We start from the raw sequence: 72,089 nt of genomic DNA on the forward strand, positions 1-72,089 counted from the left end.
CCGCAGCGGCCCCATCAGTTGCCCCAGCAGCGACCTTAGCAGCGGCCCTAGCAGTGTCCCCTTCAACAGCCCCAGCAGCGGCTACATCAGTGGCCTCAGCAGCGGCCCCATCAGCTACCCCAGCAGCGGCCCCAGCAGTGGCCTCAGCAGCGGCCCTATAGCAGCCATAACAGCGCCCCCAGCAGCGGCTTCAGCAGCAGCCCTAGCAAAGGCCCCATCAGCTACCCCAACAGCAGCCGATTCAGCGGCCCTAGCAGCGCCCCCAGCAGCGGCCCTAGCAGAGGCCCCATAAGCTACCCCAGCAGCGGCCCCATCAGCTACCCCATCAGCTTCCCCAACAGCAGCCCCTTCAGCGGCCCTAGCAGTGCTCCCAGCAGTGCCCCCTTCAGCGGCCCCAGCAGCAACCCTAGAAGCGGCAGCCCCAGCAGCGCCCCCAGCAGCGGCTACATCAGCGGCCTCAGCAGCGGCCCCATCAGCTACCCCAGCAGCAGCCCTATAGCGGCCCTAACAGCGCCCCCAGCAGCGGCTTTAGCAGCAGCCCTAGCAGAGGCCCCATAAGCTACCCCAGCAGCAGCCCCATCAGCTACTCCAACAGCAGCCCCTTCAGCGGCCCTAGCAGCGGCCCTAGCAGCGCCCCCAGCAGCGACCCAAGCAGCGGCACCATCAGCTGCCCCAGCAGCGCCCCCAGCAGTGGCCCAAGCAGCGACCCTAGCAGCGGCCCCAGCAGCGGCCGCATCAGCTGCCCCAGCAGCGGCTTCAGCAGCAGCCCTAGCAGAGGCCCCATAAGCTACCCCAACAGCAGCCCCTTCAGCGGCCCGAGCAGCACCCCCAGCAGCGGCTTCAGCAGCAGCCCCATCGGCATCCCCAGCAGCGAACTCAGCAGCGGCCCGAGCAGCACCCCCAGCAGCGGCCACAGCAGTGCCCCCTTCAGCGGCCCCTTTAGTGGCCCTAGCAGCCTCAGCAGCGGTCCCATCAACGACTGAAGCAGCGACCCTAGCAGAGGCCCTAGCAGAGGCCTCGGCAGCGGCCCCATCAGTGGCCCCATCAGTTACCCCAGCAGCGGCCTCAGCAGCAACCTTAGCAGCGGCCCTAGCAGTGTCCCCTTCAGCAGCCCCAGCAGCGCCCCCAGCAGCGGCTTCATTAGTGGCCCCAGCAGTTCCCCCAGCAGCGGCTTCAGCAGCAGCCCCAGCAGCGGCCCCATCAGCTACCCTAGCAGCTGCCCCAGCAGCGGCTTCAGCAGCAGCCCTTGCAGAGGCCCCATAAGCTCCCCCAGCAGTGGTCCCATCAGCGGCCCTAGCAGCAGCCTCTTCAGCGGCCCTAGCAGCGCCCCTAGCAGAGGCCCAAGCAGAGGCCCCATAAGCTCCCCCAGCAGTGGTCCCATCAGCGGCCCTAGCAGCTCAAGTATTATGTTGAGGGCTGTGAAATGTACAGGATATATACAGAAAAGCACACAGACCACCCATACCAAAAACTGAGGCGCTCGGTGGAGCTTTAAGTGCAAACACATTTTGGCCTCTAACTTTGACATTTTAAATCACACCTTCATAAACTTTATATCCACGGGTTCACCACAAATGGCACGTTGGCCTGTGTCCTGATGCTCACCCCCAGTCCGTCATCTTTCGTGATGTACTTCCATGGGCTCCGCAAAACCTGGGTACCGAGGCTTGGCCCCCTTTTATAACTGCTTGCAGTTCTAGTTTTCATCATCCCCCCCCCCACAAAGTGGAAAGGCAGATATAGGTTTGATAAAAATGACCATAACAACCACTAGGGGAGGTTGCTGAGGTGGATCAGGCTCTATATCAGGAAACGACGACGAGACGACGAAGTTAATCAATTTTTAAAAAAATAAAAATTGAGGTAATCGATTGCTCAAATTTTTTGTGTTCTAGTAACTTATTGGGGGTAACAGTGATATAGGGCCCATTACATTTTTGGCTAAATTGGCTCCCATATTTTCCTAACTTCGACCATAGTCTGACTGTAATCTTTTCCATGGTGCATAAACTGTAGGGTTGGGTTCATTACGTTTTTCCTTTAAAAGTCAAGGAAGTTAAGTTTCTCTGTGTTGTTTTAGATGAAAAATTAAATTGGAAAGCTCATATTGATTATGTACAGTAAAAAGAAATGTTTCGAACAAAATGTTTCTGATGCTAATATGCATTTTTATGCCGATGACACAATTATTTATTGCTTCGGATCATCTCTTGAACAGGCTGTTAATTCCCTGCAGAAAGCCTTTGTTTCTGTCCAGCATTCACTGATTAATCTAAAACTGGTTCTCAATGCTGAGAAGACCAAGCTAATGTTGTTCTCTAATCATAAGAAGGTGCCTCAAGCTTCCCCGGTCGTGTCCACTCTTGAAGGAAATGTCATAGAAGTGGTACATGAATATAAATACCTTGGTGTTGTAATTGATGATTCCCTCACTTTTAAACTTTTCATTGACAAACTTGTGAGGAAATTAAAACTTAAATTGGGTTTCTTCTTCCGCAATAAGACATGTTTTTCTTTTGGTGTAAAGAAGCGCCTTGTCTCTGCCACATTCTTATCTGTGTTAGATTATGGTGACCTTTTTTATATGAATGCTTCTTGTACATGTCTTCTGATGGTGGACTCAGTTTATCATTCTGCTCTGAGGTTCATCACAAACTGTAGAGCCAAGACACATCACTGTGAGCTGTACTCTCGGGTGGGATGGCCATCCCTGTACACTAGGAGGCAGTGTCATTGGTTTACTTTTATTTATAAGGCTCTTCTTGGATTACTGCCCTCTTACATCTGTACATTACTTACAAAGAGAAGCACGAACACTTATGCACTGAGATCCAATGATCAGCTGTTGCTCACAGTTCCTTTTGCCCGCACAGAGCTGGGGAAAAAAGCCTTTGTACATGCAGCTCCTTGTGCTTGGAACATGCTGCAAAGAGACTGGAAGTTGACTGAATTGTTATCCTTGAATGCTTTTAAAATGAAACTGAGAGAATTTGAGACTGCCTCAGTTGGTGTAATTGTTTTATTTGATTCTTATGTTATCCTGTCATTTTAATGTAATGTAAATGTATTTCTGTTCAGTGTTGTAACTTTGCTGCCTCTTGGCCAGGACTCCCTTGAAAAAGAGGTTTTTAATCTCAACGGGATTTTTTTTCCTGGTTAAATAAAGGTTAAATAAAAAATAAATAAATAAAGAAAGGTCAGCAAAAGTATTGTCATTTTATATAAAGTTAGAGATGTTTGATTGCAGCTTGTTGAGGAGGATTTATTCCTTGATGATTCTCTCATATTTCAGTTATTGTACTGAAGTCTGGTGTAACACATATATCATTACCACATTAGAATCATCAGTAAGAAAGGTCACAGAGAACACACCAATCATATATTTATGGATAATAAACTACTTAAATTTAAGGATCTTGTTGAATTAGAAATTCTGATTATTATGTGGAAAGCTAAACAACAAATAAATAAATTTCTAGACAATGTTGCACATGACGTTTGCCATAGAAGAAAATATAACTTCTGGAATATGTTTGTATGGACATCATTAAAACAGAAATCTGTCTGTTTATGGAGTTAAACTGTGGAATTTAAACGTTGTATAAGTGTTTACAAATTTAAGAAAATGTACAAAGACAAAATTCTGAGAGGTTATGAAAACAAATTGTAAAACACATGAATATAACTGTAGAACTGTAAGAGAAATGATGGTGTTTTTGTTATGGTTTGTGACCTGGTGATGAGTTAAGGTGGAATGTTGTGGAATCTAATTGATTTCATTTTGAAGTTGTTATTAGGAACAGATAATACAAGATTTATTTTTCCTCTGTTTCTTTTTGTTCATGTATGGAAAACTGAATTTCTCCATGGGGATGAAAAAACATATATTACAAAAAAAAAAACTGTTTTAATCTTTAAATTGAATGTAAGAATGTGTGTCTTTGTGTGTTAATCCTGAGGTGGACTGGCGACCTATGAGTGGTGTACCTTTAAAGACTTTTTAAAACTTATTAAAATAATGCAATGGGCTCTGGCGCCCTCGTGTGGCCTGGAATAGCAAAAGCATAGATAGTTGAAAGATTTTTAATTCATATGTGGGAATTTTCATTTTTTTTAAATTACTTTACAAATTAAAGTAGAATATAGAAAAATAAAAACACTTATTAAATTAATGAGTTAGACTAACAAAACACTAAAACATTAAAATAAACACTAAAATAATATTAAAATTATGTGAAGACAAAAATGGCCTCAATTCCTGATGAAAAACGAAGTAAATAAAAAACAAATAAAATGACAGCAATAATATTCTATTATCATATATTTATAAAATATTAATATTATTACTGAAAACATCAAATCAACCTGGAGTTAATAACAGGCTTTGTGATGTTTCTTCTTGAAAACATTAATTATGCTAATTATGAAGAGAAAACTCAGGTGTGTTTAAGCAGCACCACATGTGAAATGAATTAGAAATAATTGAAAATATAAATATACATATCCGAAAAACAACGCCAACAAGGCCAATAAACATTTACAGAACAAGACAATAAAATTAATGTTAAACACAAAAAATAAATTAAAAAAAAAATCAAAATGAGGGGAAAAAACAATAAAACACCGTCAAAAGCTAAAGGAACAACAACAAAAGTAAAACAGGGAATAGTAAACAACTCAAAAACAAGTATAAGCGTAGATATGTACCGGTATGTGTGTTTTATATGTGTAAGTTTAAGTTAAATCCTGTTGAACATCCTCTCTCGCTCCCTGTTCTGATCGATGCTCGACTAGCCATGCCTGTAACGTTTCACTGCGCATGCTCCGATCATGCTGATGTGGCCGTTGTCTTCCAGACCTTCCTGACGTCACCCAGAGTTTAGGATGAAATAATGAAGCTTTTTATGGTTTTACAGCTGTTTGGTCTTTATAGTGGAGTCAGTGTGGAGGAAGGAGATAGACTTATCAACAAATGTGAAGGTAGGATTATTTTAATCAGGCTCTACTACTGTGTATCAACACAGAGTAATGAGTCATTACGTGTTTATAACATGTGTAATCATATCCAAACATAATGATAAAAATCTATTTATACTGATAAAGCAACAGGGACTGCACTCACCTCTGAAGGTGTGCTATGGTATCTGCCACTAAGATGTTGATAGTAAATATAATACTTCTTTTTTCTTCTTGTTATGATTGTAAAATGAATGAATCTGTGATAACCACATTTATTTATTTTAATATTATCCAGTGTTATCCAGGAAGTTCTATTATTATTTGCACCTTAGTATATAGCCATCTTAAAAATGTAAATCCTTGTTTTAATTAGAAATAAAATGCGTTAAAAAGTGACCACAAAAACGGTGGAATAGGTGGTAAAATGGGATTTTAAAAAACAGAAATTGTTAAAAGTGGCAAATTAGAGAAAAAGAAAAGAAAAGAAGGGGGGGAAAAAAAAGGGGGGGGGGGGGGGGGGGGGGGGGGGTTACAAATTAAAGTGACCAAAAACGGACGGAAAATGTGCTAAAAAAAAAATAATAATACATGATTCAAAGTGTCAATATTGGAACAATGAGTTTAAACTGGCAAATGATAGGCATGACAAATGGTGAATTTGGTTAAAATGGCAAAATAAGCATGAATTATGGTGAAAAGAGGATAAAAGTGACAATAGTGGGTCATTCATAATAGGTAATAGTTTTGTGTCTTAAATAACATGTGTTTACTAATGCAGTTGTGGGTGTGTGTTCAGTGTGAGACCATGCTGGAGCAGTACGAGGACGTAGTGGAGGACTGGTACTTCCATCACCAGGACCAGAGGCTGGAGAACTTCCTGTGTGAGAAGCACATCCTGAAGATGTCAGAGCAAGGTGACAAATATAAAGAAAGAGCAGACAATGCAGACTGGAATCAAAAAAGTACCGTATTTGAGAGTTAAACTTACCAAGTCTCCTTAGTGCAGCAGTTCCTGATTAGAACCACAGGAGATGCTAAATGTACCAACTTAAAAAAAAGACAGAAAAACTCTTGAGATACCAGGGGTTCTCAACCGAGACACTGGGAAGTGGTCGACAGAATATTTTCTGAACAATTTGAGCCCATTTTTGCTCATATTTTTACACTTTTTCTGCAACTACACCAAACTCACCATATTTTAACCCGTTTTCATCACTTTTTCTTGCCGTAGTTTTGCTCCTTTTAATGCATTTTTGCTACATTGCTCCCATTTCTGACACTTCTCCATCAGATTTCAATGTCTTTTCTGTACATTTTTTCCACTTTCAAGACGTTTTCAGCACTTATAAACTCTTTCCATCATTTTTACCACCTAATGTTGCATATGTTGACCCATTATTGTCACTTTTAACCTCTTTTCACCATATTTTATGCTTATTGTTTTTTTCTTCAATTTAACCACATTCATGATTTGTCATGCCCATCATTTGCCAGTTTAAACCAATTGTTCCATTATTGACACTTTGAAACCTTTTTACCACTTTTTCTGTCTGTTTTGGCTGCTCTAATTTGTAAGTTTTAACCAGTTTAGCTCCTCCCAGTTGACTCTCTCTGAGGCCAGCTTCCTTCCTGTTCCCTCGCTGCTGTGTTCCCACAGGTGTTGGTTTGCTTTTATTATCCACACGGAGTGAGTGCACAGGTCATGTGACGGGTGGCCCCTGGAGCTGCTCCAGGGTCTCTGGGAGCTGGAGTCCACTCTCCAAAGCACTGGGTTTCTTTCCAGTGACGGCGCAGCCACAGCTGAGTTTTTCCACCAGGCGACAAACCACCACGTCTGTGAAGAAGTAACAGAAGTCCTGAAAGTCCATCCTGAGAGAGAACTGGAGCAGTTAGCATATTTTGACTTTTAAAAAAGAGGACATTTGGACTGACCTCAACATACACAAAGTACTCAATGTTTTCGTGAATCTATTTTGTAACGGCAAAATATAATATAGTAAATAAATAAGTTGTTATTGTCCATAAGGTTTAAAACTAAATGTATCTCTTTATAACAAATATTTGAAGACTGAAGTCACTCCCCTTTATCATGTCTTATTACAATCTGTCCTTGAAAAATCTCATGTCTACCTTCTTAAAATCTCTCATTCATTGAAACAATGACAAACATCTAGAAATGAAAAAAAGAAAAAAACTCAAGGTTTACAGAATATTAAATAATCATTATATACACTTCAATAAATGACAGTGAAAGTTTACATCACATCGTCTAATGCTGACTGAGCTTTATTCTGTCTGTTGTCTGTGGAGACGAGGAAATGATGAGGTCTAGATCAGAAGAACTTTCTACATTCTCCCAGTGGCTCCTTCAGTTTCAAATCCCTCTCTGAACCTCCATGGAGGTTTGATCATCCAGAATGATATTTATTAAATAAATCCACCAGTATTCACAGGCTGCCAAGTTTCAGAAAATGATAAGAGTGAGATTTTAGTGACATGATGCGTTCTGGTGAAAAAAACTTGGCTTTGTCCTGTTTTAACGTTGATTTCTACCTTCAGAATGATGTCATCACCTCCATGACAGTGGCTCTCCCTGCACTGTGGCCTCCTAATGCTAGTTTTAATCAACCACAAATTACAAATGAAAACTAACAAGAATTTTGACAAAATACATTTATTTGTCAATATTTCATATCGACAACTGTCCATCATTTATCTGGGGACATGTCTCATGTTGTAGGTGTTTATCACAGATGTTGATGATGACAGAGGCAGGGGGCTCCCACTTAAAACACTGTGGCCCAAGGCAGTGCTACCTTTACCTCAGCTCTCCTTGTCTGCAACAGAAAGGACGTCATTAAAAAGATCATGTAAAAACATTAAAACATCTTATGATTTTCATCCTTTAAGTGATCACATGATCATATGCAGGTGTTATTATATTATAAAATGCTTTAGAAGCACCACTTCAGTCCACATAAAGCTACAATCTGGAATAACAGCTGTATTTTATACAAGAGGAAAACTTTATTCTTTAAAAATTGGATTGAAAAGGGACAATAATACATTTAATGGATGACAATGGTAATATTTACAATCATTGTGATTTTAAAGATAAATGTTCTCAGAAACAACATTCATTAGTAGTCAGGGCTATTCCTATTGCCTTGATTCATTTCATTAAAGGAATATTACAGTATTCATCAGTATCCACAAAGATCAATAAACTGTTCATTGGTAGTTATTGTTTTTAGACACTGTTATTTATTAAACAATGTTTTCATCTTCAAGTAAAGAGACAATATCTTCAAACTATTAGAAAACACATTCTATCAAAATAAAGAGAAATATTTATCATTTCCTTTATTTCCTAAAATGAAATAGATTAATTTTAAAACAATGAATGATGTTTATCTAAATATATTTTTAATGATTAGGTTTAATATGGATGATTACAGCTGCATGTTTAGTCAAACTAATAATGAAAGTCAACAACACGTCTTTTTTTCCTGTTCTGTGGTGAAGAGGTTTTAGGAAAGAGTTGATGATTGGCTGCTCACACACACTGTGATACCTGGCTTTGATTAGCATTTGGTTACATTTGCTTTTATTTTGAAGGACAAGGATGTGGAATTTATATGTAGCAATTTGATGATATTTGGAAAACATTTGATACATAAATGTAGATTTTTAAAATTATCCCAAATGTTAAAGCTTTTAAAATTGATCTTAAAAATGTGTTGAAGTCATTGAACACATTACAAAATAGAAGAGCTATTAGATTGTTCAAAGTTGTAATGTACCCCTGTTATTATTATTATTATTATTATTATTATTATTATTATTGCTACTTGGATAAGTGGATTGGTGTGATGTTTGTATATGAATGTAGACTGTACAGACTGATCAAAAGAAAACACACAACATTGACAATCATGAAATAAACAGAAAAAAACTAAACTTAAAACTAAATTAATTAATTTAACAAAAGGTTTAGAGCAGACATATTTTACATAGTTCATAAATATTTTCAACTTATTTAGAAAATGTAAAAACAACTTCATTTTTAAATATCTACATTTGTTTTACCAAAAAAAAAACTTAACTTTTTTCCTTATATTTCAAACTTAATCTGAAAACCAGAATCCAGACCCATAATATAATCCTGTAATGAAATCCATAACATATTTGTGTATTTATATTTACACAAAAAAAAAAACTCAATTGTCTTACTATAAATATAAATATCACAAAACCAACAGTTACTTAATGTTAAACATTTAATGTACAAAATCATTACATGTGTAGATATTATTTAAAAATACTTTCTTGAGCCTTCAGCCAACACAAATATCTCTTCAGAATATTTTTACTGAAATCAGAGGGAATAACTTTTAAAATATAATTTATTTTCAAAGGAAGAAGAAAAGGATTATGGTTCAATGCGTGTTTAAATAATTTATTTTCCTTAAAAAATAAATAAATGAAACATTTTTTTAAACAAGGTAAAAGCAACTGTCGATTTAATGTGATCTACAGTGACTATTTTCACTGCTTGTACAATATGTATCTACAATATTGTTTCAGAGAAGAAACTAATGATAATTTATTCATAAATTCATTTATACTCAACAAATTTCCTCTGAAATCCATTTAATCATCCACAGACCAAATCCTTCAGGCTGTAACTACTTTATTCACTCTTAAATCACCATTAAACACATTTATTCTGACTGAATACATAAAGTATTCAACATATTTCATGCGGGGAATCGTTGGTTGTATCTGGCAACCAGCTAGAGTCAGGAACAAAGCAGTGAAATGGAGGACGGACAGAGCTGGATGATGACTACCGTTAAACTAGAAGAAGAAGAGGAAATATTATGGAGGGAAATGAAGCTGAGTGAGACGGACAGTGATGATGATGATGATGATGATGATGATGATGAAGGCTGTCTACGTCATCACGACCACCTGTGGGATGGAATGTTTGCTCCAAACTTGGAGATAAGCGGAGAAGAAGAAACGGAGGCGTGTCCGTCCAACCCAAGTATATAAATCAGCGCCACCCAGCGGCAACACCTGTTGTTTTTCAAAATAAGTTAAAATATCTGTCAATAAAATGTAAATAATTCCTCAGGTTCAACCAAACATCACTGGATTTATTTAAACAGTGTTATTTACTATTTATCACAAAGTCAGCATGGTACTATTTTATTTTGAAAAGGTTTGTAGATAAAGAAAAAGGCTTGAAAAATCTATTTATTTTTATAACTGGTAAACACTGGGTAATCTACGTCAGTGATTCTCAACTGGTGGGTCGGAGCTCAAAGTGGGTCTTGAACCTGTACTGGTTGGGTCGCAGACAGCTAGTCAAAAAGAAATAAATACCTAATGTCTCTCATTTGGACTTGTCTCTTAATTTGAAAGAAACATTTTTGACAGGCATTCTGCGAAATGCATGTTGCACATGATATAGATTTATATATTTTTTAAAAAATATATTTTTGTGTGTTTTTGAAAAACTACATTTGTTTGGTTGATTTCTAAAAAAAACAAAAAAAAAAGTGGGTCACAATTTAATGACTGTGGTAATATGTGGGTCCCAGGGTGAGACCAGTTGAGAACCTCTGATCCATACAATGGAGCATTGTAGTCAGTAAAAAAATCCGTTTTCCGAATTTTCTTTTTAAATCCGTTTTCCGAATTTTCTTTTTAAATCCGTTTTCCGAATTTTCTTTTTAAATCCGTTTTCCGAATTTTCTTTTTAAATCCGTTTTCCGAATTTTCTTTTTAAATCCGTTTTCCGAATTTTCTTTTTAAATCCGTTTTCCGAATTTTCTTTTTAAATCCGTTTTCCGAATTTTCTTTTTAAATCCGTTTTCCGAATTTTATTTTTTTTAAAATACGTTTTTCGAATTTTATTTTTAAATCTGTTTTCCGAACTTTCTTTTTTTTAAAATCCGTTTTCCGAATTAAATTTTTTTTTTAAATCTGTTTTCCAAATTATTATTTTTTTTTAAATCCGTTTTCCGAATAAATTTTTTTTTTTATATATCCATTTTTTAAGTAATATTTTTTTAAACCCGTTTTTCAAAATAATATTTTTTTTTTTAAATTCGTTTTCGAATATTTTTTTCAAAATCCGTTTTCCGGATTAATTTTTTTTAAATCCATTTTCCTAATTAAAATTTTTTTTTAATCCGTTTTTCGAAATAATATTTTTTTCAAAATTCGTTTTCCGAATTAATTTTTTTTTAAAATCCATTTTCCGAAATAATCTTTTTAAAAAATTCTTTTTCCGAATTCATTTTTTTTTAAAATCCATTTTCCGGATTAATATTTTTTTTAAATCCGTTTTCCGAATTAATATTTTTTTTCAAAATTAGTTTTCCGAATTAATTTTTTTTTTTAAATCCATTTTCCGAATTAATAATTTTTTTAAAATCCGTTTTACGAACTAATTTCTTTTTTTTTATTTACAGTATCTATTGTTTTAGAGAACAAACCAATCATAATTTAATCATAATTTAATTACTTCCCAACAAATTTCTTCTAAAATCCATTAAATCATCCACAAACCAAATCCTTCAGGCTGTAACTACTTTATTCACTCTTAAATCACCAATAATCACATTTATTCTGACTGGTTTGTCATAAAGTTTATAAAAAGTTGATTATGACGTCAGCGCAACAGTTGAGTGGTTGCCAGGTTGACTATCTTCCCGCTAATTGTGAGATTATAAAATAACTAATTTAAAGATGAAACAGTTTAACTTTGGTTAAAGGTGATATTTATGTTTTATTTGGATGATGAACGGATGGTTTTTAGGGCATTTCTGTGGATATTCAACATATTTCATGCGGAGAATCGTCGTTTGTATCTGGCAACCAGCTAGAGTCAGGAACAAAGCAGTAAAATGGAGGACGGACAGAGCTGGATGATGACTACCGTTAAACTAGAAGAAGAAGAGGAAAAGGAACAAATATTAAGGAGGGAAGTGAAGCTGAGTATGAGTAAGACGGACAGTGATGATGAAGGCTGCAGGAGGAAAGCTGTGCTGGAGGAGCTTCGTCATCCCGACCATGTGTGGGACGGAATGTTTGCTCCAAAGATGGAGAAAAGCGGAGAAGAAGAAACGGAGGAGTTTTCAGATGTGTGCTCTGTGAAGGAAGAGGTTAGAACACTCCGTGTGTTTCCATTCATTCACTCACTCACTCACCACATTCATCCGCTGTTACACACACACTGGAGACTAGTTTAACTGGTGACCCACTTCATTCACACTCACATTTCTCTATCAATATGTGACGATGTAAAGGTGGAACAACCTGTGTGTACTCAGTGGAACACAGAGAACAAACTACAGAAAAACACACTTTATGTTAATGAGCTAAGGAGTGGGCAGGGACCGTCTACAAAGTCACACCCCCAAAGGAAGCGTCAACAATAACACCAATAACCCTGTGGACAGTCTTTATTAGGGCTCTCTATTTACTACAGCAAATATAGTTAATACAGTTACTTTATCTGATTTATGTTTTCATAAATATCCAGTATTAATGTTATTAATTAGTAACAACTTAAAAAAATAGCTGTAGCACCATGAAAACAACAACATCTAAGTACTACAGAAGAAATATTAACAAAGATACAGTTCATTATTTTTTATTTTATTATTGTTTTATTTAAAGTTTGTAAGTAACCAATACTGTAATTAATAGTAATTTCATCTATTATCCTGTAAACCAGGTTCTCCACTGGTCTCACCCTGTGACCCACATTTTGCCACAGTCATTAAATCACGACCCACTTTTTTTTAGAACTCAACCAACAAAATGTAGTTTTTCAAAAATAGCTGCCAACAACACATATGTATAATAATTTTAAAAATATAAATCTATATATTTTCCTGTGCAACATGCATTTCACAGCATGCCTATGAAAAGAAAAGTTTCTTTCAAAATAAAAGACAAGTCCAACATTAACTTAAGTATTTATTTATTTTGATCAGCTGTCCACGACCCACTTTTGGGTCCTGACCCAGGGTTTGCCACAGAAAACGTGCTAAGTCTGGGATAGTGAAGCCCACTGTGTTTTCGTAAAAAAAATTAAAAAAAAATGTTAAAAGATGAGAGGAATTGTGAAATAATGACTTATGTGATATTATAAGCCATTTATTAACAATAATTAAATGTAGAGTCTTACAAAAAGACACAATCTTGAAATACAGTTTTAACAGACACAAAACAAATACAGTTAAATAAATAAATAATTTATATCAATTGTTTTCACTTAAGTTAAATCCTAGTGAACCTTAAAACAAGCCATTGCTGGTTACATTTCAAAATAAAATATAATAACATAAATAAAAAACTGCAAACATGGCCAAGGGGTAGAACCAGGAAACTGAGAGGCTTCAGTGATTGACATCATGAAAAACATGAAAGCTATTAGTTATTTTATCATATATGTTTCATTTTAGTCAGTGTACTGTATTTACATTATTTATTGGATACTTTTGCTTTCTGCATCTCAATGCTAGTGCCATGGTGTAGAGCAGGGATGGGCAAACGTTTTGGCTCAGGGGTCACATGGACAGACGGGCCGGGCCAGCACCTGATGCATACATACATTCTTCTTCTACTTGTCTAAAGTTCAAATTTATAACATTTCATAACAACTCAACCATATGCGTTACAGATTTGCAACTTTCTCCCAAATTGAGCCCCAATTCTAAAGAAACGTTTGCACATTTAAGGAGAGGCAGGCCTGTTAGTAGAGCAGTGCTTCTCAAAGTGTGTGGTAGAGCAGTCATTAAATTTTAGAATTCAACCAACCAAATTTAGTTTTTCAAAAATAGCTGTTGAAAGCACACATATATAATCTTTTTTAAAACATACATCTATATATTTTCCTGTGCAACCAACATGCATTTCATAGCATGCCTGTCAAAAGAAAAGTTTCTTTCAAATTAAAAGACAAATCCTTTTTATTTATTTTTGACCAGCTGTCCGCGACCCACCCAATACAGGTTCGCGACCCACTTTTGGGTCCCGACGCACCAGTTGAGAATCACTGTGGTAGAGAATGGAGACATGACAGGTTGAAATTTTTAATTTCATGTCAATCTTCTTAAAAACCCTTTCTTCATCAGCAATAAAGATCATTACTAGGCAAATTTAGAATCCTAAAATGTATCAGAAATTAAAAGAACATTAAATTAAGACTACATTAGATATGTGACTGGGATCAAAATGTAACGTGGAACTAAAATGCAAACAATGATTTACGCATGTGAAGTGGAGCAGAACCAGAAACAAACTTTTATTAGCTGTTTTAAAACATTTATTTACTTTTTTGTTTTCTTAAGCTTTTTGACACATATTGCAAACAAAGTGTTGTTGTTTCCTGAATATTTGGACTGCTGTACTTTTACATTTGTTTTTTTATGCAGGTAAATCATTTCATTTAGTTTTTCAGTTTTGATTTATTTATGAAATATACTTGCATTATGAAACATGATGATACTTATTCCCTGTTAGTTCATTTATACTTGTACTGAATTTATTTCTTTTTTTTTTTTGGTTTTCTACTGCACTTTTTACATTTGTTTTTTTTTAAAAATTTAGATAATGAGTTTAATTTAGTTTTGATTTATTATGAAATATTATATTACTTGTTCCCTGTTGGTTCAACACATTTTAACATGTGTTATTTGTCAGGATTATTTGGGGGGCAATGGGCACAGGTAGGACTTGAAAGTTCACATAACACACACACAATATATATATATATATATATATATATATATATATATATATATATTGTGTGTATAAAAGTAGCTCAGTTAAATAAAAAGTATTTGCATGAAAAAACCCTCCAACATAATTTGTTAATAATGGTTATTAGCATAATTAGCAGCATGTTTGGAGGAAAAGTGACGGTGGATGTTTTATTCCTTTAAACCACAACAGTTTCTTTACAAATAAGAAGACAAACAGCCTTTGACTGAACTTCAGTGAAAAGTATTTACTTGTCCATTCATTATTAAACACTCACTGTCGACTCTTCTTTTCTTTGGGCCACTCACTCTCGCATTAGTTCGTGGTTGGCAATCCTTATTTCACTGCTCATCCACACTACAATACTTTTCACTGAAGTTCAGTCAAAGGCTGTTTGTCTTATTTGTAAAGAAACTGTTGTGGTTTAAATATATATATTGTTACGGCTGAATTTACGGTTGACCTCATTTGGAGACATGATTTATTGCTCTGGTTGAATGATGGAGTCCAGGAGAAGCATTGATGGTTTTATAAAAAAGGGTTTATTCTAAAACTAAGAAAAAAGGTACAAGATGGAACAAAGTGAAACAAAATTAGCGTCCGTCCAGGCGGACGTCCGAAGGAAGTGCCGCGCCCCCCCCAACAGTTTCAAAGCTTAAGCTTTTTATACAGATAAGAGCAAAGTTCCACTCTGGGGTAAGGAGGAGGGGAGAGTCAGATGCCCAATAGTGGAAAGATTTGAGGATGATGAAGATGTATATGTTATGAGGAAGATGTGGCGCCACCCTTATCTCCATGATAGTGTGTGCTGCATGCGAGCAGAGATTCTGGCCTTGGCAGACTCTCTGTGCACTGAGAATAATACGATCTGTACTGTTTAATCATGATTCAGCTGTTCAAAAGTGTAAAGAGTAATGCAGTCATCATGTATTAAAACATGACAAATTGTACACATGAACATACATTTGACGATATGATGATGAATATAATAATTGACCATAACATTCCCCACTTTTGGTCGCATCAACGACCAAATCAAGAAACAAAATTATTATATTCAGGGTTAACTTTTGTGAGGCACAGATATATCAAGAAAATGTGGAAATAAACTTCATCATTATTATCAATGGCATGAATCATCAAAAATCATCCTTTATTACATCTAGATAAGCAAAAATCATCATTTGCATCAAGGACATCACTCGTCTTCATCGGCTGAGTTCAGTGGTAACTGGGGTAACCAATAGCCATGGTTAGAATCACCGCACTTGATTGGCGGCATCATGAGTGAAGAACCTTGAGTATTTTCCTCAATCGTAGCAGAAGGGTTTATGACTGTATTCCTGCAGCTAGGTGTGAGGTTGTCCATCCTCAACCTAGCTATGAGCATTTGGTGTGGCTTATAAACAAAGCTAGGCCCTTGTGTGTGTCTCAGTGGCCTTGTCGGTTCCCCCTTCATTGTTCGGTCAGCCTCCGTCTCAGCATCAGCTGGTCTCGGCAATCATCTTGGATCCATGTCGCCCGCTCTGCGACCTTCACTGCCGTGTGGGTCGTTCATTTCGGTCGGCGTTGTAGATGATTGGTTGTTGTCTGAGGAAGGGTAGTCTCCACACACCTGGCAACCTCTCTTGGGATCGGCTGGTACCTGAACAGAAGGGGGGGAAAAACACCAAAACAGAACTCTTGGGATTGGCTGGTACCTGAACACAGGCGCGATCCCACTACTGAGGCTTTAGCTGGTACCTGGTACCTTAGCTGGTACCTGGACAGAAAAAAAAAGGGGGGGGGGGAACACCAAAACAAAACTCACCCAAAACAAAACAAAATAAAATAAAATAAAATAAAATAAAATAAAATAGAATAGAATAGAATAGAATAGAATAGAATAAAAGTTTAGGGGTGTTAGGTTTAGTTAACTAACTAAATGAATAGTTAGTATGGCCAGGAAGGCAGAGACAGGTCAGAGGTCAGGATCTGAGAGCTTTTCAGATCCTAAAAGGTGCTGCTGCACAATCACACAATGGTTAGGTGTGGGTTAGTGAGCTTTTAGCCATGCTAGCTCTGTAGCCCATTCGCACGCGAGTGGGAAAATATGAGGCTGAAAGAAAAGCAGGAAGTATTAATTCAATTTTCTTTTCCTGGAGTAAGAAGAAGCATAGCTGGAGTTGCAGTGATTATCTGTGGTACATCTACTTACCTGGTGAGAAGCAACAATTTGAGAACCACTGTTTACAAGGACATGCAAGTCAGACGGAGAAGGACATGCAAGTCAGACGGAGAAGGACATGCAAGTCAGACGGAGAAGTACATGCAAGTCAGACGGAGAAGTGTGGAGTGTGATTACATGTCTTCTCAAGATGAATACATACAATTGGGAGACATGGAGATGTGAGAAAGCTAACTGAGTTTAACCAAATAAATAAATAATGTTATTTATTTATTTAAATTGTTTGTTTATTTTCTTTGCTATCTCTAATTTGTGAAGGAGAAATCTTATTCTATCCTTTATTTATTCTGAATAATGTTAACACTCCACACCTAATTACATAGCCTAATTCTTTTATAGAGCTGAATTTGTCAGTTCATTTATTTCATTATTTTCCCTCATAATTATTATTTGAGATGTAATTTACTTAATTTTGAAGGTCAATTGGTGGCAAAAGTGTCTCCTATTCTGTGTCTGAACCAGAGTTTAGCAAGATTATTGGCCCTTTAAGGTTAGACAGAATTAAAGTTAAGTTGAGTCGAACAATCATATTGTCTTTTGCTCTCTGTATTTATCCCATTCGAAGGGGTGACGAGCCCCAGCACGGTTTGGAGAGCTTCCTTAAATGCTTGGAAGTTACTTAACTTTAAACTATCTCTTATTTCAATCAATTATCAAGAATTTCAGGAGGACCCTTTTTTAAATCTCAGGCGACCCAGATTGGGCCACCAACCCAATGTTGAGAACACTTAATTTCTCCCTTAAACGTGTCTAAACCCAGTGAAGGTGTTTTATGGTCTTGCACGCTAAGTACTGTTGGAACAAGAAGAAAATGGTTGGAGGGTTTTGGGGTATATTATTTTCCTATGATAAAATATAAATCAAAAATCAGATGGACGTTGGCCCCTCCCTTCCCTTTTTTACATAAGAATACATTTGGATTCTTAAAACCATATGATAAATATCATTGGAAAATCACTTATCTGATCATTTTGGATGTGTCTCCGTTTTCCTCTCTCTTGTGTCCGCCTGCCTTTGTGCCCTCCAACCTCCTCGACCTCCTCCTCCTCAGCCTTAAAAGGTCAAAGCCAGGGTCAACTGTACGCTCCCTTTGGAAATTTGAAGATCTGTCCCCACTTTCGCAGTTGGATTGGAAGTCTCTGTAGTCTCTGGAATAGATATTATGTTAGAACATCCACAATATGTCATATTGTCACGTGTCTATTTCAATCTATTTCCCCTTTGCTTCCCAGTTACAGTTATGGACAATACTTCCCTTTAATTCTCATCCTTCATCATAAGAGCAGTGACCAGGCATGGCGGCGAAGGGAGGCAGGATCGGAGTCGAGAAGGCGGTGGCATTGTCTGTTAGGAGACACTCAGAAACAGAAAGAGAGGAAACCATTTAGACTTAACTGGATAATTTAAAATATCTCTTTTCTTTAGTTGGATTTGATTCGTCTCCTTTGAGTATACAGCCAGTGGCCTGTGTATTGGAAAAAAAACAACACAATAACAACAACAAAGACGAAGACATAGACAAGTGCACACAACAACGAGTATACACATATAACAACAAAAACATGGACACTGAACATGAACAGCAAGGTCAGTCAAGGTCAAAGCCAGTCATTCCACTGAAAGTGGTATCATATATAAAAAATGTCGTTTGGTGTTTTTAAACACCCAGAAAAAAACCTTTAAAACCTGGTAAACTTTTTAGAAGGCCCAAGGCCTAAAACCATAATTTTTAACAAGCAGCAGTGTTTTCTGAACACCCCACTACATAATTGGCAAAAACAGGGAGAAGATCTAGTGCATCAAAACCCAGGAGGAAAGGAAGGTGAAACAGAGGAACATGTGTAGTCAAACAGCCATTCATCGGTCAATCACTCAATGACACGTCCACGGCACATTCGCACTCACAACGCGGTTCTCTCAGGCATACGTAACGTGTCATCATTCAGTCATTCATGCACCGCACACGTTCATGCCTCAATTTTCACGTCCATGCATTCACAAGGTTTTGCTGCATAGTGTCTAAGTGGAATATAGGTCTCATCTAACCCACCAATGGCGATAGCCAGTCCACCTCGTCTCTCGGGGTCAATGAGCTCTTATTGCCCCCCCATGCTTGGCAACCTTTTAGTGTTAATTAATTGCTTTTTACTGGTATCGTCTGATTACTTTTTTTTTTTTTTTTTTTTTTTACCTTGTCTGCACATGCTGTCGAAGGTTAACACTACAAGAAGTGCAATCTTTTGACAGCAATGCATATTTTATTATTGCAATTAAATAAATTTATTTATTTCATTGCATAATTGTGACCGTCACCAGCCCTCCCTAGGGAAGGGTAAGAAATACTTTATTAAAGGGAGGATGTAAAAAAGAGAGGGCAGTGTTACACCAAGGTGAGGGGTTGGAGGGGGGTGGGGAAGTTAACAGGGAAGAGGGATACAAGATAGGATATGGAATGGGTGGGGAATAGTTTTAAGTGATGCGATGTGAAATTGTGGTTGTGTATATTGTGTTTATTGTTGTGTTGTCAAGCCAGTTTGGTGACCAGTGTGTGGTTTAGGAATAATGGTGGTGGCTGTGAACAGAGGAAGAGGTGAGTGGAAATTCCATAAAACAGGTATTTGGGAACAACGTGTCTAAGGTTGAGCCCAGTATGAGTGTTATCCCACAGCCCAAGGCCAGTGCATCCATGACAAATGTATTTCCAAGTACCGCCACTGCAAAACCCAAGAGCCGCCCCCGGGCCCGAAGAAGCAGTCAGGCCAGCAGCAAGAGCAGGCAGCCTAAGGGCCCCCGGCGACCACCCCACGGCCAAGCAGTCCCCCGAACGCCCCCAAGATCCCAAGCCGAGAGGCAGCCATCGCCCCCCCATACACACCCGAGAAAGCCCCAAGGAGCCAAGGACCCAGCGCACCACGCCACCGATCCCACCCCCAACCCCCAGACCCCCCACCCCATCGACCCCCCCCCCACCCCCCCACCCGACCCCCGCGCCCAACCCCCCGAGGGGAGGGCCCAGAGAACTCCCTGCCCGAGGCCCCAGCGGAGGAGCCGAAGCCCACGCCCAGCAGACGACCAGAACCGCGCCGAACAGGCAGCCAGTGGGCACCCGCCGGCGAGCCCAGAGCCAGCAGGGGCCCGACCCCAGGCCAGAAGGACCCGGAACGGATGCAGCATCGTCTGATTACTAAGAGGTACGCTCCTTTTTACTTCCGCCTTGGCGGAGTCTTAGATTATCGCCCGTGGTACTGACAGTCTGCTCATCTGCTGATCAGGCAGGAATAGCACAGCCGTGTCTAACTCAACAAACTCAACCGCGGTACCAAACCGCGGGAAATTCACCCGCCGTCCGTCTCCAGAAATGTAAAAAAGAATCTCTGAATCAGCAGGGCTCAACCACCGCTCTTGAAAATAAGAGTTTGGGAGAATAATTCAACAGTACCAAACTGAAGGAAAACTCAACCTCCGGTACCAAACTGAAGGAAAACACAACAGTACCAAACTGAAGGAAAACATCCCCGGTACCAAACCGAAGGAAAACAACCTCAGTACCAAACTGAAGGAAAACAACCTCCGGTACCAAACCGAAGGAAAATTTCGCACAACTGTCAGGACTTTTATTGGGCACCTCTAAGATTGAACGGAGCACGCAACCTCTAATAACCCTCACTCTAAGGGAACGTAGAAATTTGTTCAGAACGGTCTTCGGTTACCAAGCATGTATCAAATCAGGTGGACCACTATCCCCCAAAGAGCGCTTTCCCTAGCAAGGTTTATCCTTTTTCTGCACATTAAACCAGGACTTCTTGTTTGAAAAGTAATTGCCTATGTACTCATAGCAACTAATGGGACATTTTTTTCTCAGGAAAAATTTGGTACCCCCCCCTGCTGTCGAGTGGCTTTGGGCCGGCCAGACAGTCCGACGCGGTAAGGGGGAGGCGCGCAAAATGAAAACAATGAATGTTGAACTAGGCTGTCTGTCGCAAGCAGCTTCAAAAAGGGTAAGGTACAGATTGTTTACGAGGGTATCGGTCAAAAAATGTCAAAATGTAAACTTGGTTGAGGCTGCAGTCCTCAATCTCTGTCTCAATTTTCCTGAAATTGAGTAAAAACAAAAGAGAAAAAGAAGAATCGTTCAGAAATAACAAAGGAGAAAAACGTGTGAGCTCAAAAAAAATCATGGCCAATAAAAATAATAAAAAATTAAAACTTCAGCTCCAAAAGCTGAGGCAACAGAGGGCTCTTTCTTCAGCGGATGTAAACATATCTTGCATTGTGGGGGGCCTCCCCTCAACAAGAGAATAAATGAAAGAAAAGCAAACAAAAACAACCTTATCAGTAACACTATTTTCTTCCCCTTTGTTTGTTCTTTTCTCATAAAGGCAAAAGCAGTGTAAATAAATGAGCAACACTCTCTGCGCACTGAGAATAATACGATCTGTACTGTTTAATCATGATTCAGCTGTTCAAAAGTGTAAAGAGTAATGCAGTCATCATGTATTAAAACATGACAAATTGTACACATGAACATACATTTGATGATATGATGATGAATATAATAATTGACCATAACAATATATATATATATATATATATATATATATATATATATATATATGTGAACTTTCAAGTCCTACCTGTGCCCATTGCCCCCCAAATAATCCTGACAAATAACACATGTTAAAATGTGTTGAACCAACAGGGAACAAGTAATATAATATTTCATAGTAAATCAAAACTAAATTAAACTCATTATCTGAATTTTAAAAAAAAAAAAAAAAAAAAAAAAAATGTAAAAAGTGCAGTAGAAAACCAAAAAAAAAAAGAAATAAATTCAGTACAAGTATAAATGAACTAAAAGGGAATAAGTATCATCATGTTTCATAATGCAAGTATATTTCATAAATAAATCAAAACTGAAAAACTAAATGAAATGATTTACCTGCATAAAAAAACAAATGTAAAAGTACAGCAGTCCAAATATTCAGGAAACAACAACACTTTATTTGCAATATGTGTCAAAAGGCTTAAGAAAACAAAAAAGTAAATAAATGTTTTAAAACAGCTAATAAAAGTTTGTTTCTGGTTCTGCTCCACTTCACATGCGTAAATCATTGTTTGCATTTTAGTTCCACGTTACATTTTGATCCCAGTCACATACTGTATCTAATGTAGTCTTTAATTTAATGTTCTTTTCATTTCTGATACATTTTAAGATTCTAAATTTGCCTGGTAATGATCTTTATTGCTGATGAAGAAAGGGTTTTTAAGAAGATTGGCATGAAATTAAAAATTTCAACCTGTCATGTCTCCATTCTCTACCACAGTGATTCTCAACTGGTGCGTCGGGACCCAAAAGTGGGTCGCGAACCTGTATTGGGTGGGTCGCAGACAGCTGGTCAAAAACAAATAAAAAGGATTTGTCTTTTAATTTGAAAGAAACTTTTCTTTTGACAGGCATGCTATGAAATGCATGTTGGTTGCAAAGGAAAATATATAGATGTATGTTTTAAAAAAGATTATATATGTGTGCTTTCAACAGCTGTTTTTGAAAAACTAAATTTGGTTGGTTGAATTCTAAAATTTAATGACTGTGGCAAAATTTGGGTCCCAGGGTGAGTTTCCTGGTTCTACCCCTTGGCCATGTTTGCAGTTTTTTATTTATGTTATTATATTTTATTTTGAAATGTAACCAGCAATGGTTGTTTTAAGGTTCACTAGGATTTAACTTAAGTGAAAACAATTGTTATAATTTATTTATTTATTTAATTGTATTTGTTTTGTGTCTGTTAAAACTGTATTTCAAGATTGTGTCTTTTTGTAAGACTCTACATTTAATTATTGTTAATAAATGGCTTATAATATCACATAAGTCATTTTTTCACAATTCCTCTCATCTTTTAACATTTTTTTTTTTTTTTTACAAAAACACGGTGGGCTTCACTACCCCCAGACTTAGCACGTTTTCTGTGGCAAACCCTGGGTCAGGACCCAAAAGTGGGTCGTGGACAGCTGATCAAAATAAATAAATACTTAAGTTAATGTTGGACTTGTCTTTTATTTTGAAAGAAACTTTTCTTTTCATAGGCATGCTGTGAAATGCATGTTGCACAGGAAAATATATAGATTTATATTTTTAAAAATATTATACATATGTGTTGTTGGCAGCTATTTTTGAAAAACTACATTTGGTTGGTTGAGTTCTAAAAAAAAAAAAAAAATGGGTCACAATTTAATGACCGTGGCAAAATGTGGGTCCCAGGGTGAGACCAGTTGAGAACCCCTGGTTTACAGAATAATACATGAAATTACTATTTATTTACAGTATTGGTCATTTACACACTTTAAATAAAATACAAATGAATAAACAGTATTTTTGTTAATCTCTTCTGTAGTACTTAAAGGTTGTTGTTCTCAGGGTACTACAGTTTTTTTTTAAGTTATTACTAATTATTGACATTAATACTGGATATTTATGAAAACATAAATCAGATAAAGTATCTTCTTAACTATATTTTCTGTAGTAAATAGAGAGCCCTAATAAAGACTGTCCACAGGGTTATTGGTGTTATTGTTGATGCTTCCTTTGGGGGTGTGACTTTGTAGACGGTCCCTGCCCACTCCTTAGCTCATTAACATAAAGTGTGTTTTTCTGTAGTTTGTTCTCTGTGTTCCACTGAGTACACACAGGTTGTTCCACCTTTACATCGTCACATATTGATAGAGAAATGTGAGTGTGAATGAAGTGGGTCACCAGTTAAACTAGTCTCCAGTGTGTGTGTAACAGCGGATGAATGTGGTGAGTGAGTGAGTGAATGAATGGAAACACACGGAGTGTTCTAACCTCTTCCTTCACAGAGCACACATCTGAAAACTCCTCCGTTTCTTCTTCTCCGCTTTTCTCCATCTTTGGAGCAAACATTCCGTCCCACACATGGTCGGGATGACGAAGCTCCTCCAGCACAGCTTTCCTCCTGCAGCCTTCATCATCATCATCATCACTGTCCGTCTTACTCATACTCAGCTTCACTTCCCTCAATAATATTTGTTCCTTTTCCTCTTCTAATTCTAGTTTAACGGTAGTCATCATCCAGCTCTGTCCGTCCTCCATTTCACTGCTTTGTTCCTGACTCTAGCTGGTTGCCAGATACAACCGACGATTCCCCGCATGAAATATGTTGAATATCCACAGAAACGCCCCAAAAACCATCCGTTCATCATACAAATAAAACATAAATATCACATTTAACCAACGTTAAACTGTTTGATCACTAAGTTAGTTATTTTATAATCTCACAATCAGCGGGAAAATACTCAACCTGGCAACCACTCAACTGTTGCGCTGACGTCACAATAAACTTTTTATAGAATAAATGTGTTTAATGGTGATTAAAGAGTGAATAAAGTAGTTACAGACTGAAGGATTTGGTCTGTGGATGATTTAATAGATTTCAGAGGAAATTTGTTGATTTATTTATGATTAAATTATGTTTGGTTTGTTCTCAGAAACAATAGATATTGTAGATTAATATTGTACAAGCATTGACAGTAAAATCACTGTAGATCACATTAAATCTACAGTTGCTTTTACCTTATTTTTTAAAAGAATATGTTTTATTACTTATTTTTTAAGGAAAGTAAATTATTTAAACAAGCATTGAAACATAATCCTTTTCTTCTTCCTTTGAAAATAAATTATATTTTAAAAGTTATTCCCTCTGATTTCAGTAAAAATATTCTAATGATATATTTGTGTTTGCTGAAGACTCAAGAAACTCTTTAAATAATATCTACACATGTAGTGATTTCGTACATTAAATGTTTAACATTGAGTAACTGTTGGTTTTGTGATATTTATATTTATAGTAAGACAATTGAGTTTTTTTGTACATATAAATACACAAATATGTTATGGATTTATGAAGTTTTTTTTTTAGTAAAACACAAATGTAGATATTTTAAAATGAAGCTGTTTTTACATTTTCTAAATGAGTTGAAAATGTTTATAAACTATGTAAAATGTGTCTGTTCTAAACCTAAAGTTTAGTTTTTTCTGTTTCTATCATGATTGTCAATGTTGTGTATTGTCTTTTGATCAGTCTGTACAGTCTACATTCATATACAAACATCACACCAATCCACTTATCCAAGCAGCAATAATAATAATAATAATAATAATAATAATAATAGTAATAACAGGGGTACATTACAACTTTCTCTTCTGTTTTGTAATGTTTTCAATGACTTCAACACATTTTTAAGATCACTTTTAAAAGCTTTAACATTTGGGATAATTTAAAAAAATTACATTTATGTATCAAATGTTTTCCAAATATCATCAAATTGCTACATATAAATTCCACATCCTTGTCCTTCAAAATAAAAGCAAATGTAACCAAATGCTAATCAAAGCCAGGTATCAGTGTGTGTGAGCAGCCAATCATCAACTCTTTCCTAAAACCTCTTCACCACAGAACAGGAAAAAAAGACGTGTTGTTGAGTTTCATTATTAGTTTGACTAAACATGGAGCTGTAATCATCCATATTAAACCTAATCATTAAAAATATATTTACATGGATAAACATCATTCATTGTTTTAAAATTAATCTATTTCATTTTAGGAAATAAAGGAAATGATAAATATTTGTCCGAACTTTGATAGAATCTGTTTTCTAAAAGGTTTGAAGATAATATTTGTATCTTTACTTGAAGATGAAAACATTGTTTAATAAATAACAGTGTCTAAAAAACAATAACTACCAATGAACAGTTTATTGATCTTTGTGGATACTGATGAATACTGTAATATTCCTTTAATGAAATGAATCAAGGCAATAGGAATAGCCCTGACTACTAATGAATGTTGTTTCTGAGAACATTTATCTTTAAAATCACAATGATTGTAAATATTACCATTGTCATCCATTAAATGTATTATTGTCCCTTTTCAATCCAATCTTTAAAGAATAAAGTTTTCCTCTTGTATAAAATACAGCTGTTATTCCAGATTGTAGCTTTATGTGGACTGAAGTGGTGCTTCTAAAGCATTTTATAATATAATAACACCTGCATATGATCATGTGATCACTTAAAGGATGAAAATCACAAGATGTTTTAATGTTTTTACATGATGATCTTTTTAATGACGTCCTTTCTGTTGCAGACAAGGAGAGCTGAGGTAAAGGTAGCACTGCCTTGGGCCACAGTGTTTTAAGTGGGAGCCCCCTGCCTCTGTCATCATCAACATCTGTGACAAACACCTACAACATGAGACATGTCCCCAGATAAATGATGGACAGTTGTTGATATGAAATATTGACTAATAAATGTATTTTGTAAAAATTCTTGTTAGTTTTCATTTGTAATTTGTGGTTGATTAAAACTAGCATTAGGAGGCCACAGTGCAGGGAGAGCTGCTGGTATGGAGGTGATGACATCATTCTGAAGGTAGAAATCAACGTTAAAACAGGACAAAGTCATATTAAAAAAGGACATGTTTTTCTTCCCAGAATGCATCATGTCACTAAAATCTCACTCTTATCATTTTCTGAAACTTGGCAGCCTGTGAATACTGGTGGATTTATTTAATAAATATCATTCTGGATGATCAAACCTCCATGGAGGTTCAGAGAGGGATTTGAAACTGAAGGAGCCACTGGGAGAATGTAGAAAGTTCTTCTGATCTAGACCTCATCATTTCCTCGTCTCCACAGACAACAGACAGAATAAAGCTCAGTCAGCATTAGACGATGTGATGTAAACTTTCACTGTCATTTATTGAAGTGTATATAATGATTATTTAATATTCTGTAAACCTTGAGTTTTTTTCTTTTTTTCATTTCTAGATGTTTCTCATTGTTTCAATGAATGACAGATTTTAAGAAGGTAGACATGAGATTTTTCAAGGACAGATTGTAATAAGACATGATAAAGGGGAGTGACTTCAGTCTTCAAGTATTTGTTATAAAGAGATACATTTAAACCTTATGGACAATAACAACTTATTTATTTACTATATTATATTTTGCCGTTACAAAGTAGATTCACGAAAACATTGAGTACTTTGTGTATGTTGAGGTCAGTCCAAATGTCCTCTTTTTTAAAAGTCAAAATATGCTAACTGCTCCAGTTCTCTCTCAGGATGGACTTTCAGGACTTCTGTTACTTCTTCACAGACGTGGTGGTTTGTCGCCTGGTGGAAAAACTCAGCTGTGGCTGCGCCGTCACTGGAAAGAAACCCAGTGCTTTGGAGAGTGGACTCCAGCTCCCAGAGACCCTGGAGCAGCTCCAGGGGCCACCCGTCACATGACCTGTGCAGTCAGTGTGGATAATAAAAGAAAAACCAACACCTGTGGGAACACAGCAGCGAGGGAACAGGAAGGAAGCTCGCCTCGGAGAGAGTCAACTGGGAGGAGCTAAACTGGTTAAAACTCACAAATTAGAGCAGCCAAAACAGACAGAAAAAGTGGTAAAAAGGTTTCAATGTGTTAATATTGGAACAAATGGTTTAAACTGGCAAATGATGGGCATGACAAATCATGAATGTGGTTAAATTGAAGAAAAAAAATAAGCATAAAAAAATATAAGCAAAAATGGGCTCAAATTGTTCAGAAAATATTCTGGCTGGTTTTTTTTTTAAGTTGGTACATTTAGCATCTCCTGTGGTTCTAATCAGGAACTGCTGCACTAAGGAGACTTGGTCAGTTTAACTCTCAAATACGCTACTTTCCAATCCTGGTGCTTTTTTGATTCCAGTCTGCATTGTCTGCTCTTTCTTTATATTTGTCACCTTGCTCTGACGTCTTCAGGATGTGCTTCTCACACAGGAAGTCCTCCAGGAAGTCCTGGTGATGGAAGTACCAGTCCTCCACTACGTCCTCGTACTGCTCCAGCATGGTCTCACACTGAACACACACCCACAACTGCATTAGTAAACACATGTTATTTAAAACACTAAACTATTACCTATTATGAATGACTCTTGTGTTGATTTAACTTTTAACAAAAACAAATAAATGTCGTCTAAAAGTTTTAAATGATCAGGTCCACCTGTTTCTTCATGTCGGTGACCTCTGCAGACGGTTGGTCCCACAGCTCGTACGGCATTCCCAGGTTCACTTTCACTTATTACCCACCAGGTTTTTTAGTGTGGTCATGGTCTGACTGGTTCCCTGTAGTCACACCAACAAAACACTGACTTCCTGCTTGGGTCACGTGATCAGCTTTAAAGGGATCGTCCACTTTTTTTTTTTTTTACAAGTTAGGTCTAAAATGATTGAAATATACTATTAGAAGATCTATACCAAACAAAACTTATTATAATGCACCATATTTATTTTACTAACTTTTAAAAATGGGACTATTTTACCATTTAAGAACCTGTGTTCCACCATCTTGAAATCAGGTGATTGATGATGTCACACGGCCCCACTGCCTGTAAACATCCTATTGGAGTGAAGCATTCAGCCTGCTTTTTAGATCCTTTAGCAGCTTTTTCAAAAAATGCCAACTCGTGCTGCTTTTAGTTTCTCTAAATCAGGGGTCACCAACATGGGGAGCCCACATGGACCATAAGAAAATAAAAAACCCATAATTAAACAAAAATGGATGAAAAAAAGAAAAAGAAAGGTACAATTAAAAGGAAGATATAAGTTGTACTGTGAGGAAACAAAATAAATACCAATAAAAAAGAAAACTATAATTAAACAAAAATCTATGTTTAAAATAATGAGTAAAATACAATTAAAAGGTAGATATAAGTTGTAGTGACATGGATTATTCTGACTGTTCCTTTTTAATTATTCATGTCATATAAAGATGTATGAGAACAGCATTAATGTCACTATATTTACCCTCAGGGATCAATGATTTACTGAATCTGATCAGGTTTATTGATTAAGTTAATTTAAATTAACCTAATTTAAATAATCCTAATGACATCATTCCAGACCGTAATGATTAAACAAAAATAAATGTGCAAACATCACGTGTAAGAAGTGTTTTTTCACCACTAGAGGCTAGAATATTTTACAGTATCAGAAGTTATCAATAATCTGTGATGTTTCAGACTCTACAATCACTGGTATTGATGGTCTACAACAGAACAACTTTATCCAGATCTTCTGTAGCTCTGATGAGATGTTTAAACACTGAGCAGGTGAAGCTGATTAATGCTGAGTCATGTTTTCACAGAGCACAGCAGGGTTACAAACAAACGGAGCTTTATAGACACATTAAAGTTAAACAGGCACTGGTGTCTCTGATTTAGGAGTCAGTGATGATTTGTGTAGTTTTTTACCAGGTTAGACGGTGTTTGAAACAGACAAGGATGAGAGTGAGAAGAACATTTCCACATAAATAAACATCCTTTCCCTCACGGCAGGGCCAGATTAACACCGCTGTACCCTGGGCAACAATATTCAAGGGCCCCATCATCACGACCCCAGGATTACTATAATATGGCAAAAGAATAAATAAATTCCAGTAATATACATACATTTACTCACTACACCAATGTCTAACTGTCATCATGTGCATTATGACGTACAGATGTGCAAATGCTCATAGAAATACAAATGTACCACTATGTCATCTATCAAAGCCCCTCACTCACATATGATGCTATGAAAATAAAACACATCAGCATCAGTTTAATCTGGCAAAACATAAACATCTGGAAACCTGACAATTTCTCTCAAAGAAATGCTGATCTGGCAAAATACACTGGAGTGAAAAAATGACCTATATTCAGTTTATGCTTCTTTATATGTTCTGTGTTTCTGATCTCCTTCTCCTTTTTAGTTTCTGTTTAGTGCTCCCACTGAGCTGCCTCTACATGTTTGTACTTTTTAGTTGTGTAGATCAGTGGTTCCCAGACTTTTAGTGCCCATGGTACACCAACGAACAAGTATAAATCTGTAGCCACACCTATTGTGTAAAATAGCCTTTATAACACGTGTTATCACTCATATCATGTACAATATCTGTAAATATGCATCATTATTTATGAAAGCCAAATAAAAAAAACACTAATTAAACAAATATGGTTTGGTTAGGCATAGATCTTCTAATAATTACATTTCAAAGGTTTTAGGCCAAACTTGTAAAACCAGTGGAGGATTGTTTAAAGGTAACAATGAGGCGGTGGACTGACCTTGGCGTAGCGTAGACTTCCAGGCCTCTATGCGTGAACGCTGTACTGCAGGATGAGTTCACAGATTTTGTCCACGGCCTCAGTCAAACGGGTCTCCCTAAACATCAACACACAGATCATCAACTACCCACGATGCAATGCTTTAAAATCCTAAGCATTCTAAAGCTATTTAAGGATAATTATGGTTGATGAGTGTGTTGTTCTTACAACGTGTACTATTTAATATTGCGTCTACTCTTGCCCGTGTCCAGCACCTCCCCCAACTCCAGCACCTCCTTGGACCGACCTGTCCTCTCCAGCGCCTCCTGCATCTCCACCGTCAAGAACTTACACACTAGAGGAGGATTTCTGTGTTTTTTTAAAATCCCATTTTACCACCTTTTCCACCGTTTTGTGGTCACTTTTTAATGCATTTTTATTTCTGATTAAAACAAGGATTTAAATTTTTAAGATGCGAATAATAATAGAACTTCCTTGATAACACTGGATATTATTTAAATAAATAAATGTGGTTATCACAGACTCATTCATTTTACAATTAATAACAAGAAGAAGAAAAAAAGAAGTATTATATTTACTATCAACATCTTAGTGGCAGATACCATAGCACACCTTCAGAGGTGAGTGCATTCCCTGTTGCTTTATCAGTATAAATAGATTTTTATCATTCTGTTTGGATATGATTATTACACATGTTATAAACACGTAATGACTCATTACTCTCTGTTGATACACAGTAGTAGAGCCTGATTAAAATAATCCTACCTTCACATTTGTTGATAAGTCTATCTCCTTCCTCCACACTGACTCCACTATAAAGACCAAACAGCTGTAAAACCATAAAAAGCTTCATTATTTACACTCATTATTTCATCCTAAACTCTGGGTGACGTCAGGAAGGTCTGGAAGACAACGGCCACATCGGCATGATCGGAGCATGCGCAGTGAAACGTTACAGGCATGGCTAGTCGAGCATCGATCAGAACAGGGAGCGAGAGAGGATGTTCAACAGGATTTAACTTAAACTTACACATATAAAACACACATACCGGTACATATCTACGCTTATACTTGTTTTTGAGTTGTTTACTATTCCCCGTTTTACTTTTGTTGTTCTTTTAGCTTTTGACGGTGTATTTATTGTTTTTTCCCCTCATTTTGTTGTTTTTTGATTCATTTATTTTTTTGTGTTTTACATTACTTTCATTGTCTTGTTCTCCAAAAGTTTTTATTTGGCATTGTTTTTGGGTTATGTATTTTTAACCCTAACCCAGGCAGGTATCTGAGGGTATGATGTACTTAAATCCTCTCTTTATGGTCATGAACACGCTACGCTGCATGATAACTTTACAGAGAGAGCACACACGGAGAACATCTACACCCGGACTGACCGGAAACACTACATTACCCACACGTAAACAACCCGGTTATGCCGCCACCTCCCACAATGCAACACCTCTCTTAAAGAGACAGGCCGTGCCTGTAACACCTGTCATTAACTCCAGGTTTGATGTTATATTTTCAGTAATTATATTAATATTTTATAAATATATGATAATAATGGAATATTATTGCTGTCATTTTATTTGTTTTTTATTTACTTCGTTTTTCATCAGGAATTGAGGCCATTTTTGTCTTCACATAATTTTAATATTATTTTAGTGTTTATTTTAATGTTTTAGTGTTTTGTTAGTCTAACTCATTAATTTAATAAGTGTTTTTAGTTTTCTATATTCTACTTTAATTTGTAAAGTAATTTAAAAAAAATGAAAATTCCCACATATGAATTAAAAATCTTTCAACTATCTATGCTTTTGCTATTCCAGGCCACACGAGGGCGCCAGAGCCCATTGCATTATTTTAATAAGTTTTAAAAAGTCTTTAAAGGTACACCACTCATAGGTCGCCAGTCCACCTCAGGGTTAACACACAAAGACACACATTCTTACATTCAATTTAAAGATTAAAACAGTTTTTTTTTTTGTAATGTTTTTTTATCCCCATGGAGAAATTCAGTTTTCCATACATGAACAAAAAGAAACAGAGGAAAAATAAATCTTGTATTATCTGTTCCTAATAACAACTTAAAAATGAAATCAATTAGATTCCACAACATTCCACCTTAACTCATCACCAGGTCACAAATCATAACAAAAACACCATCATTTCTCTTACAGTTCTACAGTTATATTCATGTGTTTCCAATTTTTTTTCATAACCTCTGAGAATTTTGTCTTTGTACATTTTCTTAAATTTGTAAAAACTTATACAACGTTTAAATTCCACAGTTTAACTCCATAAACAGACAGATTTCTGTTTTAATGATGTCCATACAAACATATTCCAGAAGTTATATTTTCTTCTATGGCAAACGTCATGTGCAACATTGTCTAGAAATTTTTTTTTTGTTTAGCTTTCCACATAATAATCAGAATTTCTAATTCGACATGATCCTTAAATTTAAGTAGTTTATTATCCATAAATATATGATTGGTGTGCTCTCTGTGACCTTTCTGACTGATGATTCTAATGTGGTAATGATATATGTGTTACACCAGACTTCAGTACAATAACTGAAATATGAGAGAATCATCAAGGAATAAATCCTCCTCAACAAGCTGCAATCAAACACATCTCTAACTTTATATAAAATGACAATACTTTTGCTGACCTTTCTTTGTACATAATCAATATGAGCTTTCCAATTTAATTTTTTGTCTAAAACAACACAGAGAAACTTAACTTCCTTGACTTTTAAAGGAAAAACGTAATGAACCCAACCCTACAGTTTATGCACCATGGAAAAGATTACAGCCAGACTATGGTCGAAGTTAGGAAAATATGGGAGCCAATTTAGCCAAAAATGTAATGGGCCCTATATCACTGTAAACCCAAATAAGTTACTAGAACTCAAAAAATTTGAGCAATCGATTACCTCAATTTTTATTTTTTTTAAAAATTGATTAACTTCAAAGTCAAAATTTTCCAGAACTTAAAAGGTTGGATGACTGTCTACTTGTACTTTTTGATAATAGTTAAATTAAAGTGCTGTATGGATGAAGTTGAACGTTCGGGCTTACAGCGTAGACTCTTCTATTTAGATGTGTGTTATTTATTTATTCATTATTTTTGCTTGATGTACTGTATGATTTTTTTTGTGTGTTTACTTTTATTAATCTAATTTATTTGTATCTGTCCTGTCTTTATGTGCAGTGAAATGATGAAGATGAAGCAACAATTAAATGTAAAAAACAAACCCCTATTTTATGTAATTAAACATTTTAAAGAAGTTACCACACACACGCACGCACGCACGTTAGTTTGGGTGTGGCCTCAGCTCCGCGGGCCCTGTACAGGGTTAACCTGGAACTGCACCTTTTTGTTCTGTTTAGCTGACTCGTCAGGTCCAACTTTCAGTTCTTACTTTGTCAATCGTTACCTTGTCTTTCTTTGTCTTTTTGTTAGTTTTGGGACATGGGATTTAGGGCTTTGTTGATAGCTCCTTTTTCCTCAGGAAACAGTGGAAACCCAGCAATCCTGGCACTGCAGAAATAAAAACGTTAAAATTGTATATCCTGGTTTTCCCGTATCCTTTATAAATATGTTCATTCCTTTCGGGTCGTAACAGTGACCAACACATAAGACTGGTCTAAGCGCTAATGCTAACCACTTTATGAAAAGAAGAAACTATTTTAACTAGTTTAATTATAGTAAATCAGTGATATTTATCAACCATAACTTTATGTAACTCTATCAGATATAAAATAAACTGGATTCAGCAGCAATAAAAACACTGTTGTAGTTATTTTTGCTTTTCATGTGCTTTTTTATTTGTTTCTAAAATAATCATTATAAATGAGGAAATAAATAGATGATATACAATATTACTAATGCAGTGATCCATATGTACAAACATGTTTCATAAAATATCAGCTCTATGAGTCAGCAGATATTGTAGCTTTTTATAATGAGTAAATGTTATTAATGAAGCACATTCTGGTGATGATTTATTCAATTTAATTTGTGTTTGTAAGGAACCTGTTTACACTTTAAGGTGAGAATTGTTTTATTCATTTATTTATTGTTTTTATTTATCGTAATTTGACCCAAGCCAAATGTAAAAAAAATTGTAGCATTATAGAGCAAATAATTGTACGATTAGTCATACGATTAGTCAGTTAATCGTTTCAATAATCAATGACTCGTCGACTATTAAAATAGTCATTAGTTGCAGCCCTAGACTCTACACCATGGCACTAGCATTGAGATGCAGAAAGCAAAAGTAACCAATAAATAATGTAAATACAGTACACTGACTAAAATGAAATATATATGATAAAATAACTAATAACTTTCATGTTTTTCATGTTGTAGGCTGTCAATCACTGAAGCCTCTGAGTTTCCTGGTTTTACTCCTTGGCCATGTTTGCACTTTTTTATTTATGTTCATTTATTTTACTTTGAAATGTGACCAGCAATGTCTTGTTTTAAGATTCACTAGGATTTAACTTCAGTGAAAACAATTGATATTATTTATTTTAATTGTATTTTTCTGTGTTTGTTAAACCGTATTTCAAAATTGTGCCTTTTTGTAAGACTCTACATTTAATTATCATTAATAAATGCTTATAATATCACATAAGTCATTATTTCACAATTCCTCTCAACTTTTAACATTTTTTTTTTTTTTACAAAAACACTGTGGGCTTCACTACCCACAGACTTAGCACATATTCTGGGGCAAACCCTGGGTCAGGACCCAAAAGTGGGTCATGAACAGCTGATCAACATAAATAAATACTTAAGTTAATGCCTCATGATGGACTTGTCTTTTATTTTTGAAAGAAACTTTTCTTTTGATAGGCATGCTGTGAAATGCATGTTGCACAGGAAAATATATAGATTTATATTTTTAAAAAAATTATAAATGTGTGTTGTCGGCAGCTTTTTTTGAAAGACTAAAATTGGTTGGTTGAGTTCTAAAAAAAAGTGGGTCATGATTTAATGACTGTGGCAAAATGTGGGTCCCAGCTCATTAACATAAAGTGTGTTTTTCTGTAGTTTGTTCTCTGTGTTCCACTGAGTACACACAGGTTGTTCCACCTTTACATCGTCACATATTGATAGAGAAATGTGAGTGTGAATGAAGTGGGTCACCAGTTAAACTAGTCTCCAGTGTGTGTGTAACAGCGGATGAATGTGGTGAGTGAGTGAGTGAATGAATGGAAACACACGGAGTGTTCTAACCTCTTCCTTCACAGAGCACACATCTGAAAACTCCTCCGTTTCTTCTTCTCCGCTTTTCTCCATCTTTGGAGCAAACATTCCGTCCCACACATGGTCGGGATGACGAAGCTCCTCCAGCACAGCTTTCCTCCTGCAGCCTTCATCATCATCATCATCATCATCACTGTCCGTCTTACTCATACTCAGCTTCACTTCCCTCAATAATATTTGTTCCTTTTCCTCTTCTTCTTCTAGTTTAACGGTAGTCATCATCCAGCTCTGTCCGTCCTCCATTTCACTGCTTTGTTCCTGACTCTAGCTGGTTGCCAGATACAACCACTGATTCCCCGCATGAAATATGTTGAATATCCACAGAAATGCCCCAAAAACCATCCGTTCATCATCCAAATAAAACATAAATATCACCTTTAACCAAAGTAAAACTGTTTGGTCACTAAGTTAGTTATTTTATAATCTCACAATCAGCGGGAAAATACTTAACCTGGCAACCACTCTCAACTTTTGCGCTGACGTCACAACCAGCGTTTTTTAGCAACTTAATTGACAAACCAGTCAGAATAAATGTGTTTAATGGTGATTTAAGAGTGAATAAAGTAGTTACAGCCTGAAGGATTTGGTCTGTGGATGATTTAATGCATTTCAGAGGAAATGTGTTGAGTATAAATTAATTCATGAATAAATTATCATTGGTTTGTTCTCAGAAACAATATATATTTTTGATTAATATTGTACGAGCAGTGAAAATAAAGTCACTGTGTAGATCACATTAAATCCAGAGTTGCTTTTGCCTTGTTTAAAAAAAAATTGTTATTTAAATTATTATTGTTATATTATATTTTTACAAGTTTTTAACTCTGATTTTAGTAAAAAATATTCTGATGATATATTTGTGTTTGCTGAAAGCTAAAGAAAGTCAATTTAAATTGTTAAATAATGTCTACACATGTAATGATTTCTTACATCAAATATTTATTAAATGAGATCCTTTATTCGTCCCACAAGAGGAAATTTGCATTTCAGTTTCATCTCCGTCCAAGAAACATTAAAACACAATCACATAAAACATGGAGAACAGGAGGTATATTTATATTTATAGTAAGACAGTTGAGCTTTGTTTTGTTTTTGTTTTGTTTACATGTAAGTATGGTACACTCAAAAGATGTAACCACATTTGATATTATTTTATAAGTAATTGTTTTGATGCCACTTATTATTATTATTATTATTATTATTATTATTATTATTATTATTATTATTATTATTATTATTATTATTATTATTATTATTGTGTACTTAGTAAAAGTAGTCCTGTATAAATACTATTGTAGAGGAGCGGAACCTTCGGCACTATAGATTGCAGTTCCCCGGTTACATTAGTGTGGACTCACTTCCTGTTTCCGCTCATACGTAATCTGGGAGAAGACGAGTGTGCATCGTGGTTCCTCCTCTAACACTCTACATGTACTTTACAGGTTAGTGCTTGGTTTAAAACAACTGTTAATGAAAGCTTTAGGCTTTGCATTACTTTATAAGTCACTTTGTTTTGATAAGTTGTGCAACTTGTGATGTCAGTTTTATAGACTTTAACAGCGGTAGAGCCGAGCCGCCTCGCCACGGTAGTATCGCGATATTTAGTTCAATTCCCGCTATAGTTAAAGGTATTGTGGACGATGTTTAAAAAAAGAAACGCCTTCTCCGCATTTTGAAAAAAAAAATAAATAAACGCGCATGCGCAACACGCCTACGTGTGCGGGAGAGCGTGCACGAGCCCCGTGTTCCTCGTGCACAGCTCTGTTTACAAGTTGGTGTGGACATCGGTCATACAAGCTTACCTTACAAAAGAAGATTTGCACTTTTCCCACTATGTCAGACTCGCCGCCGGTAAGTGAAAATCTATTTTCAAAGGACCCGGTGCGCACCGGGCACGAGCACGTACGACGGCCTTTAGTAAACATGATTGACAATTAGGAGGACCAATAGTCTTGATGATCCACCCGGAAGCTAAACATCGTCTACAATACCTTTAATATATATAGCTAGAGGCACCGAAGGGTAACTGAATTTTGCACTATTTACATGGAAACCTATAGCACATTAAAGCTGCAGTATGTGTCAATTTCTGTTGTTACAATAAGTCATCTGGAAATGTAATAAGCAGTTGTTACATATGGTTTTGGATAACAAAAGATGAGTGTTCATCATTGTTTGTACTGGATATTGAAAGCTCTGAACTGTATTATTGTAAATGAGCTTCAAAGAGAGAATTAATATACGCAATCTGGGAAAAGATGATTGTGCAGCGTGGTTCCTACTCTTATACTCTACATGTACTTTACAGACATTCTCTTTGTTAACGTGGACACCGTGCCAGCCGGGGCCCGTAACATAAGCACACAAATATGTTACAGATTTCATTACAGGATTACATTTTTGGTCTGGATTCTGGTTTTCAGATTAAGTTTGTTATGAAGTAAAGTTTTATTTTTGTAAAACTACATTTTTCATTCACAAAAGTATATATTTAAATCTGCTTTCACATTTTCTAAATGAGTTAAACATGTTTTTAACTCATTAAGTTAATGGTAAAAAGTTTTAATTACAGTTTTTCCAATTCTTAATATAATTTACATAATGTACAAATATTTTAAGTGCCAAAAAATACAAATATAATATAAAGACAGGGATACAAAGTGGTGGATTGAGCGGTGCTGTTCCCGACAAAAAAATTAAACATGCCTGTGGCACACACACACAGCCTACTCAAAGGGTAAACAAATAAATAAACTAAAATTTGCTAAATAAAAATCGTTCTCATCTACAAATTTGATGAATCGATTAAATCAATTTTTTTTTGTCCAGCCATAGCTAGAGGCACAGGAGAGTAACTGAGTTTTGCGCTATTTACATAGAAACCTATAGCACTTTAAAGCTGCAGTATGTGTAAATTTCTGGTATTACAATCAGTCATTTGGAAATGTAATAAGCAGTAATTACATATGGTTTTGGATAACAAAAGATGAATAAATATAGAATTGCATTCTATTTTGACTTAATTTGTCATTGTTTGTACTGGACATTGAAATGTATTGTAAATGAGCTTCAAAGAGAATTAATATACACAATCTGGTAAAAGACAAGAGTGCTGTGTGGTTCCTACTCTTACACTCTACATGTACTTTCCAGTGTTTTGCAGACATTCTCTTTGTTAACGTGGTCACCGACCGGGACTCGTAACATAGGCAGGACCCTAAAAGCTCATCCTGTACATTGCTTTGGTTAAAGACTTATCTTTTAATATAACCCTTAGTAAGATAATGTACTTTCATGTGATTAACTGAATTTATAATGTTCATGTTTTTAAAAAAATATTTGAACAGATATGGACAAATCAACACGAAGGGGAAAAAAACCCAAGATTTATTAATTGTAAGATTATTATACGTTAATATTACCTTGTTCTGATTACATTTTCCTGCATGGTGAAACACATTTATTAGCTCTTATTAGGGGTGGGCGATATGGGAAAAACATCATATCACGATTTTTTTATTTGTAAAATCACGATCGCGATTTTTTAAATTCAAATCATTAAGACTATTTTAAAGTTATTTACTAATAAAACAAATTAATTCACCTACTTAAAACTGTCGCCCTAAATAAGAAAAAATGAATAAAAGATCATTTAAGACACAGTCATTTTCTAATAATTTTAAAAATGTATTATTTTAGTCTCAGTCTTTATACTTTGTTTAACTAAAGTGGTGTAGCATTAGCATCACTTGCTACATAACAAGGCATCATATCAGTCTAGTGATTTGTTTGTTATTGAGTAACACACTCATAATAATAAAATCCTACATTAAACAGTGTTTAAACGCCTCATTTCACACAGTTTATACAATCATATCCTTTATAAGATAAAACGTTACTGCTTTGGTTACATTAGGCCTGGGTGATATTACGGAGCGTATTTCTGACCTGTTTAAGCACTTAATAATTCTTTGGTGTCTGTAATGCTGACATGCTGACTAGTAGTGGTGCAACGGATCAAAAAACGAACGGTTCTGATCGAATCACGGTTTTGAGTCACGGATCAGATCATTTTTCTGATCAGCAGAAAAAAAAGAAAAAGACCAGACGAATAACTTTACTCTCCATTTATTTAGTAGAACACTTAGTGCAACATTTCTCTGCTCATTAAATACAAACAACATTTAACTTGAGGTGTCAATCCAATGCTTAAATAACATTTTTAATCATATAAAGTGTAATATAAGGTAGGGCTGGGCGATATGGCCTTTTATAAATACCGCGATATTTTTAGGCCATGTCACGATACACGATATATATCTCGATATTTTGCATTACCCTTGAATTAACACTTTGATGCACAAAATCACACCAGTATGATGATTCTATATGTCTACATTAAAACATTCTTGATCATACTGCATTAATATATGCCAATTTTAAACTTTCATGCAAAAATGGGGATATCACAACTAAGTCAAAGTTGACATAACTGTATTTATTAAACAGTGAGTGGCTCAAACATAAAATTGTCAACAGAAAGTGCACGTTCTGTGCAAAATTGTCACGGAGACATTTCAAAACAAGACATTAGTGCAGGATGCAACTCACATGGCATCTCAAAACACAAAATTAAAGTGCACTTTTTGTACATAATGCCACTACAATATTTTAAAACAAATAGTGCCCTTTTGTGCATGTTGTCATTAAGATGATGTAGCCAATTGTACATTTACTGTTGGTTAATAAATTTTTTCTCTGAGATTAGTTTCTAGGTTCAAGTGTGAGTTGGGAATGATTACTAAGATGTGCAGAGAATAGACAGACAATTTGTTGTTTATAGAAAATAAGTACCATGGATTTATTATATTACAGAAAATAATAATAAACAAAAGTGGTCTCAAAACAGACTCCAGTTCACCCGCTGGGATTTAGCTCAGTTCATAAGGCGTCACAGCCTGGGGAAAAAAAATAGTTCCACTCAAACGAAAAATGAAGTCAGTCCTACCACCCTGGTAGGACTGAAGTTCGTTGGGTTGGTCCACTGGAAGAGAACCTAATTAAATAAAGTTGATCCTACCACCCTGGTAGGATTGAAGTTCATGCGTTCCTGGTAAGAGGATAGGTGCGGCGGTCCTACCGCTCTGGTAGACATGCAGTTCACCGTCCACTACGTCATCTCCGTGGGTAGTTCACCATCTTTAGATCCATGGGGGGTTTAAAAAACCTGGCCGATGCAATCTGAGTCGCCTATACAAAGTCCTCCGTTCTGCTGCCGATCGCTCCTTTTGTCAGGTGCAAGGCACAACCGCTGGTCTGCACAGTTAGTAAAGTGCTGTCTGCTGAGCACCGGGTGTGCGTGCTACCGTTCATATGCTGCGTTTTCAGCTGCTGCTTGATCGTTTCCCGTATTCAAGCCTTCTCCTCCCGTATCTCATGCTTCCTGTTTATACTAGGATACTGGTCTGTGATTGGCTGGCGTGTGTGCGTGTGGATGAGTGACGTCAGTGCAGTCTATTAGTGCGGTGAAATAATATTGTATATAAATAACTGAAGAGTAGATGTTATAATAAATTTACTTCTGCTAAATATAATATAATTAAATAATATAAATATAATACATTTCTTTATGACGTGGGTTACAATGACATTTAAAAAAAAAAAAAAAAAAAAAAAGTCCGCGAGTTTAACGGCATGGTCATTTTCAACACCGCACAGACTACAAGCTGCGATATATCGAGTATATTCGATATATCGCCCAGCCCTAATATAAGGCATGATACATCATCCTTTAAACAGGTAATTACATGTAATTACATACACATAAGTGTATGGCAAAAAAAACAAGTTATGACACCTTCTTTTTTAAACATGGAGAGTGAATTAAAAACTAGTCTATGTCCACATCATGAAAAAGAATGAAAGAAGAAAAAGTTTATAATTTAAATTTCCTACAATAGTCAAGGATGGCCATCTGGACTAGAGCTAATATTTATTTAATAAGAGCTTTAAAAGACATGGATGGAGACATGACGACATTCATACAGACTTATTACGCACACAGAACTGTTCCTTTCTCTGCCTCCCTCTGTGTGTGTGTGTGTTTCTCTCTTCAACTTTCACTAGGGATGTAACGATTCACTCAACTCCCAATACGATTCGATTCACGATACTGGGTTCACGATACGATTCTCTCACGATTCATTTTACAAAATGAGACTGTAGACAAATGACTGAAAAATATTCCTTTATTTTTTTGGGGGAAAAAAAACTAGAAAATACTATTATTTTCCTTTTATTTTTCATTGTCAAAAGAATCCCTTGATAAACTATTCAAACAATGCAATTTAACTAAAAATATATCTTGAATGAAATAAATAAAGGAATAATACAAATGAAGAAGCCTATTAATTTAAATTCTGGTTCCATAGTAAACAATACAAAACTGCGTAATAGTTCTTTTCTTTTTTTTAAAGTGCAACTGAAAACGTATTTTGTGACTTAACAATTGGACCTTAAAAAAAAAAAAACAGTCTTCACTGTATTTGCGTCAGATATTTGTTTGAACCAGCAGAGGGCGATGGTAACCCAGTGGTAGGTTGGCATGCAGCTAAGTGCAGTGAAGAAGAGATGCTATGCTAGCAGACAGAGTTAATAGAAAAAACGTGACTTTTACAGATATTCACTTAATATTATAGACATTCTTTTGGTGCTAAAGGGGTAAGGAATCATTTATGAATATGTTTAAGAGTAGAAGGCGGCCAGAAAGAAAGTATTAGCAGATTTCGCCCGCCGCCATGACTTCTGGATAGCGCCCTCTGCTGGTTAAAAAAAGTACTGCGATTCAATTTTCACAGCATCGATGTGAACCTTGATACCTATGAATCGATTTTTAACTGCCTTACGATTAATCGTTACATCCCTAACTTTCACACAATCACACACAGATACACGGCCAGGAGCGTGAACCACACTTGCGTGGGTACGGTTGCTCTGTCACATGCGCGCACACACACACACACACACACACACGGATGTCGCAAATGGAACAGGCTTCATCAAGGCATTACTAATAATGATTTAAAAAAAAAAATATTTCTTCCGTCAACCAATCCGCAGACCACGTGCGTGCCGAACCATGGAGAGCGATCCGTGTCGATCATGGATCAATGATGATCCGTTGCACCGCTATTGACTAGCAAATGGTGTGATTTGGCAGAGAAAAACCTTTGGATGTGCTGTGTATTGACCACAGACGGCACCGCAAGGGTTAAAATGTGAACTACAGACGGTTCTACAATCTCCGTGATTTGGGAGATCGTCATGTTTTAATCCTTAACTACGGTGGCTGGGAAGTGTCAGGTGAATGCATTTACAGAAACGAACACAAATGCAAACCAGCCACAACGGAAGTGTTTCTGACGGACCGGTTTCGATGTCGTCTTCTTGTTCTTCTCTGTTCTGGTGGGTTAAAAACATCCGCCAGAAACGTGTCCGTCTGTAATACCGGTCCGTCGGAAACACTTCCGTTGTGGCCATTTTGCATTCGTGTTGTGACCTTTTTGAGTTTGTGTTCATTTTTTTAAATGCATTCACCTGACACTTCCCAGCCACCGGATTTCCGAAACTATAAGTTCCTGGACAGGAGTCCAAAGTAATATTTATCCATCATATTGGCTCTCATTATGATGAAATCACTTTTTATCAATAATTTACAGTTTTTCAAAAACAGAACATCTTTCTGTGTCTTTTTAAGAGATATACAGTATTTGTTGTGTGGATAGGAAGTAGCAGGTTATAGACCAGAAATGAGGGTATTTTATATTGACTGTTTTCTGTTTCCATCTTAACATATAATGTCTATGTTTCCACAGGAGAATCAACAGAAGTGTAAATGACATGGATGGCAGCACTGCACAACAACAGGTCTACAGATCAGTAAATGAACAATTATCAGTTGTATAATGATCCATGCATGCTTTAGAAAAGAAGGTACCACATACAATCATCACCATCAATCTATGATCAGCTGAATCTATACACATGATCAGTGTGAGTGAGTGAGTGATGTCAGTGTTTCTAAGGTGAGTGTGATATGATGAGTGAGTGAGTGAAGGACAATTGTTATTTGTTCATCTGTCTTTGTGAGTGGATCATTTCTCAATGACTGGTGTTGAAATCATTGATGTCTCATGTTATTTTATTTTTCTATTGAGATCATAACCAGAGCATTGAGGCCATCTTATGTCATTATATTCCTATGGAAATATTTGATCATCTTTAAAGTTAAGAAGCACATCAACATGCTGATGAATAGTTGACTTATAACTAGCGTACCGTAGTTTAATGAGATTTGCAAAATGTTTGAATGTTTTAGTGTCAATATTAAGTTTTCAAACAGTGGCTGAAATAACAGGTCATTTATTTTATATCATTTTAAAAGACGTAAGCAAAGCATAACAACAGGTTACATGTTTTTTATTTTGCAGAAATTCTGTACTTGAATTAACTTAACAGTAGCATAACTTAACATCTGCATTGTTTCACCTCATGAATTAAATTCAGAGGGTCCAGCTCTGATAGTGGGGTCTCCTAACCCTCTTCCCCTGGTCAGGGGTCTGTAACCTTTACTCTACAAGGAACCATTTAACCTCATCTCACCTGGATTAAAGTCTTCCTGGAGCCATAAATACCTTCTCTATGAAGACAATACAGTGTATTACATTATATACAGTTATAATTATATAGAATAATGTTTGATTTAATTTGACTTGATTTTTTTTATTGATCATGTAAATAGAAACCTAAGAACAGCTTAAAATAAAATAAATCAACATCAAGAAATAAAACAGTATCTTGCATCTTCAAATTCTTACACATCTCAGTTTACATGAACATAGAGCTCGGCCATTTTGCCTAAAAAAAATCTCTTTTTAAAAAGAAAAATTCAAGTTTCAATTTGATTTTCAATATTTTTTAATGCACTTTAAAATGAGTGCAGACATCAGATTTATTGTCAAAAGTGCAACTTTATTTCTGTGATTGTCCTCAAGAGTTAAAATGCATAGAATAATCTCAAAATAAAAGTAAATAAGGCTGTTATTCAACAATTTCAAACTTTAATCCAGGTTTAAGCAAAAGTGCAACAACAACTTCACAGTAGCTTAAATTTTCTGATTAAGAAATCATATAACTACATATTTTATAACATTACAGTTAAAAAAATAATAAACTCTTCCCTTATCATCTCAGCATAGTGTGAATAAAAAATTGAACATGCCTGTGGCACACACACACACATAGCCTACTCAATGGGTAAACAAATCTAAACAAAGAGGAGGCGGGCTCACATCGGAACGCGAAAAAGTAAAAAAAAAATAAAAATAAAAAAAATATATATAAATAATAATTGAAACTCAAATTTTCTAATTAAAAATTGTTTTTATCTACAAATTTGATGAATCGATTAAATCGTTTTTTTTTTGCCCAGCCCTAGTCTGTAGATGTTGCAGGAGGTGAAGTCGGAAAGTGCTGAGTCATTGCACAACTTGATTTATTTTAGTTTAACAAATTGTTATATCATGATTTTATTTGTCATTAATCATTAATAGCCTCTGTAAAAAATAACTATTTATTTCAATAGTTTTTTTAAAGCTATAGGGAGCCATTGCATAGAGTCAAAGAGCCACATTAGGCTCCAGAGCCACAGGTTGCAGACCCCTGTCCTGAGAGAACCACAGCTGAACATCTGGCCTGGCTTTTACTTCATGACTCGAGCTGTTGGTAAAAGCAAAGTCAAATCAAAGACCCGCCCACAGTAAGGGATGTGGGCGGGTCATTCTGTCCAGGCTGACGAGTTGATAGCTGATCACACAATTCCTGCTTGTAGTCACTATGTATTAGCAGGCTTGGGGAGTAACGGATTACAAGTAACAGTGTTACGTAACCAGGATACAAAAAACATGTAACTGTAATCTGCGACAGTATATTAAAAAATGTGTAATCAGATTACATGTTTTTTTTTTTAATAAAAACGGGGATTATTTTGAGGGATTACATTTTAAAAGCAAGCAGAATATGCATCAGTGCATCAACACACAGTGCACGTTCACTACAACAAAAGAACACGTAAAACAAGCTGTAACAATCTTGTGATGACGTAAACAGCGCGGACACCGTGCGCTTGTCTGGAAACAGACCAACGTGTCCGTGGACTCACAGAGCTGAAGAGTTTTCTAAACAGAGTTGATGGATCAGTACGTGTGTTTTATGTTTCTGTGTCACATCAACACTGTAGTACCGTGGGACCTCTACACAACAATCTGAAGCAGGGCACGTATGGCGTTATATTTGTGCCACAACTCTGCTGTCAGTGCACGTCTGAACTTTATCACGACTGTAAATGGTCCACGTTATAAAGATTATCTGTTGATTGGATTAAAAGTAAACCAGCGAGTTAAAGACATGTACACAGAGCTGTGTGTGCATCTAAAGAAATAAATATAACCAATAGAAGCTGATTTTTCATCAATAACTTTAATGCACTTTGTGTTTTAATTAGATAAAATATTTAATGTGACTCTTCCAACAGCTCAGTTATAGGCCTGTACAACATTATTTAATGTATGAGTGGGGTCAGGTTAAACTATTTTATTTTATATTGTGCATTGTTGGAATGTCTGTACTAAATAAACATTTTCTTATTTTTAATTTATTTATTCTTTAAAGCATTAACATTAATTTATACAATTGCAATGTTTTAATTTTAGTGGTTAGTTCTAAAGATGGGCGATAATGATAAAAATGACAATAAATAAAAACTATAAATAAAAGAAATAAATAAAAAAATTCACAACTTAGTGTAAACAGGTTCCTTACAAACACAAATATGTGAATACATCACTAGACACATTTAAAAAGGCTACAATAACTGCTGACTCAAACAGCTCATGAGCTGATATTTTATGGAAGATATTTGTGCATGTGGATCACTATTAGTGTTACTGTATGTAGTTCATTTATTTCCTCACTTGAAATATAATTATTATTATTATTAAAAAAAAAAGCATGTTAAAATCACAAATAACTTCAATAGTGTTTTTACTGCTGATGAAATATAATTAAAAATATTGCGTTTCACAAGTTGGGATGAATTAATAGTGACATTAGTTAATATTTATTTCACACAACGTGTGACATGTTTAGCTTTTATTCTTCCATACAAGTGTTTAATCTGATCATAAACAAATCAATGGCTCTGTGGTTTTATGACAGTAAAAGATGTTTTTTTTTTTTTTTACTTGGTCTATTAGTCCTTATATGGAGTGGTTAGCATTAACCCTGTCTGTGTGTCAGTGTGTTAGCTTAGCATAGTTAGCTTTAGTTGAGTTTCCAGTTCATAATCGTTGCTACAGGTTCATCTCTGTTCCGTGTTTGTAGAACTTTGGGTGGATCTGATGGAGGAACTTAGACTGGTTCACTTTGTTGGATGGTTGTTTGGTTTTAACCCAGTAGTGGTCCATGATGTATCACTGCAAGGCAGCTTCTGGTAGCCGTGACAAACACCTCACACACACACAGACGGTGGTGTGTGGGCGGTGGCGGTGCACGTCAGAGCTTCTGTAAACAACGTTCCGCTCCAGAGAATAATAAGTTGTTGACAACAAACAGTCGCAGTTTTGGTCCGTGGAACATGTTTTTTTTTGGGCATTCTTGGCTAAATTGAGGGACAAATGGCCCGTGGCCCTCGCTAATTTCTGAATTTATTGTTTATATCGAGGTATGACAAATTCTTACCGGTGAGAATGTTTCTCACGATAAATCATAAACGATAAAATATCACACATTCCTACTTAGTACACATTCAGAGCCAGAAATGCAATGGGGGACTAATAATTTGCATAATTTCTTTTGGTGTTTCAGTTTCGGCCAAAAAATTTCATTTGGGTACATCCCTAATGGAAACTCCTACATCATGTTTCATCATTGATTTGACTTTGCTTTTATCGACAGCTTGAGTCATGAAGTAAAAACAATGTCAAAATACAAATGAAAAGACAAAGACAAAATGAAAAAAGCAAAATGGAAAAAGAATGACTTCATTTGTATATTTTTTCATTATTGATTCTCTTTATATTTCCACATGCATTTCCTTTTAATTTTGGCTTTCCTGTGATTCCATAGAATCTAACATTTTAATATGTCTTGCTGCCTGTAGATTAGTAGGAGGGCATGGGGAGGGACCACACCACAGCTCTGCCCAAAAGGTTTTGTAAGGATGTGATTATCACAGTTTTAAAGGCTTTAATGGAGGTCATAGTAACCTGTAGACAATAGTTGATGCTAAAGATAAACAATCAAACACACAAAGAACGTCTAACACCGTCATTCACTCACACTTCCCTGTGGGAACAGAATGTAAGACACTGTGACTCTTTCTTCGCTTATGCCCCGCCCATTCCCCAGCCTTCCAGCCAATCAACACTCAGAACACATGTAACCAAAACTCACATTGGCAGAGAAAGCTGCATATAAACATGATGCCTTCACGACCATGGGAAATCGTAGTTGTTCCCTGTGCTCCAGCAGCAAATGATGAGAATGAGCCACAAAAATAAGTGAAAAATGAAGTTTTCTTGAACTTTACTGTTCACAGGAATTTAAAAGTATTTTCTTACATTTACCAAAGACCTGACTTATTACACTTTAAGACAATTCAGAATTCTTTTAATTTCTGGATGTTTGCTTTTATTTACAATTATTTATTTATGTTTATGGTTGTGTCTCTTATTATACAGTTAGATTTGTTGTGCAGCCACTGGAACATTAGAACAAAACCTTTGTGAGACTCAAAGGAATGAGAATGTGTTGAGTTTACAATGTGTCTGTTACCACTTTATTTACACAGCCTGTCCTGTGCTTTGAATTGATTTAAGTCATTTCAGTTTTGGTGTGTGATCTGATGATATTAGATCATTAAGGATTAGAACATGACGACGATCTCCCAAATCACAGAGATCTTAGAACCATCTGTAGTTCACATTTTAACCCTTGCGGTGCCTTGTCTGTGTCATATGTCTGTGGTCCATACACAGAACATCCAAAGGTTTTATTTTCTGCAAAATCACATCATTTACTAGTCAGCATGTCAGCATTACAGACATTACAGAATTATTAAGCACTTAAACAGGGCATAAGTACGCTCTGCTAACAAGCCATCTGCTAACAAGTGTTGCTAATGCTACACCACTTTAGTTAAACAAAGTGGCAGTAGATTAATGCCCTACATTACCTACATGACATGTGACCTTTCATCTACAATAGTTTAAAGTAGGGACGTTACATTCTGATATAGATATCTGATACTAGTCCAATATTAGCAAAAAACTATTATCACATTATATAGGCCTGCATCTAAAATGTGATATAAACACTCTGATCTAATCAGTTCATTCCATACTCCGCTCCAGCTTTTCTAATTAATAGGTCAGTTTTTTTCTTTTTCTTTTTTTCCTCAACGTTGCAGAATCGGTAAAGTTAAACTGTTTCCACTGAAGACCTTCATTTTCCTCCACATCATGTGATCTCTGAACAAACTGATAGTTTTAGTCAATTTCAAAGTGATGACACTGCAAAGGATAGATGAATATTTCTAGATCCTTCATGTTCATTCTGTCTCTTCCATCCTTCAGGTGGAGCTGATTCCATGCTGATGTTACAGGTGAATGGAGGATTGTGGAACCACTCAGCCGTGACAGCAAACATGGACTCCTCAGAAAAGGTGAGAAATGAGTGGAACAAAACCAGTGAATGTAGAACCAGTGAAAGACACCATTATGGGTGTACTCATACTGCCAGCTCAGGCTGTTCCAAGCTCACAGCAGGAATCCCCCCTCCCTGTCCCTTTTCTGGTACGGTACAACGGACGTGATCACCAGCTCAACTCGGTTCACACAGAGAAACTAGTCATCTCGTTCATTTACGACACACATGGCATTACGTCATCATTAAGCGACTCTGTTCATACCTGTCAAGGTTTGGATTTGAAAATAAGGGAATTTTTCTGGCGTCCACTACGAGCCGTCCCACCCGCCCAACCGAGCTCCAGTATTTTATTTATTTTTTTCCGGAAAAAAAGATATATAATACAAAATAAATACTAATGAATAAAAAAACAAAATTAAACAAAAACGTATGTCAAAAATAAAGTAAGATACAATTAAAAGGTAGATATAAATTGTAGTGACAGTGATTATTCTGACTGCTCATTTTTAATTATTTATGTCATATAAAAATGTATGAGAACAACATTAATGTCACAGTCATCATATTTCCCCTCAGGGATCAATGGTTTACTGAATCTGATCCGGTTTATTGTTTAGGTTAATTTAAATTAAGTTTATCAAAACTTAATTTAAATGGTCCTGATGACATCATTCTAGACCATAATGATTACACAAAAACAAATGGAGGCAAGGATGCATCAGTTATTTCACCACTAGGGGTCAGAATATTTGACAGTATCAGAAGTTATCATTAATCTACGATGTTTCAGACTCTACAATCCCTGGTATTGATGGTCTAGTACACACATTATCAGTGCTCCCCAGAACATTTCCCCATAAAAAAACATTCCTTGCCTCACGGTGACAGCGTTTCATGTTGATTCTGTCCATTTCCGCGTTTAACCGTTTTCATTGGTCGATTCCGTGATTTATAGTTCCCTATTGGTGTTCAGCTGCAGCTGAGGGGAGGGGCTTCACGTGTGTCTGTTTATGTCTGCAGCAGCGAATGAAGTTGTCAATTGAAACAGGTGAGGGGGAAAAAACTAGAGATGAACCATAGATATATTAAGAGATGGACATGGTGCTGTTAGTATCGATACCTTTGCGAGAAAGTATAGTATCCGATACTAACTTTTTGGTATTGACACTTTATTTAGTTTTTTGACAACACTATTCTTACCAGTGGGAAAGTTCTTGATGATATATCTCTGCTAATCACGTCCATAACGTGCATACAGCTCTGAGCACAGATATATAGAAGGTAGATGAACCACTCCTCATGAAAAAACAATGTTCAGCTCCATCCACAGTATGAAAAAAATGATTGAACCATGAAAAAAACACATTTAAAATAAATACACAAGTGAGGGGAGGGGGGTGCAAGAAAAGCCCCCAGGTCTATAGAGCACTGGAGGAAACCCTGACCCACCAGTTGAGAATTACTGCTCTAAACAACTGACAGTCTGTAGTAGGTCTCCATCTACTACACCAAATATATTAACAAAACATATTTTTCTGTGTTTTGAAGAATTGTCGTTGACATAATCATTATTATTTATCATTAACTTATTCAAATATCATTCAACTACATGAAAACAGCAGATCATCAGTATTAAGTCCCTCTCTAACTACTACAGATGAGATGGTAATAAAATACTGTTTAATGGTTTTTAAATCATTTTTATTTGTAAATGATCATAAAAAATAGAATAACTTAAAAATGACTTCTTTAACAGTTACTGTAATAGGCTGAAAACAACCAACAGTCTGTATTATATCTCTCTATCCACTACAGCAAAGATATTAATAATAAAACACTCTGATTTTCTGATGGTTTTTATTGATTAAATAACCTTAAATACTGTCATTAATCAGCAAGAACTTTTTTTTAAAAAAATTACTCTCGTAGCATGAAAATAACTGACAGTCTTTATTAGGTCACATCTACACACACCTCTACTACACCAAATATATATATAGAAAAACACTAAAATATGATAATAATCAACTAAAAATATAACTTTTTTTCATTTAAAAATGATCGTGTTGATGTTTTGAACCCAGTATATCGTATGGTATTCTGCAAATTAAATACGATTAAACATTTGATTTATATTAATTAATTTATAAAACAAGTAAAGGAAACATCTCATTTTCTATATTCATAAAAAGATCATTTATGAAAAGATTTTTAGCTTGTGCTAGTAAGATGATTATTATCATTATGCAGATCTATCCTAGAATTTAATGTAACTAGAGACAGACCTGATAAAGGTAGTTTATGGTTTTCAGGTTAATAGTGACCTTTGAATAATTTATTGGTAATAATTACATTATTAATTAGTGATGCACTAAAAATCTGACCAAACATGATGTTATAAAGACGTGAGTAAACGACGCAGTCAGTGCACGCTTGTCTAGAAACAGACCAACTTGTCTGTGGACTCGTGGAGCGTCTGTATTTAATACATGTGAGCACTACAGAGTTGATGGAGCAGTAAGTGTGTTTTATGTGTGTGTGTCACTTAGACACTGTAGTTACATGTAGCCCTCCATTAACACAGACCTTTAATACATCACAACTGTACTTGGTCCACGTTATAAACATCATTACTCTGATAGAATTAAACGGTGTAATCACAGCTTCAATGCATTTTGTGTTTTAATTAGGGCTGCACCATTTTCACAAAAAACCTAATTGCGATTTTTCTGACAGATATTGTGATTTGATTTACAATTTTTAAAAAGATTTCATACATTTAAAAGCATTTTTTTTTTCCAAATTCTGTTTTCCACATCAATTTTTTAAAATTCCGTTTTTTTAGAAATATTAATAAATTATTTCAGAAAATATTAGTTTTTAACTCCTGTAAGGAAACAAAATACTAATAAATAAAAAAAAACCTTAATTCCTTTGAGCACAATTATTTTAATTTTGTTATGTAAAATAAGTTTGTAATATGCTGCTCAAATGAATGAATGAAAAATAAAGTAGATACAATTAAAAAGAAGATATAAGTTGTACTGTGAGAAAACAAAATAAAAACTAATAAAAAAGGAAACTATAATTGAACAAAAGTGTATGTCAAAAATAAAAATGTAATTTAAAATAATGAGTAAAATACAATTAAAAGGTAGATATTAGTTGTACTGACATGGATTATTCTGACTGCTCCTTTTTAATTATTCATGTCATATAAAGATGTATGAGAACAGCATTAATGTCACTATATTTACCCTCAGAGATCAATGATTTACTGAATCTGATCAGGTTTATTGATTAAGTTTTGATCAACTTAATTTAAATTAACCTCATTTAAATGATCCTGATGACATCATTCCAGAACGTAATGATTAAACAAAGCTAAATGTGCAAACATCACGTGTAAGAAGTGTTTTTTCACCACTAGAGGCTAGAATATTTTACAGTATCAGAAGTTATCAATAATCTGTGATGTTTCATACTCTACAATCTCTGGTATTGATGGTCTACAACAGAACAACTTTATCCAGATGTTCTGTAGCTCTGATCAAGTGAAGCTGATTAAAGCTGAGTCATGTTTTCACGGAGCACAGCAGCGCTATGAGAAACAGACAGAGCTTCACAGACATGTTAAAGTTAAACAGACACTGGTGTCTCTGATGTAGGAGTCAGTGATGATTTGTGTAGTTTTTTACCAGGTTAGACGGTGTTTAGGTGGTGTTTGAAACGACTACAAAGAGAGTTGGAAGGACATTTCTGCATAAAAAAATGTTCTTTCCCTCACAGTGACGGTGTTTAAACCCAATTCTGTGAATTTCCGTTGCGTTCACCTGAGGTCAGGTGTAGATGTAGTTCTACAATTAGACACTAGATGGAGCCCCAACATAAGTATTAGGTCTAAGCTCCTCCTTCTACTACTTTGACTGAAAATCTATCACACCTGTGTGTTTGGACTCTCAGATAATGTAGTGGAGGAGCTCAGAGATGTTGTTGGTGAGTGTTTTCAGATTTATTGAATTATTATGGTTTATTTTAAGCTCCTAAAAGCACGTATTTAAGTTAGAATATAGGTCATGTTAAAGTACACAGGCTGATTCCATGTTTATATGTATTTTGACCCAAATGTAAGTTAACTCTACAGCCAAAGTGTTTGGCTTTATCAGTTTGTTTGTTTAGTGACATCTTAGTCAAAATACATTAAGGTACTATTTAATCCAATTGATATAATATATATATATAGTGATTTCATAGTGTAATTTAGGTTAAAACAATGAAGAATAAAATCACAGATATGTTAAGAGTAATAAATATTGGTTAAGAGTTTCAGATAAATAAGTTTACATAAATACTAAAATTAATAAATAAGTTTATGGGTAAAATACATTGTTACAAAGTTAAACTTTAATTAAAATGGATAAAATTTGTACAGCAAAGCACATGATTTAATTTTACAAATAGAAATAGTTAAACATTGTAGGTTGATTTAAAAACATTAAATATTAAATAGCAGAAAATTAATTTATTTAATAAATAAAATGTTTAAAATAGGAAAAGCTCAGGTGGTTCATTCTTTTAAAAACATTTGATTAGAACTCATTCTTCCTTTCTCTCTTTTTCATCCTTTTCTTTAAGGTTTTCAACCTGCTACAAAACCTACAACAAAACTGAATAAATTAAAAGCTGAGGTGATCGCACGTCTTACTTGTGTTCCATCCATGTTCTTTCAAGCTGGACAAGCATTGTAGAAAATAAGCTTAACAAGTATCTGGTATGGTATTCTGCAAATTAAATATGATTTAAAATTAGATTTAGATTAATTAATTGATAAAAGAAGTAAAGGAAGTTTTTCACTTTCTACAATCATAAAAAGATAATTTACAAAAAGCGTGTGTGATTTCCCTGGTTTACTATGGGACATGTACATGATAAATGTGTTTATTGGTGTATTTTTTTTTTAACAAATTTCTATATTTTATTTTGTTTGGTGTATTTTTCTGTAATGTATGTTTTTTGAAGTCATTATGTGTATTTAAAAAAAAAAAAATGCCAAGATTCACGGCTCTGCCCTGCAAACACTGTAAAAGTTAACAAAAATCCATGGATCTCTTTTGGTGTCCCACTTCTCTAGATGATCTGCAGCGACTTTGAACCCTGTCAGTGAAACACCCTATGAAAAGTGTGTTACAATAGGACATTTGTCTCATATTAAATTATCTTCACTCTGTAGGGGGAGCGAACTTGCCAATGTTCTTTTTTCCACATTGAGCTGGTTTAGGGCTGGAGGTTTAACAACTGATTCACAAATGTTTGTTTGGTTCCTTCTCTGTGTTTAATCTCTAACTGTTCTACAGGACTCTGGAAGCCAGAACAAAGTGACACCTCAACGCTCTCAGGACCATGAAGCTCAGCCACAACAAAGAAACAAATCTAAGAGAAAAACTTCAGAGCAAAGAGTTCAACAGCAGAGCCAAGCTGGAGTTAAAGCTAAACATACATGTGACCAGTGTGGGAAGGCCTTTACCAAGAAATCATACCTCAATAAACATCGAAGAATCCATTCTGGAGAAAAGCCATTTAACTGTGACAAGTGTGGAAAAGCTTTTACCAAGAGTTCTACCTTAATAAGACACAAAGTCGTTCATACTGGAGTTAAAAAGTTTGAATGTGATGAATGTGGAAAGACTTTTAGTCTATCTGGACACCTCAGAGTTCATGTCCTCATTCATCGTGGAATCAAAGCTCACAGATGTGAACAGTGTGGAAAAACTTTTACACTAAGATCACATTTAACGAGGCACATGCAGATTCACTCCAGAACAGTGTTGTATCGCTGTGACCACTGTGGGAAAATATATAAACAGAAACAAACCCTCATCTATCATCTGAGATCTCACACTGGACATGAAGTGTGTCCCTGTGACCAGTGTGACAAAGTTTTTACAACATATCAACAGTTAAAACTTCACCAAACCAGCCACTCATCAGAAAGACCTCATAAATGTGACACATGTGGAAAATCTTACAAGAGGAAATCTTACCTTAATCTCCACCAACGAGTTCATGAGAAGAATGTTCTCAGATGTGATGAGTGTGGGAAGACCTTCAGCACTTCATCTGTTCTCCACTCACATCTCTGTGTGGATGGAGACATGGAGCAGGAATCATCTTCAGATCCCAGCGACACACGGATGGTGACGACACCTTCTGGTTCCAGTGTTGGACTGAAGAACCCAGAGATCAGGCTGCACAGGATTCCAACATAAACCTGCTGTCAGCTGGAAAATGGACACCAACAGTTCAGGAAGTTGTTGATCTTTGAAGGTGTGGTCTGAAAGAAAAGATCAATACAACGATCAGTTGGAAAGGAAGAAGTTTCCCTTTGTTCACTTTCTATACAGGATATACATTCTATAGCTTCTGTATTCATACATGATGTATATGAAGAATGATTCACATTATTATTATTATTATACACTAATGACAGATTCTATATCAGGGCTATCAAACAAGTTTTAGTTGATGGTTCAAATACGGATCAGTTTGGGGTCTAAAGGGCTGCAGATTATAGGAAAACCAGCCCTAGATTATGAGTAACTTTGTTTTAATTTTCCAAAATGTTGTCGAATAATTTAAGAAAAATTGCATAACTTTAAAAAATTGAGTTCCTGCAATACTTTGAGTATAAAATAACTCCCATCATGTGATGTCGGCATGGGAAAACTGTGAGCTCTGCTAATATTGTGGATTTACTTAAAATTGTGCTTTTAGAGGAGTTGTGATACAACTGAATTAATTAATAATTTACACAATAATTCATGTTTTCTGTAATTTTTACTTTCTCCTGCAGGCTGAATTAGATGCTCTAAAGGGCCGGATTTGGCCCCCAGGCTTTGAGTTTAACACACATTCTACATAAAGACAGTCTGAGATGTTCATCATGTGTTTGTATACTGTACATAATAATCATTAGTAGTTTTTTATAGAATGTAGAGAATGTGACTAACATTCCAATAGATGTAATAATCAGATCCTAACTTTTAGATGAATATACATGCTGTGTTAATACAGACCATCTTCATCATGTACCTTTGAATCTGTTTCTTTTCTCTGTGTTTATAAAGGATTCATATTTGTAATGAGTTTTAAATGAGTATCTAATACATCACATAATAGTATTTTCTTGATTTTAGATGTGATGTGTTTTATATAAAGTATGTTTTTCTACAGTTGAAGTGAATGTGATGAAATGGTTCCTGACAGGGAAACCCTGCCTAAAGCCTGTGAATGGATCATGCAGTGTGCTGAATGAATATCAGGGGAAGGGGAGCCCAAAATGTCCAAACACTCCCATTTTATCACCATATTTACGTTTCTATCAACTCTGTGATTACAGCTCATAGATTTATTCTAACTCTGAAATGTTCTTTAATCTGTTCTTTAGCCTTTCCAGCCTTTCTTTAGAACTTACAATGTTCTATGTAACCATGATAAATCCTAAAGTTCTTCTTAAATCTTCCTTCTGACATAAAGTTTGAATCAATGTAAATGTAATGATATCAAATGTCCAGTGAAGCTTTGTTCCTTTAAATAAAGACGTGTTATTGTCTGTGCTGGATTTCTTTGAACAGAGAAACATGTCAGAGAGAGGGAGAGCTTTTCATTGGATAGCACATAATCCTCCATCAAACACACATGGTTCCCATGAGAAGAACATCCACTGGATGGATCTAAGAACAGGAAGTGAAGGTTCCTCTGCAAACTGAGTGTAAAAATAGACTTTTAGAGTAACCGCTGCTTTCACATCCAGTCATGATGTCTTTCTAACAAATTCTGATAAAATGAGTCAAACAAGTGCAGAAATCTTTAGTTTGAGATTCTTCCTACATTAATAAGGCTTTTTATTTAAATATAGTGTTGTATCAACATCTGAGACAGTGAAAGAGTTCATGTTTTGGTTCTAGAAGGATATGAATTATTCCCAATGAACAGCACTGATTAAAAGGGGGCGGAGTCTCCCTGTATGTGGACTCATAGTGGAGGTGTGTCCAGGTTAATCACATGTCTAAGTGTGTAAATGAATATAATATAAAGTTGTATATACAGAACACCAGGGTGGTGCATTGACACACTGAAGAACACATTAGCTGACATGTTTCATAACTCTGATGATTCAATAAAATACAAAGTGTTTGGAGTGACTTCATTAATAATATTATGAATCCAAACAGACACATAAAGACTTGTGATGTTATACATCCAATGTACAGCTGTGGCCTGTTCTTAGTCATTCTAAAGCCAAGCAGAGTCACATTAGACACTGACACATCCATCATTAACATTTGGACACATTCAGCTGATTGGAAAGTAGATGGAGGATTATTTAGAAGTGATATCAGTGAACAGCTTCCAGTTACAAACCAGAGCTGGGCTTAGATCTATCAATGTGATCATCCAAACAATGTCTATGATGTCTTTATGTCCACATTAGTGATGCTACATGAGAAAAACTGTCCTTTAAACAAAGAGCAGGAAGCAGAAGCTTTAGAACAAGCCTTGGATTACTGAGGCCTTAGAGACTGTATGCACTAAGATAAATGTCCTGAATAAAAGCTTTATAAACCTAAAGAAGCAGAAGATAAGCATAATTTTTTATAAAAAAATCAGAGTTAAACATTATGAGAACTTTAAAATATATACTGTATATTAACATGAAAAATTGTAGCAGTTTAAGAGTAACACTAACAAAACATGGACTGTTGTAAATAAAATTTGAAAAAAATCAGCAAATTATCTAAATAATTTAATAAAGAGTAATGATGTAGTGAATTAATTAATCCTGAATTTAACAGGTATTTGGTGAATGATGGATATGACCTCACTAAGGAGATTGTTGAGACAAGAAAAGCAGATTAATTCCAAAAAAGTCGAGTCAGTAAAACTTCATCTTCATTGTTTTTTCATTCTGTAGATTAAAAATAAATAGTTCACATTGTTAAAAAAATACATCATGAAATGTCAACTTATTGCTTTGAAATTCACTTTTCATGAATTAATATAGAATATATAGTAAAATAAGTCGTGTGTCTTCAATAAATCATTCCAAAGTGGTTTATTTGTAATAAATAACAAACAGTGAAAGTGTTCCATGTATTAGAGTGTTAATAAAAGCAGCTCTAACTACAGACCAGTATCATTGCTTCATCAGCTTTCAAACATTAGAGAAAAAGGCTTTGTTCATAGACCTGATAATCCATCCATTTTCTGACCCACTTCTTCCTTTTTCAGGGTCACGGGGAGACTTGATAAGTTGATTAAAAACACAAGTTGTTGAGCTATCACCAGTTTGGCTTCAGAATGTATCATAGTATGTGATTAAAAAGCTGTAAATGTGTGGTATCAGAGGAACAGCCCTCTTATTAAAAGTGATCAGAATGAGTTTGCTGCGTGGCAGCAGCCTGAACTTGTTGCTAGTTCAGCATGGACATCACAAGCTGAGCTGCAGGAGAAGAAAAGCTACCAAGACCTCCTGAAAACAGCAGTAGGTAGTGATCCAGCATTCTGTCCATCATCCATCAATAAACATTTCATTACTGCTAAACGTGTGTGTGCACTCAGAAATATTTAACCCTAACTTTTAAGATTTATGTGAAATAATTACATGACAAAGTTCCATTTAATTTTTCTACTATTTTGAACATAAACCTATCTAATAAACTTTACATGATGCATATGCATCAGTGTAATAAAGCCAATTCATTTGAAATACATATTCACCAGGTTTATGTATTGAGTATTAATACAATTTATTGAATTTAAATGCATATTAATCTGATTATGTATTCAGAATACATAAAGTATATTTGTTTGAATTACATAGTAATTAGGTTACCTATTCAAGATTCATGTGAATGTGTTTGAAATACATACTAATTAAGCTTGAATTCAATCAAAATACATAAAAAGTATGTATTTTTATGATTAATATCAAATCAATTTTTTCTATTAGGTTACCTATTTGAGATGATTAATGTGTATGTTTGTGTTACGTGTTTCCTCTATGGCCGGTCTCCCTCCTTCCCCTTTCTGAGTGGCTGTAGCACACCTGATTGCTGTTGGCAATCAAGGTGAGGGAGATTATTTAGGATGGCAGGAGAGAGGAGCAGGCAGAGCAGAGTTGAGCACTGAGCCACACACACACACTGCAGGACAGAGGTATAGTGAGGTTTGGTTGTTGCTTGGTTGGTTGTTGTTTGGTTGGTTGTGGTCTTGTCTTGTTGGTTGTTTTGTTGAGTGGTTTGAAACCTTTTTCTATTTAAGTAGTAATTATTTAACTCAGGCATGTTTAGATTGCTGGGCTTTGTTATTTTAGTTTGGCTATAGTCGCCGGTAGTCCTGTTTTCCGGGTTTTCTTTTTTGGTTTAATAGTTAGTTTTGGTTGAGGTAGCTTAGCCAGGGTGGGGCCTGGTCCGATGGCCCATGGAGCGGTTAGCCAGGTTCTTAACCCCTCTTTTCCTTATTTTGGCCGGCGCCTGTAGCCTTTTTGGTTTGTTGATTTATGTTTTGACTCATTAATGTTTTATTTACAATAAACTTGCCAACTCGAACCCTTTTGTCTGTGTCCTTTTGTATATGTTAGTGGTCTCCCTTCATCAAGCCACATTTTCTTGAGGAGACCGTAACATATATGGGGGCTTGTCTAAAAATAAAATAGGCTTTGTTTAAGCACTTGGGTATTGATATTTTGCTTATCAGTACAGATTAGTGACTTTTGCGAGATAAGTGGTTGGGTGGTAGCGATCCGCAAAATCTTTGCGATTATGTTTCTAATTTTCGCTTTAAACTTCACCGTGCATGTGAGTTAGCAAAACAAAACATGTCTACTGCACAACAAAAGATGAAATTATGGTTTGATAAAGACACCAAAAGCAGATGCTTCAGGCCCGGTGATAAAGTGTTGATACTGCTTCCTGTCCCCGGTTCAGCTTTGCAAGCCTGTTACAGTGGTCCCTATGTCATTAAGGAAAAGAAAAGTGACCGGGATTACATCGTTGCAACCCCAGATCGCAAACGACGTAGCAGATTGTGTCACATTAACATGCTAAAACCTTACTTTGACAGGGAGTCTTCTCACCCGACCCCTGTCGGCGACGTTTGTGACAGCATGTTGGTAATGTCTAGTGCTGAAGCTACTGGTAGGGCCCAGGTGACAGAGGTGCTGTCCGGTGCTGAAATTCCAGAGGCGCTGCCTGCGGGGGCTGCATCTGACCTCGAGGATGTTGTTGGGCCGTCTCTTGCTGTTGTGCAGGGTCGGCTAAAAAATTCTGAAATATTATCCAAACTTGATGAATGCTTTGGACATCTTACTGAGACTCAATGTGAGGATGTGGTTCAGTTAATAAAGTCTAATATCTCCTTATTTTCTGATGTACCAAAAAAGACTAACATTCTTGAGCACGATATTGATGTAGGAGATTCTTCTCCAATTAAGCAGCACGCTTACAGAGTAAATCCGGATAAACGTGCTCGGTTACAAAAACAGGTTGATTACATGCTGGAGAATGGCATTGCAGAAAGGAGCTCCAGCTCATGGAGTTCGCCTTGTCTCCTGGCTATGAAATCTGATGCCTCTGACCGTTTTTGTACTGACTTTCGCAAAGTCAACAGTGTCACTAAGCCTGATTGCTATCCACTGCCTCGAATTGACGATTGTGTGGATCACGTTGGTAGTGCTAACTATGTGACCAAACTGGATCTTTTAAAAGGTTATTGGCAGGTGCCTTTAACCTCTCGAGCAAAAGAAATCTCTGCATTTGTGACTCCAGATGCCTTTTTACAGTACACGGTTATGCCATTTGGCGTACGGAATGCCCCGGCAACCTTTCAGCGTTTGGTTAACATCATCTTGTGTGGTTTACCTGGTTGTGAGGCCTATCTAGATGACATTGTGGTGTACTCAAGTTCTTGGGAAGATCATGTCAAGCAGCTTGGGGCAGTGTTTGCACGGCTAAAGGATGCCAATCTCACGCTTAACCTGGCGAAGTGTGAATTTGGTCAAGCAACTGTCACATATTTGGGGAAGGTTGTAGGTCAGGGGCAGGTAAAGCCGGTTGACACAAAGGTTGAGGCAATCATGTCTTTCCCTGCACCCATGTCCCGGCGCCAGCTTCGTCGATTCCTAGGCATGGCGGGTTACTATCGAAGTTTTTGTAGAAACTTCTCCGCTATTGCCGCTCCGCTCACTGACCTCCTTAGCCCTAAACGCCGATTCCACTGGTCAGATGATTGTCAACACGCATTTGACTGCGTGAAAGCGTTGCTATCCCATGCCCCTGTCTTGGCTGCCCCTGCATTTGATCGTCCTTTTAAACTTGCTGTTGATGCCAGTGAGGCGGGAGCCGGTGCTGTCCTCCTTCAGGATGACGATGGGGGTCTTGAACACCCCGTCTCTTACTTCTCAAGGAAGTTTAACACTCACCAGCGTGTTTACTCCACAATTGAGAAAGAGGCTCTCGCATTAGTGTTGGCTTTAAATCACTTTGAAGTATACGTCGGTTCATCCCTTTGTCCCATTATCGTATACACTGACCACAATCCTTTGGTTTTCATTAATCAAATGCGCAACTCTAATCGGAGAATTATGCGCTGGTCTCTTTTGTTGCAGTCATTTAATTTGGAGATAAGACATATTAAGGGGGTGAAAAATGTACTGGCTGATGCCTTATCTCGTTCATGTTGAATGTACTTTTGGGCGAGCGTACATCCAACATCTTAGGGTGGGGGTGTTACGTGTTTCCTCTATGGCCGGTCTCCCTCCTTCCCCTTTCTGAGTGGCTGTAGCACACCTGATTGCTGTTGGCAATCAAGGTGAGGGAGATTATTTAGGATGGCAGGAGAGAGGAGCAGGCAGAGCAGAGTTGAGCACTGAGCCACACACACACACTGCAGGACAGAGGTATAGTGAGGTTTGGTTGTTGCTTGGTTGGTTGTTGTTTGGTTGGTTGTGGTCTTGTCTTGTTGGTTGTTTTGTTGAGTGGTTTGAAACCTTTTTCTATTTAAGTAGTAATTATTTAACTCAGGCATGTTTAGATTGCTGGGCTTTGTTATTTTAGTTTGGCTATAGTCGCCGGTAGTCCTGTTTTCCGGGTTTTCTTTTTTGGTTTAATAGTTAGTTTTGGTTGAGGTAGCTTAGCCAGGGTGGGGCCTGGTCCGATGGCCCATGGAGCGGTTAGCCAGGTTCTTAACCCCTCTTTTCCTTATTTTGGCCGGCGCCTGTAGCCTTTTTGGTTTGTTGATTTATGTTTTGACTCATTAATGTTTTATTTACAATAAACTTGCCAACTCGAACCCTTTTGTCTGTCCTTTTGTATATGTTAGTGGTCTCCCTTCATCAAGCCACATTTTCTTGAGGAGACCGTAACAGTTTGAATTACATAACAATTAAGCTTAGATTCAATCAAAATGCATTTGATTTATGTATTTTTATGATTATCTAATAATTTTTTTCTATTCAACAATATCTCAATGATGCATACAATCAGACCACCTTGTTGATTCAAAAAATTTATTAAACCTGTACTCAGCAGATAGTGTAGCTCTTCAAACAAGTCATCTACTGTTGTAGATGGAACATGAAAAATGTTTTCCAACTTCAATTGAACAGAAGCAAGTTAGGAAGGTTAAGCAAAGTTTAAACTCATCACCTGACAGGAACAAAGCTTGAACTCATCTCCTTCAAGTATACACCATCTCTTATGGAGCAATACTGCTGCTTTTTAAGCTGGTCAGTGTGTGGGTATCAATAACTCTAGAATCAAGTATCTGCTGCAACGATATATTGAAAGGACCTGCTTTTTATAAAATCTAGAACAAACTTTACAGGCTCAACAATAGTCAACACTTTTTAAAAGTAAACTCTGAAAATCTTCCAGGTTGCAAACGTATATGGCCGTGCTCCTCCTGTACTTCATCCTTCCATCCCCGCCCCACCCCAGAAAGAGAGTCACCTGAGGAATTTAAATTTCAGTGCTCGTACTGTGGGGGAAAGCTTGGAAGATTCTAGGTCCATCAGGATCTTCTGGTAAACTTCAAATGTATTTTTCAAGCTTTTTGGATAGCTTAGGTTAAGTGCGTATATCAACCCATATAGCATCACGCATGCATGGTTGATGCTCTGCAGGTTGTGGAGCACTTCAACCCATTCCAGGACCACACCGACATCTGCAAACTGTCCACCAGGACCATCACCCTCAGCACGAACGGTGTAAATTGCCATGGTCGTCCCTGCGATGTCTGCCTCGGCCTCACTGCATTCGATGTCCTGAAAGATGGAGGGAACAGAGAACATTGAGCTGTTTCACCCTAACCTTGACCTTTGAGCACCAAATTCTAAGCAGCTCATCATTGAGGCCAAGTGCGTGTTAATTTGAAGAAATCCCCTTAAGGCACTGTAGATATAGCGTTCATGAGAATGAGATGGACACAAGTTCAAGGTCACAATGACCTGAAGATCATTGACTCCCTAAAAACCTGAAAAAACAAAACAAAAAGTCAAAAAGTTACATTATGTATAAATGGAGTTGTACTTTCAATGATCAACAACTATTTAAATATGATTAAAAAGTGGTGTTTGAGCATTGTTAAATCACAATGAGGGTCGCGCTAAAGAATCTTGATGCACATTTTTTACCGTTTGTGGGTATTCCGTGCCGTAAAGAACGGCATGTTGTCTCTCATTTTTTTTTTTTTTTAAAGGATTTTTTGGGCTCTAGTGGCCTTTATATGACAGTTGCTTGACAGGAAAGGGATCAGAGACAGCAGGGAATGACACGCAGCAAAGGGTCCCAGGCCGGGAATTGAACCTGAGCCGGCTGCCGGTGAGGAACTACAGCCTCCGTACATGGGGCGGGCGCTCAACCCACTGAGTTACACACCACCCCAAAAGTAATACTCTTAATCCTTTAATTTAGTGAATATTTAAATGGTGCACATGAAACTTAAGATAGTAACTTACATGTTCATAGGTTAGTCCTCCTCTGAGGGTACGGTTCTGTGCTTGATGCAAGGACTTCCGGGGAGACAGAACTGACTGACCTGCCACAATAAAAATGGAGTCAACAAAACATCCCAACTTAAAATGTAAAAAAATAAAAAATACAGTACCAGGAACCCATTTTATTCAGAGATCTGTGACGTAAATGAAAACTCTCTCATAAGTAACCAATATCTGAAAGAGCCAAATAAGAAACTGTTCTTTGATACAAAGGTAGGGGAGAAAGGACAGTAGGAAAGAGAAAAACCCCCCGCTCCCTCACTCCTAACTTCCACCATCTCTTCTCACCTCCTCTCCCCGAATCTCCTCTGATAGGGTAAGGTTTACTCCTCCCTGGGGTCTGTTTCCTGTTAGGAAATAGAAGGAACTAACCTTTCCCTATCCTGACCTTCTCTCCCCTAACCCATCAAACCTTGAAAATGCCCCCTCTATTAGAATCAGTCCCAACAGCCAAAACAAAATATCCTTACTACTACACCGTTTTATAACTTACCCCTTGACATCCGGCTTTGGCTTTACTAACTGCCTCAGAACCTCAGCTGTCTTTTGACAGAGAAAAACAATAATTATCCCATTATTCCTTTTCATGGATATCAGCCCTAAATTCACTACAAGGTATGGTTAAGGAGGAAGACAGGAATGGCATTATCTTTGTAAACTACATTGTAGAGAAAAGTTGAGAATGAACACATTTAACCCTACTTTTACACCTTTTTAAAATTACATGCTTTGTGTGTGTGTGAAGTTACACTGTGGTACGAGGTAACACACAATAAAGCTATATGTGTGATGTGTGTGTTCTCTCACTGTTGAGCTTCGACAAGAAAAGCAAACGGTGGAATGACATTACAAACACTATCACCAGTCTGTTTATTTGTGTCAATATTATTTATGGATAAAGAACAACATGATTTTTTAAGTTGCACAACTAGCACAATAAAGAGTATTTTATTATTTAGTATTTTACTGCAACAGTCCAGCATTCTCATTCCTTCCCTTAATTAATTAGTCTGGCTTTCGCCAACCTGATCTGACGGCGGTTTCTTTTCCGCCGTCAGATCAATCTTGAACTATTATTTTCTAATACTAATGTGGACATTAATGTTTTTCTACAATATTCCCCCCTCATGACAGTGAGATGTCATTTCAAGCTAATTTACTGCAGTAATTATTCTCTAAATAATTAGATAAATAAGGATAACACCCAGTCGTGCTTGGAAAAAAAAAAGTCAAATACTGTGAAACCGATATGATTTACAAAAAAAAAAAAAAAAACTGATATCAAGTTTTTATTTCCTTATTCAGCAAATGTCTCCGGCAGACAAAAAACTAAATGACATGAGGAGCCACGACTATTGATTAAATATTAAATTGTGGTGTGAAGTCAGGGCCATGGTTTACCTTAGGTTTGCACCAGGGCTCACGTGTGCACTAAGGGTTTCTATTGGCCTTCTGGAGGATGACATCAGGGATGTCAGGGAGACCTGGAGGCTTGATCAAGCTGGCTGGGACAAACTAGAGTTAAAGCAGAAACTCTCGCTCATACTTCTTCTCCTTGATGACTGGCTTCCTTTGCTCCTCTTTGGACTGGTTCTCCTTGTCAGGTGTGGTGGGCTGAGGAGAATCTGGTTGAATGTTCTCAGCCTCTAATTGGTCCTCGTTCTCCTTCCAGGTGAGCTCCACCTCCTCTTGTGCCACACCATTGCTAGTGGAGGAAGGGACATTTCCTCTTCCACCTCTTCAGTGTCCATGCTTTCCTTGTTGGTAGGGATGGGATGGGATCGGGGAGGGGTGCAGGGTAGGCAGATATCTGAGGAGATGGTGTCGCCTCTCTGGCAGGTGGGGGAGCATCCATACCATCATGAGGACCTGCAGGAACAGGACACTGCTGAGGCGTTGCCATACAGAGTTGGGGGCCATACTCTGCCATGAAGAAAATAGGTCTCTATGCTGAACGGGGGAAAGGGATGAAAGATCAATCATTAACGTCCTTTTTTTGTTTTGTTTTGTTTTCCGTCCTCATGACCCGTTTTCATCGGCTTGTTTGCTATCAAATCACCTTACTGGCTACAAAAATGCAGATAAAAGGTTTGGATATGGATTAAAACTGTACTCGGTACTCAACTATGATTTTAAAAGTAATTTAGTAGATTACATGGATTAATGAATACTTAAGTACAAGTAAAAGTACAAGTACCCCAAAAAACTACTTAATTACAGTAATCTGAGTATTTGTAATCAATTACTTCCACCTCTGCAAATAGGTCTATTCAAAATCACACGTATATCGTATTTGTCAGTCACAGTGTTTTATTTTAAAAATTGACCGGATACTCCCGTTGTTTAATGTTTTCTGAAATAGCTACATTAGACACTACAGAGTGAAATGTTATTATATTTCAATTGACTCTCTTGTACATATGTTATGTGCTGAAAGGTGAGTCTCTTAGCTTTCAGCTAAATTAAAAAAAAAAAAAAAAAAACACCGCTCTAGCTAATATAGTTTTAATTTTAGGGCAGTTTAAACCAGATCATGCTTGAGGGGTACTTCCGGCGGCCGACCGCGGCCATTTCGTTTTTGCTGACAGTCCATGTGCTCTTCCTAACAACTTCATGCAGCTTAGCTTATTTAATCAGAAACAGGGATGGAAAGTTATTTTAATAACCACTAAAAAAACATATCACGTGATTGTTGTATGTACACTAACTGTTGGTTAGATTTAACTGAAGGACTGTATAACAGGTTGGTTCGTTGTGTGTTTAGGCTTCATTCGCCCCCGGGGCGTCGGTCAGGACACAATAACGAGAGCTTGAATGGATGAAGTTTAACTATTTAGTCAATAGTTGCAGGCACAGGTGAATAACAGGCATGAAGACGGATGAAACAATGGGTACAGCTCTGAACAGGTGTATGAGTGTGGTTCTGTAGAATACAGACAAGAAATAATAATGAAAATAATACCACAATAAATATACACAATATCACATAACAATACTGTATCATTCTAATACACAGGTTATCACAGCCCATAAGCTAAATAAACAATCTCAAATAAGACGATAACTTTGACACACGTTTACTGTAGCATTACAAATAATGTAAGCAGTAAACCATAACTAAATAAAGGTCTCTACAGCCTTAAACGGCATCAATTTAGCTTAAATAGAGATCTAAGGCAGGCTGCAATGCACCTGTCAATCAACCCAATAAAATGGCTGTGCTAACTAACACGTATGTTGGGCATGTCCAAACAGACAGCAGACTAACACAATATACATGCTTTACATTTAGTAAAGTGCTTATTAACCTAAATAAACTATTTAAACAATAAACCACCGAGAAATATGAAGTGAAAATGTTTAAAGCACAGTGTGAACTTAAGCAGATAACTGATGTTGCATCATACACGAACACACAGTCACAACAGCACGTGAGACAAACGTTATAGCAGAAACTCACTCAATAATTAACCAAATAGTGTACTTACATCCAACAATGACACACACCAACACTTGAACACTGCACAATGGACTTTAAAGAGGAAGAAAACTAAACTTAACCGGAGTTTACTCTCCACTGCAGCTGCTAATGATCAGTGCTCATGCTGTTAAGGTGGAACGGGTGAGTTAACGTCAGCTCTTAAGGTGGAACGGGTGAATTAACATGAACCCTTAAGGTGGACACATTAAATGCAAATAATAAATAAACAATGACTTAGCCTAATAACTTAAGACATCTGGAGCCTTTCTAACACTAACACACAACAAACAATAAACAATAAATAAATGTTAGCTACATAACAACATATGTTAGCTAGCGAGCGCCGGTACACAGCAGGTCTATATACAATTGCTTACAATCATCACAAACTAAGTAAATTTGATCATCAATTAATTTATATTAATGTAATATGAGACAAACTGCACGAATAATACACAGATGGATGTAAGTAAACAAAGGATGACTCGGATTCACTTGGATTACTCACCATTAAGCCTGAGGCCCCACAGTCTGTGTGATGAAGATTGCGTCCAGCAGAAAATAATGATGTCATTTCCTGTTTTTTGATTTCACTTCTGGGCAAGTTGTATGTAAACCAATCACATACATTTTAAATAAAATAATCTTGTTTGTTTCACAGCTTTGATTATTTAAACCATGTTAATATGTATTATGTAATTACATTTAATATGTTTTAGAATTGACAGAATTATACAGATTATAATTAATTTCAATACATACATTTTAAAAATATGAGTATTTAAATTAAATCGAATAGATTTATATGCTTAAAAATAAACTCTACCATGATTCATTTCTGTGAGTGTGTGTGTGTGTGTGTGTGAGTGTGTGTGTGTGTGTGTGTGTGTGTGTGTGTACACCAGTCCAACGAACACGTAAACAAACACGTACTCTGCATGTCTGAGCTACATTTTCCATAAAAGTCTATCAATTGTTGACATGTTTTATATGTTCACATGTCTTTATTTTCGTGTATATTGGGAACTACAGAGTACAATGCAATGCCACAACAAATTTACAATTTTGAAAACAAATGTGCATAATTATCTAAAAATAAATACAAACAGCAAAAAAATGCTTTACAAATGTTGAAACAGATTTACAATAGTGATGCAGATATTATATAAATGTGATGTAATGTAAATAAAACAAAAAAATATTTAACAGAATAAAGTTTAATTGTAGTTCTAATCCTATTTAATATTTGTAAACGTGCTTTTATCCCTCCTATGACGTCTATCAAATATGTAAAAAATAAAAGATAGGGAAAAAATGATAATTACTGCATATTGTTCATTGTACTTTTTATTAAAAAAAACATAAATGTGAAAAATCACAATAGATTTTGTTGTTATTGTTAATTTGATTTCTATTTAAAACATTTATAAGAATAACTGCAGATTGTTAATCACACTTTTTATTTGAAAGATGAAATATTAAAGATCATTAAATATTTGTTCTTTGTGTTTATTTGATTCCTATTAAAGACACTTTGCTAAAAATAACTCTATATTGTAAATATAGGCTTCAAAGTTTCTTCTTGGGTTTTTTCTTTCTTACTATGGACTTTATATTTTGTTAAGCGCACTAACATGACTTTGTTGTTAATGTTTTTATTTACATTTCTAATTATTGATGAGCCTTGGATTTATTTATTTTTAATAAAAAGATGTAGGTTGGTTAAAAAGATATAAAAACAGTGAAGCTACGCTGTGTAAAAACAATAATAATCCTGATATAAACTGTGTCACTGGTACAGACTAACTCACACAAACTGGTTTAGACGGTCAGTCTTCAACAGTGTCTAAATGACTACATGTAAAAGTCCACATATTAATGTGACAGGAGGAAGTTTCTCTCTATGCTGTTATCTGACACTCAGCCCACATTTAGAGCAGTGATTGGGGGCGGAGCTGTGTGCTTAAAACCAGGTGTGCAGTAGCTCCGCCTCCACTTACCTGTTGCTCCTCCCCCTGTTTCTACTGTGGTGGTGGTGTAGGAGTTGGTTCTAGGATTTAGGAACTTTGGATGAGTTGTGCTCAGCTGGAGTGAATAAATCCTCCATCATCCAGGTAGAGCCTTTCTGTGTTGACATGTACGATGTGTGTTTAATGTTTGTGTCATTCCCTACAGCGTGACTGTGTAAATCATCTCCATTGAGCTGTGGCATTAGCCAGGGGATTGTGGACGTGTTCAACCCGGTTCTCCAGGTAGGAGCTCGGCTGTATTGGCTGTGGTGGATGTGAGACATCGGTGGTACATTGTAGCTCTCTCTGCAGCGAGGCTGAGCGTGGGAGTTGTCGGGGACGGTAGCTGCTGTCTCGGTGCTTGTTCGGCCCGTCCCGGTATGTTGATGCTAACTTACCTGTTAGCCTCTTTAGCTCACTCCACTCACTGACTGCTTTTACTCATCCTCAGGTTGTGTCTCGTTGTTTGCTACCGGGCACGTCGTTGTCACAGAAGGCTGGTAATATTTCATCACTACGGCCACATTCCTGCTCGTTACTGCTGTTTTGGCCTTATTGTGTTTATTAATATTTCAGTGACTTGTAGTTCCTAGACTGCTGCTCTATCATCTGCTGACAGTGTAGATGGGATTAAACAATACTGTGTGCTAGGGCTGGACGCTCTCCCTACACTACATCTCAGGATTCACTATCTCTACAGTACTTTTTAAAGTTGACTCTTTGTTAATGTTGTTCATTGTCTGTTCTTACTTTTACCTGACCATACATCAAATATGAGTTTATTCTGTTATTAATACTGAGGACAATGTTTGCCTCTAATAGCTCTTTATAATTATTGTGGTGTGTGTCTGGTCCACTTTAAGTGTTGGTCCTGGTCAACTTTTTGATGTTTGTCTTTAGTTTAATGTTTGCAGGTGTTGTGAGATCACCTTGGTGGGCTTAGTGGTGGAGACCCCCCCCACCCCACCCCCTCTGTTGAGGTCCATGCAGTGTGTGCATCTTCACAGGTGATGTAGACCTCCCACATAGGTTCCTCCTGACTCAGTGAGCCCTTCCCTGCCTTCTTTTCTTTTTTTACAGAGTGGACCACGTGACTGTCAGTGAAACTTCTATTGTGTGTTTAAATCAAATTGTCCAACTATTTAAAGAAACCATTGTCCTGCTGGTGGTGTTCTGAACCTGTCTTAGCATCTATAAGGGTTGTTTAACCAGGATCCTGGTGTTGTCTTTCCCTTAGTGTTGTCCTACTATTGGAGTTATCCATTTTACCATATATACATATATATATATATATATATATATATATATATATATATATATATATATATATATATATATATATATATATATTGACAACAGTAATGAATGCAGGGATTGCATTACCTTTTTAGCATCTGCCTTTATCAGTAGAATAAATGTATTTATTTTATTATTATTGTTTATATTACTGAGCCTATATATGGATGAGCTTTAGTATTTCTTTCTTTAAATGTTTTTTGTTTATCATGTTCATCAGTTGATGCTCAGGTTATTTATGTCTAAAGATGGAGGATGTCTCTGTGTTCAGTCACACAGTAAAAGATGGAGGAACAACAGAACAAAGGAGGAACAAACACCATCGGTTCAACACATACGGAGACTACGTCACTTCCTACACTGATAAATACAGAAAAAACTAAAAAGATTCTGCTGTGATATTTAAAATGTAAATGACCGTAAGACATTTAAAAATATTCTTATAGTATATATGTAAATATTTAACTGTTTTGTGGTGTGTTGATTAATTGCAAAAAAACAAGACAAAAAGTGACGAGTGCTTTGTTGTAGAGTAACAGAGTATGATCAGCACAACCGGTGAATACATGTTACCAAGGTTACCAACCAGACACAGCCTCACTCTTTAAACCACAAGTGGCCCTCAGACCAGTGGTTGAAAACCCCTGATTTAGACGTTCACACGTAACATGCTTGTCAAGATGGATTCATCCATGTACCAGTAGCTACAAAATAACATGTTAATAAAATACTTATAGACACTAAAATAATATAATAACTTAAATTTACTTTAATTACATTTATATATTTACACACTCAGTCAGGCTAATTTAAAATGTTTTATTCTTTATTTTTCTCAGACTCAACAGCTTCTCTGATTAGATCCAACCAGACACTTCACTTAAATCCATATCTGCAGAAAAACACAACAGATTAATGTTAAAATGGACAGTACTGGGAATTAATGTTTATAATGTAAATAAAATAGGTTTATTTCTGCCCTAAATGTAAAGTGTTTTACTTAATAAGACTGATTAGGTTGTTTTTTATAAAAAAAAAATAATATTCACATTAAATATATACAAAAACTGATTTAAAAAACATTGAC

General features: G+C 36.3%; 1 protein-coding gene, 1 long non-coding RNA gene and 1 pseudogene across 4 annotated transcripts in view; 2 read left to right on the plus strand and 1 right to left on the minus strand.

Moving 5' to 3' along the window:
* Positions 1-7,232, plus strand: part of LOC114459427 (protein canopy homolog 3-like) — a 16,104-nt gene extending 8,872 nt beyond the window's left edge. Inside the window, exons 2-3 of one of the 2 annotated variants that reach the window (XM_028441679.1) lie at positions 5,756-5,873; positions 6,617-7,232. In XM_028441679.1, coding sequence (XP_028297480.1) covers positions 5,765-5,873; positions 6,617-6,807 — 300 coding nt within the window. In that variant the 5' untranslated portion in view covers positions 5,756-5,764 and the 3' untranslated portion in view covers positions 6,808-7,232. Of the gene's footprint in view, positions 1-5,737; positions 5,874-6,616 lie in introns of both variants that reach the window. The other variant, XM_028441681.1, reaches the window with a different exon arrangement.
* A 20,361-nt stretch (positions 7,233-27,593) lies between these two features.
* Positions 27,594-32,111, minus strand: LOC114459426 (protein canopy 4-like; annotated as a pseudogene).
* A 4,622-nt stretch (positions 32,112-36,733) lies between these two features.
* On the plus strand, positions 36,734-54,533 carry LOC114459429 (uncharacterized). 2 transcript variants are annotated; one of them, XR_003673351.1, is made up of 5 exons: positions 36,734-36,842; positions 43,275-43,326; positions 49,092-49,180; positions 50,120-50,212; positions 54,519-54,533. It is a non-coding gene; the product is annotated as an uncharacterized LOC114459429 (long non-coding RNA). The 2 variants fall into 2 exon arrangements; XR_003673350.1 differs by lacking the exons at positions 50,120-50,212; positions 54,519-54,533 and having other exon boundaries at positions 49,092-49,378.
* The last annotated feature ends 17,556 nt before the right edge of the window (positions 54,534-72,089 follow it).

This window comes from Gouania willdenowi, unplaced genomic scaffold (assembly GCF_900634775.1).
Source record: "Gouania willdenowi unplaced genomic scaffold, fGouWil2.1 scaffold_311_arrow_ctg1, whole genome shotgun sequence".
In the NCBI taxonomy this organism is placed as follows: domain Eukaryota; kingdom Metazoa; phylum Chordata; class Actinopteri; order Blenniiformes; family Gobiesocidae; genus Gouania; species Gouania willdenowi.